The sequence below is a fragment of the Dermacentor silvarum genome, chromosome 8 (assembly GCF_013339745.2).
Source record: "Dermacentor silvarum isolate Dsil-2018 chromosome 8, BIME_Dsil_1.4, whole genome shotgun sequence".
NCBI lineage: Eukaryota > Metazoa > Arthropoda > Arachnida > Ixodida > Ixodidae > Dermacentor > Dermacentor silvarum.
Window position 1 is genome coordinate 141,320,557 of NC_051161.1, and position 72,089 is coordinate 141,392,645.

Sequence of the window (72,089 nt, forward strand, 5' to 3'; positions counted from 1 at the left end):
CCGCTACCTATGCCTGTAATGAATACGGTCGTATCAATCTCTTCCCTACTCATTTTCCACCAATACTCTAAATGTCTCTTGCTTATCTCGAATGCTTATAGGTTGATGCTTCCGTCCACTTAAAATCCGAGCGCTTCGGGTAGGTATGCGTTACCTACGGGTTTCTCTGGGTTAATCCCTTCGCATTCTATTAGGATGTGCTGAGTGGTCTCCGGATCTTTGCTACAGCACACACATGCCTCATCTAGATACGAATATTTGCTTCGGTATCTTTTTGGTCTTAGGCAACCAGCTCGAGCCTCAAATAGCAAGCCACTTTCCTTCGTGTTATCGTACAGATTTTCCTTTCTCATTTCTTTCCTCTCTTTCTTGTAAATCTCTATGCCCTTTATTGCTTCCATTCTTTGCATCAAATTTACTGTCTCATTTCTCTCACTATATGGCTGGTGACTCCCTGTTGTCTATTTAGACTTTCTATTACCCTGTACTTGGTTGCCAACTTCATTAACCTCGTCCTCCATTCTTTGTCCAGCCTTTTCAGGTTCAGATACTCGTGCACTTTAGCCGCCCATTTATTTTGATTCAGGGGACGTGGCCGCTATTCGCCTAACGCCCTCACGTGGTCAAAACGGGCTCCACTGCGCTGCGGAGAAGTCAACAATCCGCAGGGGACGATAAAACTCCGCAGGAACCGGCCGACCAAGCGCAGTTGACATCGGCACTGTTATTATTCTTCTTGCTTGTTCGCCGATGCTGATGCTCGGAAGATACGTGTTCGCCGGTGTTACGTTGGTTAAATATCGCAATCAATGTCACACGATGCACTGACAGCTAATGCAGAATGACGATGTGTACAAGAAAGGCCTTTTTTTATCTATGCACGGCGCTGCAGAAGTTTCAGAATTTGATGTACTCACTTGAACTTTACTCGTATAATAAACACGTAACGCATGCAGTCTTAGTCAGCACGTGGGTATGCTACATATGAAAGTCGTAACACGGCTAACTTTGTCCGTGATGGTGTAAACACTACAAAAATATGGTGTCATGGTTAGAATCATCATTGTATTGCAGGGGTCAATGCAAGAAATGTATGATAGCATGCAATTCCTCGCGTCATTCCGCTTAATCGTATTTAGCTTCCTTACTTTGCACACAAGGAATGCTGGCCGCGACAGCGCTGTTTCTTGAATATGCGCATTCACGTTTTTCAGCTATCGTGAGCCGTCGTCGCATGCATAATTCTGCCTAATAAAAATTATAACTAATCTTTATATTCGATGCTTTGCATAGAAAGTGGAAAGGCTCACAGACGTTGCCACCATGCGCATTAGGTAATACGACACGTGAGCATAAAATCCAGGCTCGTAATAATGAAGTGACAGATCGACTTGTAATCGCAAACAAATAAAAAATGTAAAGAAAGTGAGAAAAGCGCTGCTGGCATCGGCGCGCGAGCGCGGCTCCTACGCGTACGGGAAGTGGCTTTCCCGCATAACTTCGAAGCTCAAGATGGCATACCTTGGCGTAACTCTGGCTCTCTAAAGGGGGCCTTTACTATAGTGCCTAGAATATACTGGGTAGCACGTGCTGGATAGTGTGTCGACAACCAGCTCTTTTCAATGGAGGAGCGTGGCACCGTCTGCAATGATTGCCCACGGTGGCCGACAGGGCTCGCAGCAATACAGGTGGGTGCAGACTCCACGTGTCGTCTGCTTGGCTGGAGCAGTTTCGCAGTGGTTGCATCGATTTCTGTGTTTGCGTTTTCAGTGTCATTACGGTATTGCGTGTTTGTTCTTGCGTCGTAAAAGCTTCCAGTGAGTGAGTGTGTGGTTGTTCTGCTCCCGTGCCTGTGAGTAGGAGAAATATGTGACGGCGGTGAAAGAATGTTGAAACCACAGCGACAGTGAAGAGAGGACTTGCTTTGCGTGGTTGTGCTGGAGTAGTTACTACTCGAGCGAAGGGCTTGTATTCTTGTTCACTGCACCATCCGATAGGACACGGCTAGCAGAATGGGAACGAAGGATAAAAAGAAACGACAAAACGCTGACGCCAGCTGGTGTGATGTGTGAAAAGTATTTAAAAAGCCGTTTCATCGAACGCACGTTCGCTATGATCGTGAACGGCGTTTTCAACGATCTTCGTCAAAATAAATCGCGTCTTGAATCAATGCGATACGTACGATATTCCATAAATATTCTACATACCTTTACCTCAAAGAAGCAAATTAAAAGGGACAAAATATATATCTGTACGAAAGAACTTCCATCAAAGTGGAACAGGCGCACCCAGTCGGTGGCCTCCTTGTTGGGCGCAGCCGTTGAGAGCGCCGAATGGGAGAACTTCGAAGGATTTAGTGTCTACCGCAAAGCTTCTGTATCAGAAGAGTGCGCCCAACGCTGTAGTTTCAAAGCCGCGAGCGCTGATGGATTAAAAAATGATGGTGCACAACGGCCGCAAGCCACCAGTGAAGGTCGTCATCTGTACTGCAATCTCGATCTATATTCAGTCGCGTGGGTGAAAATGCCATCTGAACCAGTGGAATCATTGGCTACTGCGAAGGTGAAATGAATAACTTAAAATAATTTGCCACCTGCAATGGGCATAAATATAGGCTGATGATGATGATGATTATGATGATGATGATGATGATTTAAGAGAATGGTAGTGTTCGGAATGCTGTGATGAAGACAGAAGACAAAACAGATCATACAACTTGTGATGATGTATAGTCCAATTGATCAAGAAAGTTGCTTTAATTAACAGCTCCAGCTTGTTTATGGTGGACTCATTTAATTAAAGCCTGCTTCCAAGAAGCAGTACTATAGACACATGGTTATCGCTGAAAAATGTTGGTTATATCTTATGAAAACACGTACAATGTACGGGGAACGTTGTACGTGTTTTCTGCATTTACCAAAGAGTTCTCAAGTACCAATCAAGCCACTATCCTTCTCGGCTCACCCTCGCAAGCTTTCGCTCGCACCTACGTAATACGGCGGGCGGCCGCAGTCTTATCGCACTTGGACTTTATATACGGAACATCACGGCGACGGTGCCGATTCGCCTGCAGTGTCCACACAATTGCTATCGCAAAAAAGGCGAAACTGCAGGAAAGTATGGGGAAAATGAACAATCGATAGGAATAATTCCAGATAGGAACATTCTGGAAAGTAAATGCAATTGTTAATATTTTGCCCTGAAAGAGCAGCTCGCTGTCAAGAGCTATAGCGTACTGTGTCCTTGTTGCACGACCTAAGTCGCATCACGGCATGCGATACAATGTTGAGTTTGTCAAACGTATGATGATGAACATGCGAAGAATATATACGAGCATCTTCGAAGAGAATCAAGTCATATACAGGGTGTTTTTTCTAAGACAATCTGAGTTTTGCAGATGAGTTCCCAGGCGAGGCGGAAATACATTGCCGCTAATAACGTGAGGTTCAGAAGACGAATTAACAAAAACTTATTAATTACCTTTTTATACAGTTGTTGAACTGGCGAATATGAAGGCACTCACATTTTAACGCACCTTTGTTTGGTTTTTTAGCTTGAAAGTCGCATTTATTAGAGATATTTATCATCGAATTTCAATGGTGAATTCAGGCCATCCGCTGGAGCGTAGAAAAGGCGACCCCGGTGTCATATCAGACCGAAACGCCGTGGCCACAAGCGTGAAAAAGTAGCAAACCGAACGTATCTGCTGTAGTCGCGGCAGCTACTGGTGCGTCACATGCGCTTTGCCTGGCAAGCATGTGCGGCTGTGTGTCGGGTTAGGATTAGCGGCGGCATGCTGTTATTCGAACTTCGCCGCACACTTATTGAATATCTCGAATTAGATGCGATTCTCCAGGTCTTTAAAAGACGGGTGTAGATGAAAATGTCACTGCTCTAGCTAATTTGCCACTTAGACAACGGTGCCCAAGGCACGAATAAAAAATGTAATCAATAAATTTTTCCTAAGTAGTCTTTTGAAGCTCACGTTATTAGCGGCAATGCCCGCCTCGCCTATGAACTTGTCTGCGAAAACGCCACGTTCGCGTCGTTCATTACTTCTTAAAAAATGAAAATTTGTATTGTCTAAAAAAAAGGCATCCTATATATAGCCAACTTCACAGGTCAGTATAAATTAGGCATTCTTATTCTCTATTAGTAAAAAGTCGCCGAATAAGTATACTTTAAAAATCCTACGTTGCGATGAGCTGGACTGTCTTAGAAAACGAATGTAGTGCTACCTTTTCGTGAATTGAACCACCGGAGGTTCGACTTTCGAAACAGAGCTAGCTGGTACGTAAGCTCAAACGCAGGCAGCAAGCAGTAAATAAGCCTTGTTATAGTTAAAAGAAGCCCTAAATTGGAAGTCACCTTCCTACATGAGAAATTTACCGCTCCTACGGCTTTATAAATAGAAAAAGCGCAGCAGCCCCCTTGTGACAACACGGCGGTCTATTGACCCTTTTCGCGGAGCAGTTTGGTTTAGAGAAACGAGATGGCGCTCACGGCGGCGCGCCATGTCTCTCCTCAGCGACCGCGCACGAACACGAAACCATTACCGCTTCTACCTTGCTTCTGTGCGATCAGCTGTCGGAAATGCAACTGAGTTTTCGCTAACACACTGTGCTCCAGTCATGCTGGATTGAATCATGTGAATTCATTCATGTGTATTGAAGACGTGGGCAGTAGTTGGCTGCAAAAATAATGACTGGCATGTTAAGGAATATAATGAATCTGTGTGGCCAAGTTCGCGGACCGCTGCTGCAACTGTCCGAACGTGTTACTGGCACTTCGTGATGTACGGCTTTCCACGAGGATACAGAAATCTGCTCATCCGCCAGACTTGTATCGCTAACCTTCAAAGAAAGGGCTTCATCCCCAGAACGTCGGCATGAGTGAGTACCACTCGTTAAACAATGACAAAGGGAGTAGCGCCGCTTCCTGTCATAGTAAGTTTCGCGCACGTTATCTATACACATTTTTCCCAAATGGCAGGAAAACTTACGCCCACTCTATCGCCGACGTATCAAGAATAAGTGAATGGGCGCACACTTGAATATATGCGCACTGTATACGCACAATAAATGACGGACTACACCTATGGCGCACGAATGGTCGAAGCTGAATGTTCCATGATGGGCCACAAGAGTAACCGAGTTACTAGCTGTAATATATATTTGCTACAAGGTACCCGATGTACAAAAGAGCTACGTTTCAAGCCTTGTGCGCAGCAAGAACAAATCTATAGGAACTGAGCACACCCGCGAGCGATTAGGCAGAAAATAATCAGATAGTGGCCTCACCGAGGAACTTCACTGAGTCAGAAACTGACAAGCCACTGCTTCAAAATATTTGCCAAATAAAGAAGAAAGCGCAAAACACACTAATCCCGACCGAATTCATAATAGGAAAGCTTGGAATACATATTTAGCCCCGCTTTTAGAACAAGCACCATATACGCTGCTTGCGCCGTTTGGACATAGCTTAATCAGCTCCAAAATCGCTTTTGCATGTTCTCTGAAGCTGTGATCAAAGCTTCGTGTCGTCCACCTAGTCACCGTCTACGATATCTCCGAAAACAGAGGTTTTCTAAGCCGCACCGGCGTCATGCACTTCCATTGTAAACAAGGAGGCAACGGAGGCAGTTGAGACAAGCAATGGACGCGTCACCACGTGATCAAACATGGCAGCGCCCACGGGATCGCCGCGAAAAGAGTCAATAAAGAGCGGGCGGCGCCGCGGCACCCACCCGCACTGCAGCGCTCCTAGCGGCAGCCGCCGACATTCATTGCAAACGGTGCCACCTGGGAGGCCACGGTCGGCACACTAGCCAGTATATTCTAGGCACTATACCTATACAGTGGCTCTCAGGAAGAAGTGCGGGAGAGGAGCCTGGCTGCCACATGGTGCGTTTCTCAACGTGCGCGCGCGCCGGCACGCCATGCATTTTGGAGACCACGTTTCGCGGCCGCTCCGCTAGATGTCGCCCACTGTTCTTATGGAAGGGCGAAAAAGGAGTCCCGCTCCATTACACGCCATAACTTTTTTTGACGGTGGACACTGTGTGTTGTGTCGTAATCATAATTCAATGCTAAACGCATCACCATCGACGATTATCGTGAGATGGGTTCTACCAAGTTTTCTTGCAGCGCAATGACAGTAAAGCGGGAACAGCTGGCTGCGCCAACATTCAACGTGCATCACCAAACGCTAAACGTGTGTGGCAATAAACTATTCCGGCTATGACGGCTCCAACTCGACGAAGAGCAGTCGTTTACCTGGACTGTCAGCATGAACAGAGACAACTCGACATCGGTTGCTTGGCGTGCGAACTGAAACATAACAGATCTCATGTACGGCCGACTGCAAGAAGTTAGAAGGAAGGACACGAGGGACAACCACGAAGCAACTAAACGCGATGTTTAAGCATACTTGCGTCACCCGGCATTATGATTATGAAGTATTTCAGGTACGCGGCGCCAGGTCTATGTTAAGCCTGCTGTAGGAGGTTGATGGTGCGGCTAAATATGGCAATAACTATGGTTGGTAAACCAACATGACTCATAATAATTGCTTCAGCACCGACTCTTTGCTGTGTAAAACTGTAATATTCAATAGACAGAGCACAAAGAGAATAAGATGCCTCTTCGTTAGGACACAATTTTCACGTAATTTGTGCGTAAGTTAAGAAAACCGAAAAAAATACTTGGTTTTTACGGCCCTGCTTCTGGCATGGCAGTTTCTGTCACCACTGTCTTCGATCATGGTTGAATCTGTAGAAGCTTCCGCAAATATATTAATTGATACAGCTGAACATTGTTATATCTATAAACTATTTAAGCTTAAGATAACAATGCTTGTGGGCACAGTACGCCATCGTAACACAATATTTATTTCTGTAAGACCCACAACAGTCCTGTTACGGTAAACGGTGATTTTACGGCGATCTTTCAAAGGCAAATCAGTAACGCATGCATTATGTAACTCAAGAAATTTCAAACATCTTAGTTCATGAAGGACAGTGTGCATCCCACTGCAAGAATACGTATCCGAGGCATTCCCTACACATTTACAAATGTAAACTACTCTTGCTGTTTAAAACCAACGACAAGTTGACTCAGGCCTGGCCTTATTCTTCGTAATCGTCGTCGTCATCTTTGCACAGATCGTGATTGTACGCCGAGACTTCCACATCACAGATGTCCTCGAATTGATCAATACAGTCTTGGGGGACATTGTCCTCAACCTCTTTTGTCACCCACATCATGCACTCTGTAAAAAAAAAAGAAAACAGATGGATGTGTTGCTGATGATAATGATGATGATGATTTAATGGCATTCCTTTTGAAACGGGGCGGTGATAAATAGTCACCTAGCCTGCTTGATTTAATCAGGTATACTATACATGTTATTTTTGTAGCATTTTTGCATACCTCTCATTAATCTTTTTGCTCATACCGCATAGCAATCCCCCCTATTGCACCAGAACGGCTGCACTTAGCAAATTTTGAAAATGAATTTAAGTATCATGCCTAAATAATTTTAATACTCACGCAGCACTACTATTGTGCATTATACACATGAAATTCAGTTACGTTTATCCAGGTGCTATTGATGGTATGTGTAATCTCTGTCTCCAGAAACTATAGAGAAGTTGCAAGGTGAAGTGCTTGAAGAACATAGGATCATATTGTGTGAGCTGTTCTTACGTCCTCCGTAAACGGAACTGGGGAATGTGGCCACAAAACAGTTCTTGTAGTCTGTGTAGTGAACCGTAGCTGTCCCTTCTTTGCTTGGATCTGCGGAAAAAGTAATGCGAGAAAATTCAAAGTGCATGAGCTGCCTTATTCGCCGTGGCGCTTTATTAAGTGCTGCTATTCAGCATACGTCTATAGAGCACAGCTAGTTCATTATAGAAATTTCTTTATTACGACTGACAAACAAAATCACCCGGCTGGCTTCACTACGCCAGCATGCCCGAAGTGCAAACATCACTCCTTGCTATATGAAAAACACGGGTTGGAGTTAGGACCGGCCATGTTCCACTTCTTAGTGAAATAACAGGCGGTATTTTTATTTATCATTCAGCGGAGGCATCTTTCCTGATATTTCAAAATGCAGATACATGGAGTTGTCAAAAGAACTACACATAAAGGAGTAACAGTACTAAAGAATTATTATGCAGGTTGCAGATGCAGGCTGCAGGTTGAAGGTAGAGGGACTTGATATATGAAAAAATAATGGGTGTACATAAATACTATGAGCGAGACACGTTACAATATCACTCGGCAATATACTCCTCCCACCTAAGGTGTGAGATTGTTGAACCTGCAGATATACATGAACTTAGTAGCCAATCCACACGACCTATGAAAGAAGCTCAAGTTTGGAGTTCTAACGATTATGTATCGGTGAAACGCGCAGTTAATTTTTAACTTTTGACAATGCTCCAGAACACTTCCTGCAGAAACCATCTCACGGTGACTGTAGACGTAAATTCGGTTATCAGGGAATTAATGTAGCGACACGCCGAACTGTCACGGCTGAAACACCTTATGTATGAAGCGTGTATGTATCTGGGTTCCTCTCTCACCTTTCACCCTTAAAGTCACTAACCTTAAGAGTAAAAGAAGTCAATGCCTGAAGTCCGTGACTTTACTCACTCTAAACGCGCTGTGCCATCTAGCAGTGGTGCCGCAAACTCCGTGAGTGGCGCGTGTTTCAATATATATTCAGGTAAGGTTTGCTTAATATATATGACGCGAGCTTGCTTCCGCCCAGCATCGGATAATTTTTAAACGATTTTTTTTAAAGGTGGCGCATACCCAGTGACCCAAGCTGGTCCGATGGTTGGTTTCGAACTCATTTCCCTCAGCGCACGAGTTCAGTGCACTATCCATTAGACAATAGACTACGCAGGAATTTAATTTGGTGTGAAAGAGGTTAAATACAGGCAGACAGATACCGCAAATAGAGTAAGGCTCCCGCTATAATAAATCACTATAATAAAGCTCTTGTAAGCACAAGGTTGAAGTCAGTCTGCTTGGCAAGGCTGAACGACTGGTCCAGGCTGGTTATGCTGCACCGTTACTGACTTCGGTGGGAAAAGCTTTGCAGAAGCGGTGCCTGGGGGTAGTACGCAGTAATATGGAGTCTGCTGAAAAGCCAAAAAGTAACAGTTGACACGTACTTTCATCCAAATTCCCGCAACCTCAAAAAAAAACAGAGGTAAAAAAATTTTGCGTAGCTTGCGCTGGAGGCGCAATGCGGAGCTTTATAGGCACATAGCTATAGTCCTGGCTTTTGGGCTAGGCTAATCACTAGCATGTCATCCCCAGCATTTTCCGTAATTTGTTGAGTATTGATCAATTATCGATTAGCTATTGATTGGCTACCGATTGGCTATCGATGACTGACTAAGCTAAAGTATTCCCAACCATGCTTAGCTAGACTTAGCCAGGCTCAGCTTCGCTAGTTCACAAGGGTATGTGCCATTGCGCTTGGACCCTTTCTGCACTACCGCCAGGATCGGCCCACATTTTCTGTACACGACCCACGGACTCACGGCCGGCGGCTTAAATAGCTCCGCTGTTAAAAATGATGTGGTTTAGCTTTGGTTAACCCTGGTTGATGGCGAAAGCTTCACTGCCCTGGCTAGGCCCATTGTCGAGCTGTGGCCGAGGTGTGGTTTCGCCCAACTCTACTCGGGCAACGGTGGCAATGTCTCCTTTCAGGACTCTGTAAAGGCCTAAATATAGTCCGACATAGCGTGAGCTCGCGCACACGTTATGTCACGTTGGCGAGAACAACAGCGGCTATAGTTCGACCGATGGTTCGACGTACTGGCGCCGCCAACGTAACCGGACGCGCGGCCAATGCGCTCCGAAGTGCCCAGCGTCTGATGACGCTCGCTCGCTTGCCGATGGACTATAAACGCGCGTTAATGCTCTCTTTTGGTTTGACCTCTAGCTCTCAAGATGAAAACTGTTGAGTCGCCGACGGCTGCCCGAGGTAGCGTGATGAAGCTTTCGCTTCAAAGCACTTTCGTGTTAAAGCAAGTCCCACCTTCGACATCGCACCAGCTTCTTCCTGGATCCATTAGAAGCAAACACTTGTACCGCACAGTTTTATGCGTACATTGACTTTGTTTTAAGACGTTAGCCAAAAAGATATGAAGCAAGGTTATAGAACTTAACAGCTTAATCTGCTTATTGAACTTGTCCGCAACACTCGTTTGATATAGTTGCAAAACTCGCAAGTTAACCAGAACAATCATTGAGGCTTTATTAACGCGCCTTAATGCTCTCTTGTGATTTAACCTCTAGCTCTCAAGGTGAAAACTGTTGAGTCGCCGACAGCAGCCCGAGGTAGCGTAATGAAGCTTTCGCTTCAAAACTCACGGTTTCGCTAGAAGGGCCATGCAATAACTGCGATAGCAACATGTTACAATATTACACGAAGAGTAAGACTCGTATCTGTAGTGGCAGAATGAATTGAAGTAAACATAAGCTGACTAATTTTGAACGAGCTATTGTGTTAGAGGTCCCCTGTTGGAATTCTGCCATCGGACAAGTTCATTTATGTTTATTGATTAAAGCCAACGTCTTTATTACTGAGTTTGCCCACACTTTTCCATATCGGGTATATTTCAAACTTCTTTCCTGGGCCGATCCCTGAGCTTGTGCACAGCCACGCCAATAAAATTACATCATTTTCAGGTTTGAGCTGTTATTGTCTCGCACTTTTAACATTTACGTCGGAGAAGTTTTAAAATAAAAGGCATGCGCTGTCGATGTTTTGCTTCATGACATTTGTTTGGGGGCTGCCATTCTCAAAATTCGGGGGAATAATTTTGTCAAGAATGTAACACTTCGTATAAGCAAAATTAGTGCCAAATTGGTGTGGCAATTAACCCGCATATACCGCATGTCATGTCGCACGGCATAGTATATAGAATACATGTACCTAAATATATAGGGAACCTCACGGCGACGGTGACAGCAAAAATTTTCTTGGAGTGTACATATAATTGCAATCGCAATAGTGACCAACGCCAAGGTGGTGTTCTCTGCTCTTGAGTGCGTGCAGGGCCTTTTCAAGTACATTCACAATGTAGAAGCAAAGGCGTCGGTCGCTTGTTCTACGTGGTATCGCCGCCATTTCGTGAAATGCGCAAAAAACGTTATTCATCCTATTCCTTTGTCCTGTGGCAAGGCGTACATTGGGCAAGCTGGTCAGTGGGTACCCGCAAGGTTAACAAAACACTACTCCATTTCTTCCAACTTCAACAAAGCCATTTCTGGTTATTTCGGCATACATCGGAGAGACTGTGGGTACGTCCCACGTTCTCACAATACAACTGTGCTTAACCGCGCCTCAGACAAGATGGCTAGAATACCACTTGAAGCGACGGAGATATTTAAACGGAATGACGCATGTGTGAGCGTGGCAGCTGAGCGGGAAAAAAAATAAAGCAATTTCTGGGTGTTTGTGTTTAGAAAAAGAAGCAGTTCTCACTTGGCGGTGATCAAATGCATATATTTGTATTGCTGCCTTCTTTATTTTCATTTGTCCGACTTCTGACATATATTTTATTGCACTTGTAGAAATAAAGATATTAGAATGCCAGCACCCGTATGGGTGTCACCTATTTGTCTAGTCATTCATTTGTTCGCGCTTTTAAACGCTCATCATAATCTAGAAGCAGCTAGCCCACCAACAAGCCATAAGCAACACAGTCACAAGCTCCCAGTAAGTATTTGGATACTATGTACTCACTCCCTTTTAAAAGAAAGTTCACTTGATTTGGTTGCGGTCCTTGCCATGCATCAAAACGCAGTGGCCTCCTAGAAGAAGAGAATATGTTATAAATAATTTTTTTTAAATTATTCACTTTGGCATAATGTTAAAAACGTCGCAGTTTCACCCGAAAGGCGAAGCATCGATTGTGACAGAAAATTAGTAGAGAGCTATACAAAACAAGGATAGTAGTTTAATGGGCCGTATAAAGTTGTATACATTCGCTTACCAACTAAACAGACAAGCCCGGTGTCGCGTGCGCACAGCTAAACACGAACACATCTGGCTTGATGACCGCGGAAACTTGCTGTGAAAACGCCGGAGTGGGAAAGCGCGCCAGCCGCAACGGGCAAATTCACCTTCGCGCTGTCGCTCGTCTCGCGTGAACGCGAATTAAACGTCGAAAGCAGAGCGCATACGAAGCTACCGGCACTCTGCGCATGGTTTCACCCCATCGCAGATCGCTTTGAAGATGAGGTCCGCGCGAGCGCGCACTTCGCCCACATCGCAGATGGCTTTCAAGATACAACGCCCGCGCGGCCGCACTGTGAGCAACAGCCGACGGAGCAGAACTCCCTCCCTCTCCGTCACCTCGCACCCTTGCCTCGCCCGCGAAAGAAGAACGCGCGCTTCCGGCCTGCCTTCCTCCCTCGCGTGCGCTACATATTTAGCCGCGATTACCGGCTCAATCTCCTACGCTTTCAATCGTACGCTCAGCGCACGGCGCGCGGCGACGATTTTATCGCCGTTCAACTTTATACAAAACCTCACGGCGACGACGGCAACGACGATGGCAGAAATGCGCTTGGAATGTTCATATAATTGCTATCGCAATAACATATTTTTTTACAATTCGAGTAGCACATGGTAAAAAAGGCTTGATTTATTTTTGTCCAACATATTTCCCTGCCATTTCATCGTTATCGGCTCCATCAATGTGTCCACGCAAACAAACACATACGCCTCTGATGTAAAACAAATGAAAGTCCCGTTTCAACCTGCCAAGTGACAGTCATCGCCACATGTCGGGAACTTTAAGTAATAGGCCATTCATAGCTTCGTGCAAAGATTTCTCTCAAACTCTCTCTCCTGTCATTACATGTAATATAATTAACGCTAAGAGACAGGAAGAGAGCGGTTTGGATCAGACAGAAAACGGGGACAGTCGATATTCCAATTGACATTAAGAGAAAAAAAATGGAGCTCGGCAGGCCATGTAATGCGTCGGATTGATAACCATTGGACCATTCGAGTTACAGAATGGATACCAAGAGACGCGAAGCGCAGTCGAGGACGGCAGAAAACTAGGTGGGGTGATGAAGTTAGGAAATTTGCAGACCCAAGTTGGCCTCAGCTAGCGTAAGATAGGGGTAATTGGAGATCGCAGGGAGAGGCCTGCGTCCCGCAGTGGACATAAATATAGGCTGATGATGATGAATTATGAAAACAAAGCTCAGAGCACATGGCGCAGCGTATACAGCATCGTCGTGATCGTGTGCACGAGCAATAAATATAATCGTGCAATGTACCGCCAAGAGCGCATTAGAACGAAGAGAGGGTAAGGGTTCGTTAGTTTCAGTGTTAAACTTAGAAATGACGAAAGTATGTTCATTTGACGCATGTAAAGCAGCGACTGCGATAAATGATGAGGTCACGATGGGTGCCATGATGCAGAAATGTGTCGAGAAGGAAGTCCGGGACGTCGCTGACACAGCTTGTCAGGATGGCCCGGGTGATCGCGTACCGCGTGGCGTATTCTGGCGCAACGGCAATCGATTGTTGTTGTCGTTTTTTTGTTTTCAGGAATCTACGTAGGGAAAGGTCCCAGCAGGTCTAGACCAATGCAAAAATGGGGGTTGAGAGGGACCACAGTTAGCCGAAGACAGCCAGTTGGGAGCGAAGGAGGCTTGTTTCGACGTTGGCAAAGCTGCAAGCCGCAACGTAGCTTCAGACGGATCACTGTAAGCTAGTACCAGAAGAACCGTCATCGCACTTGGCCAAAAGTACGGAAGAAACTAAAGTGTTTGTCGGTTGGGACATCGTGAAGTTCTGCAAAGACACAACGGAGGCGTTGCCAAACAACGAGAGTATCAGCACTATCACGGTGCAGATTGTGGCGAGATAAAATGTGCCGTAGCAGAGACAGGCATAGTAGCAATGGGTCAAGTCAGGCGGCAGTTAGGCGGTTGATCATGGAACGCTAAGGTGGATCCAGCTCGTTGGCGATGCTGGCGAAAGCCGTAATAAAGTAGACGGATTCATCGGTTTCATTTCTGACTGGGGCTGATGGTTCAACGGGATTACGTGACAAGCATTCAACGTCCTGATTTAAACGTCCAGATCTGTAGGTAAAGAACGTGTACGCTTGCACACGTAATGCCAAGTAGCCAAGGCGTCTAGTGGGGTATTTCAGGGAGGAATACTCGCAGAGCGCATGGTGATCGTAACTTACGAGAAATACCTGCCGTATAAATAGGCGCGAAATTTTGTTATGGCCTAGATGAGTGCTAAGCGCTCGCGTTCCGTGATGGAGTAATTCCATTGTAAACGTGACAGACGGCGACTGGTGCAAACATTGACTCCTTGTCGGCCATGCTGCTATTGGACCAGGACCGCGCGTATTCTTTGGCCACTGTCGTCACGATGTATCTTCGTTTCCGCAATCGGAAAAATTTGGAGTCGTGAGCACAGCACTATGTAGCGAAAAAGCTTGAGTTTGTTCCGGCCTTTCCATCTTCATTAGGTGCGCACGAGGATGTGCGATTTTCGCAGGGTGCTGGATCTATGAAGTTTTATGACGCTGCGCACGTCACCTGGACATGAAGGAACTGGGAACTGATTTTTATCTGTATGAAACTACACACCAGTAGATTTGCCAAGGTATCCGAGAATTTTAATCGCACGATGACCGAATGTTCATTTCAAAACTAGTTTTACTGAGAACCAGCGTGCGGAAACAATTAGGCAGAACACCTCCCTGATGTCTGCCCATGTATGCGATGTTTTCTTAGTTCGGGAGAAGCGGCGCACCGAAGCACGACACATGGTATGTACAATGTGCAGGTCTCATTATTTACAGATTAGCGCATGTCCATGATTACCGGTCGTTTTTTATTTATTTCTTTTTTTCTTCACAGCTGTTTGGTTCTTGCGAGGGGGCGCCTTGACAACGGACAGAAAGCGTCATCTTCAGTCTCTTTTGTGTACGTCTGAAGACGTCAACTTCATGTTTTTTTTTATTTGGTTATTAGTTAAGAGTACATTTTTTCAAGGTGTTGCGAAGCGCAACTGCTCGTGCTACTAGAGCACTGCACTGGCTAGGGCTGACCTGATAGCCTGGGCAAGGCCCGGCTCGCCGGGCCAGGCTAGGGCCAAGGAGCTCCGGGCTGGTATCAGGCTCGGGCTTCAGTCGGCCCCGTAATAATACCGGTTATTGCATTCGCAACTTCTCAAGACTGTCGCGTGTAACAGTTGCGGCCCTAACAGAATTTCGGGTGTCTGCCTACGTGAAAGCAAGAGCAAGCAACTCACGACACATTTGTGATGCAAACCACCCATTTTGTATGTTAGGGTGCTCCCTGTTATCTAGCAAAATGGTACCACTGGCCACCAGCGCTCGCCTATCCCCCACATTTTACGTCTTCATGCCGCTGGGAAACGCTTGGTCAACCTAGCTTCCTTGCTATTAAGATCTCAGATTTCTTGGGTTGAGATTCGCACTCACATGAGAAACGCACGAACCGACGTTCGAATGCAGGTAGCGAGAGAAGGGCTAGCTCTCTGCCGTATAGCCTGGCAGCGTATTAGCGGGGCGGGGATTCGCTGCTAAGGACGAAGTTCAAGCGCGTGAGGCGCCAAAAAGTCGGGACAAAGTCACGACAACTGAAAAATTGAATTAACTAAAATTCTCTGGCTTTACGTGTCAAAAGGACGCTGCGAATGTGAGGGACCTTGGGAGAATTTTGATAACCTCAGGTTAATTTAAACCGCAGAAGAGAGAGAGAGAAAAACATTTATTTAGACCATCGAGTTGATCTTGAGGACGAGTGGGTGGTGTCCTCATTCCAGGACTCCACTGGCCATGGCTGCTCGACGTACTTGCTGGACGAGAGCTTCTTGTCCCGCCAGGGTATCGCCGGGCAGCTGTACCTCCCACCGCTCAAATGACGTGTTAGGCGTCTTTAAATGTTCAGGATTGCCCCCGCACCCCCACGAGATGTGAAAGAACGTAGGGCGTGTGTCGCCGCACCAGGGGCAGATGTCGCGATATGTTTGTGGGTTTATTTTGCTGTATCTGTGTAGGTTTGGGAATGTGTTTGTTTGGATAAGTGTGAGGGCTATTGCCTCTTCAGTGCTGAGCTTTTTGTGAGGGGGAGGATAAATCCTGCGGTTGAGTCGCTGGATCTCGAGTCGGTCGCAGTAATTTGATGGCAGGGGCACAAAGGTAAAGGGTGGGGATTGATCAGACGATTGGTTTTGCCCCGCTCGGTTAATTAGCGCTCGAGCTAAGGCGTTCGCCCTTTCGTTCCCCTCCAGTCCCGCGTGACCCGGCGTCCACATGATTTGATGGGATTCTTGCAGCCTCGGGCCTAGAATCTTAGCCACCAGCACCGGTGTTTGTCCGTTGGTAAAGTTGCGGCAGGCCTGTTGCGAGTCGGTAACGACATGAACTTCCCTGCCCACCCTGTCATGGTGCTTTATTACTAGCGCCGCGACTATGGTCTCAGCCGCAGCTGGGGTCTCTGCCCTGACGGAGGCCGCGAGTGTTAAGGAGTTGTCTCTCCCGTTCACGGCAGCTACCGCGAAGAGGCCCCCTGTAGGGTACGCCGCCACGTCCACGTACGTTACGTTCGGGTCATCCTTGAATTGTCGGCGCTGTCTGTCGACGCGCGCCTTGCGTCGTCCTTCGTGGAGTTCATGACTCATGTGCTTTGGTATGGGGTTCGCCGTGATCTTGCTTCTGACCTCGGGCGGCAGTGATCGTTGCCCATCGAGGGCACGAAGCTCCGTTGCCGTGCCGGTCCGGTGGAGGATGGCTCTGCCCGCCGCCGTGTTCTGTAGTCTGGCTTTTTGCGAAGACATAACCGCGTCCGACCGCTCAGCGAAGGTGTTGTGAATCCCGAGAGCCGCTAACTTCTTGTTTGAGGTGGTAACAGGGAGACCCACGGCCGTTTTGTACGCGCCTCTGATGATGGCATCGACTTGTTCTTGGTCGCGTTTGTTTAGCGAGTCGTAGTGATATGGCATGCTAAACGTTACTCTGCTGATCACCAGAGCCTGGACGAGGTGGAGCGTGTCCTCTTCTCGCATGCCCTTGCGGCTTCTTGTTATTCGTTTGATAATCCGCGAGATCTGGTTGGTGGTGGACCTTAGGGTTTGGATGGTGTGGGTGGCTTTCAAGTTGCTCTGGATCCAAAAACCCAGAATCCTAGTCTTTTAGCTTTCCGTGATCTTGTGGTCCTCTAGATAGAGTTCTATAGGGTCGGGTGACTTGTAGATTCCTCCTCCATGCACCCGGATCACCTCGGACTTCTCGGGCGCGCAACGCATCCCGCTCGCTGCCGCAAATCTCTCCACGGCCGTCGCGGCCTCCTGAAGAGTCGCCTCCTTTTGCGCGAGGGAGCCCTTGGTGGCCCAGAGCGTGATGTCGTCTGCGTATAAGGCTTAACCTAGGTCTGGGATCTTCCGCAGCTCTTTGGTCAGAGCTAGCATCGCGATGTTGAAGAGAATCGGGAGACTATCGCCCCTTGCGGCGTTCCTTTGTTCGGCACGTCGATCGTATCCCATCGAGTCTGGCCTATTCCGATGGTTGCCGTCCGGCCCGTCAGGAACGAGCTGACGTAATTAAAGATGCGCTCTCCGCAGCTGATGTCGTTCAGTCCCTTGAGAATGGCCTCATGAGAGATGTTATCGAAGGCCCCTTTCAGGTCGAGTGCGAGCAGGAGGTATTCTCCTCCCTTCGGGATGACCTTGAGAACTTCTTCCCTCAGGATTAGGAAAGCATCTTGCGCAGATACTCCCGGCCTGAAGCCAAGCATGGTGTGCGGGAAGAGGTCACCGTCCTCTATGTAGTGTTGGAGGCGGGCTCCGATGACCCTCTCGTACAGCTTACCGAGGCACGAAGTCAGCGAGATGGGACGTAGGGCGCCGATCGCGGGCTTCTTGCCTGGTTTGGGAATGGTCACGACTTCCGCGTGTTTCCACTCGTTCGGTACGTGGCCCTTGCTCCAGAGTTCCTCGTTTAGGTATTCCGTCAAGTCCAGGATGTGCTTCGGGCTCAGGTTTCTAATCATGGCATTGGTGATTTTGTCGGCCCCGGGAGCAGTGTTGCGCTGTGAGGCTCGTGCCGCGGCATACACCTCTTCCTCCGTGATCGGAGCGTCCAGTTCTGGTCTTGGTTCCCCTTCGTATTTTAGGAGGCAGGGTCGTATAGGGCCGCTACCCAGGTATCTGCTTTTTAGGGTGTCAATCAAATCCTGGTCATTCCCGGGGAATTTGTGAGCGATTTCTTGAAGCGTCCGACTGGTTGTCGATTTGGCCTTGTCGGGCTCGATCAGGCAACGCAGGATGGCCCACGTCTTCTCCGTGCTCAAGGTACCCTTGAGCGAGGTGCAAAACTGGACCCAATTTTTCTGTGTCAGCTCGGTCGCGTAATCCCTGGCTTGCTGCTCGCTAAGAATTCACAATCCGTCACAGAGGTTGTTACGTTATGCCAAAGTTACTAGGAGCTACGCAGGCAGCGCTCGTTGACTCGTCGGTCTTCATCACGCGACGAACACATCGCTGGTCTGGCTACCACCTTCGACCAGGCCGCACTGCTTGGGACATGAAAGCATTCATTCAGGAGGAAGTAGTACGCGAACTCTCCTTGGTACCCTTTGCTCCGCCGCCGCATGTGCCACAGCCCGCTTCGACTATCGTGCATCCGCTCCACCGCGCCATCGAGCAAGAAATCACCGAGGTCTTGCCCGACCAACGCCGCCATGGTCCTGCGCCTGTGCCACTGAGCTACACCGAGGTCGTGGCACCACCCCAACAGGCCCCGGCACCAGCACCGCTCAGCTACGCTGAAGTCGTCGCGAGGCCCCACCCACTCTCTGCTCATGTGCCCCTCACTTATGCCGACGTCGTGGCTGGGCCACCAGTGCAGCCCGCTATACAGTCCTATCACCAGCCGCTCCGTCCAGGGCGTGCTCCGACGTGGACGGGACCTGCTACAGCGAACCGGTGGCATACAGTCGCGGCCACTGTTAAAGGGAACGCAGCACGCGTGGCCGCTCTCTTCGGGCCACCAAGCGGGCGCAGCGCGAAGTACTGCGGCGCAAGCGCAATCAGCGCCAGAGGCGGAGTTGGCTGCGCGTCGTCTGCTACGGTGCCTCCCACTTCGCCGCACGCGCTCTGGTTCAAAATACTGTAGCTATGGTGCTCAATAGAAAGTATTTGAACTGGGTTATCTGGGCGGATTAACTTTGACCACCTAGGATTCATTAACGTACACCGAAATCGTTTAGAAGAACGCAATGACGAATTATGAGATTGCGGTTAATCGTAAAGGCGTTTTAAACACTGCACGTTTAAACATAGCTTGAACAAGTTCGTAACGACTTCAGCTATCTGTACGTTTCCTTATTTTATGCGTTCACAATCGGTAGTCTAGACACCCAAATGTTCTTTTCTTTTTTTCCTTGATGCAGGTACCAGCCAAACTTCTTACAAAGAGTCTCGAAAAGCGGAAGGTCAACTGTAAGTGTCTGGGGCATGATCACAAAACACAGTTTTGGACCTGTTGTGAGAATCGGCGGCAAGTTCACAGCGAACAAGTACTGCGAAATTTTGACCACAGTGGCCCATCGCGAACTTGCAAAGGTGCACTTCTCCGGGGCTGGTCCTGTATTCCAACACGACCGTTTGCCTGTGCACACTTCGAAGAAAGTTGAAGCCCTACTACGCCAGTTCAACATCGCTGTTTTAGAGTGGCCGCCCCAGTCACCAGACTTCAATATTGTCACGTAGTAGTGACGCTGAAGTAAACAGTCGTAAAACTGTGTATGACGAAACTGATTCTTTATTGGGCGAACCTGTGCCCACAAAAGCAAGCTACACTCAAAGCACAACCAAAGCGGCGAACACAGTCGGCGGTCGTCGAAAATCTGATCAGCGGCGAGACGCGTCGGCTTTAATACCTGAGTCATCGAAGGTTCCAGATTAATCCCTGATGCCCGCGTGTCTTCTAGAAAGTTCTAGACAATTCGCGTCGGTCACACAATCAGATAACATAAGCGGCGGTGAAAACAGGCAACGAAAAGAAGCATTGATAACGTTCCAGAAACTTCCGATACAGGCGCGTCCTGCGCCGAGCGATAACGTTTAACATTTGTTAGCCGGTGGAAAGCGGCCACCGGTGAAAGATAAACATGTATACGTGTCAATACCCTCCCCTTAAAAAGCATCGTCCCGATGCTACAAACACGAAAGCGAAAACAAAACCACGCCTACAGAAAGGGACAAAAATAACAAAGCAACAAAGGACCTAAGTTCGTCAGCGGGCGTAGAAAGGCTTAAGACGCACCACGTGGATGACTTCAGGTCGTGCGCGGCACCGCTGTGATTGCGAAATACAGTCTGGCACGACCTCATAGTCCAGTGCGCCAATACGTCGGATGATCTTATATGGTCCGAAATAGCGACGTAAGAGTTTCTCGCTAAGTCCTCGTCGGCGTATCGGAGTCCAGACCCAAACACGGTCTCCGGGCTGGTACTCGACGTAGCGTCGTCGAAGATTGTAGTGTCGGCTGTCGGTTCTCTGCTGGTTCTTGATGCGCAGGCGGGCGAGCTGTCGACCTTCTTCGGCACGTTGCACATAAGTGGCAACGTCGAGATTTTCTTCGTCGGAGACATCCGGTAGCATGGCGTCAAGCGTCGTTGCCGGTTTCCGTCCGTAGACCAGGTTGAACGGCGCCATGTGCGTCGTTTCTTCCATGGCCGTGTTGTATGCGAAGGTCACGTACGGAACGATGGCATCCCACGTCTTGTGTTCGACGTCGACGTACATTGCCAGCATGTCGGCGATGGTCTTATTTAGGCGCTCGGTGAGGCCATTTATCTGCGGGTGGTAGGCGGTGGTCCGGCGATGGCTTGTCTGGCTGTAGCGCAGGATGGCTTGAGTTAGTTCAGCCGTGAAGGCCGTACCTCTGTCGGTGATGAGGACTTCTGGGGCACCGTGGCGCAGGAGGATGTTCTCAACGAAGAATCGGGCTACCTCGGCGGCACTGCCTTTTGGGCAAGGCTTTTGTTTCGGCGTAGCGGGTGAGGTAGTCCGTAGCTACGACGATCCATTTATTCCCGGACGTCGACGTCGGAAAAGGCCCCAATAAGTCCATCCCGATCTGCTGGAACGGTCGGCGAGGTGGCTCGATAGGCTGTAGAAGTCCGGCTGCCCTTTTCGGCGGTGTTTTGCGTCGCTGACAGTCTCGGCATGTCCTTACGTAATGGGCGACGTCGGCAGAGAGGCGAGGCCAGTAGTATTTTTCTTGTATCCTCGCGAGCGTGCGGGAAAAACCGAGGTGTCCAGCCGTTGGGTCGTCATGGAGAGCTTGCAGAACCTCTGGACGCAATGCTGAGGGTACCACGAGGAGGTAGTTGGCTCGGAGGGGTGAGAAGTTATTCTTTAGGACCATGTCGTTTTGCAAGAAAAACGACGCCAATCCTCGCCTGAACACCTTCGGCACAATGACGGTCTTGCCTTCCAGGTAGTCTACAAGGCTCCTTAATTCGGGGTCGGCTCGCTGTTGTTCGGCGAATTCGTCGGCACTGATGGGTCCCAAGAAAGTGTCGTCATCCTGGTCGCGTATTTACATTTGCTAGTAGGTACAGCGTTTGACCGCTGGCGCCACGCTGCGCCACTCGCGCGTACCATGTTTCGAGCCGCCGCCGTTGGAACGGAGGAGGCGTTGACGGACAAAACGCTGGGCTGGTGGTGACTTGGCCTGCTGTTGGGATCGGTGGTATTATAAACGCATCACTGTTTTGATGATCCAAATATAATCTCACTATCCGGGAGGGAGCAGTCTACCTGACTGGAGCAGTATTTTTTTTATTTGGGGTGTTGCTACGCTGCGCTCCGCAACACCCCAACGACCGCCGCTTCGCGTCGGCGCCCGGCACCACGGCTGCCGCCGTGGCGCCGGGGTTCAAGCGACCGCGCTGGCAAACAGTGAGAGAAAAAAGGGGGAAAAGCGTGATATGAAAAAAATCTAGCCAGAGCGGGTTTTGAACCCGCGTACGCAAGATCCCGAAGCGAGCGCCGTAACCACTCAGCCATACAGCCACGCTTCGAAGGGTTGCATTCGTGCAAACCATATCATTGCGTTCGAGCGCCCTCGGTGAACGGAACCACCTAGAAACGCGGTACGTGCGAGCGGCGCAGCGTGGCGCCAGCGGTCAAACGCTGTACCTACTAGCAAATGTAGTGTTGCATCCTGGTCGTCTAGTGGCGGCGGTTCTACGGGGGCGCGAGACAAGCAGTCGGCGTCAGAGTGCTTTCGACCGGACTTGTAAACGACGGTGATGTCGAATGCTTGAAGTCTCAGACTCCATCGTGCGAGGCGACCTGAAGGATCCTTCAAGTTAGCTAGCCAACACAAGGCGTGCTGGTCGCTCACAACTTTAAAGGGCTTGCCATAGAGGTAGGGGCGAAACTTTGATGTAGCCCAGATGATGGCGAGGCACTCCTTTTCTGCTGTGGAATAATTTGCTTCCGCCTTCGATAGCGACCGGCTAGCGTAACTTACAGCCCTTTCTAGTCCGTAGTCCTCTGCACAAGCACGGCGCCGAGTCCTACGCTGCTTGCATCGGTGTGGACTTCGGTATCGGCGTTTTCGTCGAAATGCGCAAGTATTGGCGGCGATTGCAGGCGTCGCTTCAGTTCTTCAAATGCTTCGACTTGCGGCGTCTCCCACTTGAACTCGACGTCGGCCTTCGTGAGGTACGTCAGTCGCTCGGCGATCCGTGAAAAGTCCTTGACCAAGCGCCTGTAATAGGCGCACAGTCGAAGAAATCTACGCACTGCTTTCTTGTCGGCCGGCGGAGGAAAGTTGGAGATGGCTGCAGTTTTCTGAGGGTCGGGGCGCACTCCAGACTTGTTGATGACGTGGCCCAAGAACAAGAGCTCCTCATATGCGAAGCGGCACTTTTCTGGCTTTAACGTGAGTCCGGAGGTTTTGATTGCTTGAAGAACTGTTTCAAGGCGCCGCAGGTGTTCTTCGAAGCTTGAGGCAAACACAACGACGTCGTCCAAATAGACGAGGCAAGTCTGCCACTTCAAGCCTGCTAGTATTGTATCCATGACCCGTTGGAAAGTCGCAGGTGCCGAGCAAAGACCAAACGGCATGACCTTGAACTCGAACAGTCCGTCTGGTGTTATAAAGGCACTCTTCTCCCGGTCCCTCTCGTCGACTTCGATTTGCCAGTAGCCGGTTTTGAGGTCCATCGACGAAAAATACTTTGCGCTGTAGAGTCGATCCAAGGCGTCGTCAATCCGTGGGAGGGGGTATACGTCCTTCTTCGTGATCTTGTTGAGGCGACGATAATCGACGCAGAAACGTAGGGTTCCATCCTTCTTCTTCACTAATACCACGGGGGACGCCCACGGACTCTTGGACGGCTGGATGATGTCGTCGCGTAGCATTTCGTCGACTTGTTGCCTTATGGCTTCGTGTTCGGGCGCCGAAACTCGGTATGGGCTCTGACGGAGTGGGCGGACATTTTCGTCGGTTATGATGCGGTGCTTGGCGACAGGGGTTTGTCGAACTTTTGACGATGACGAGAAGCAGTCCTTGTATTGCAGGAGCACAGCTTTTAGTTGTTCTTTGTTACGCCTGGGAAGGTTCTGATTGACGTTGAAAGTTGGTTCAGGTATTATAGTCGTCGTTGCAGGTGCACTGGAATCCGTGAAGGCGAAAGCACTGCTGGCTTGTACTATTTCGTCGATGTAGGCAAGCGTGGTGCCTTTGTTAATGTGCTTGTATTCGGGGCTGAAGTTTGCTTGCTTTCCCTGCACGCAGCTCAGCTATGCCTCTAGCGACGCAAATTTCACGGTCGAGCGGTAAGTGATGATCGCCCTCGATGATGCCCTCCATGTCTGCAGGCACTTCGGTACCGACGGAAATCATTACGCTGGAGCGAGGCGGAACGGTGACTTGTTCTTCAAGCACGTTCAAGGCATGGTAACTTATGCTTGTATCCAGTGGTATCGCGTTGTGCGTTGAAAGCGTTATCGACTTGGACCTTAAGTCGATGACTGCACCGTAGTTGGTTTAGAAAGTCCATGCCTAGGATGACATCCCTGGAGCAGTGCTGCAGGATTACGAAGCTCGCCGGGTAAGTGCGGTTGTTTACCGTGACTCGCGCTGTGCAGATTCCAGCCGGTGTTATTAGGTGGCCTCCCGCTGTCCGGATATCGGGTCCTTGCCAGGCCGTCTTCACCTTCTTTAACTTGGCGGCGAACACGCCACTGAAGACAGAATAGTCGGCGCCAGTGTCGACGAGAGCGGTGACGTTATGACCATCGATGATCACGTCTAAGTCGGTAGACCGTCGTCTAGCATTACGGTTAAGTCGTGGCGTCGGACCACGGCTGCGTCGGCTTGCTCCGCTGCTGCTACGTCGCGTCGGCCGGTCTTCTTGCGGCGGCGAAGTGCTGTCAAGGCTGTTGCTAGGCGGCGTGCTGATATCTCGTCGTGATGATTCGCGAATCGTCGTCGTCGTCGTCGGCGGCGGCGGCGGCGGCGGCGGAGGATCTCCGGCATTGCGTCATACAGCAACCGCACCTCCATCGGTTGCTGCCTTTAGTTTCCCGGGTAAGGGCTGGAAGATCTGCCCCTGGTGGGACCGGTGCACTGACGGCGATGCGGCGAGATGTAGCGGCCTGGTGACGGCGAGCGTGAGGGTCGTCGGGGTTGCCACTGGGCTCCGGCGAGGTAGTCGGCGATGTCATGTGGTCGTTCACCCCGCACTGGACGCGGCGCATTGACGGCGAACCCTCGTAGTCCCATCTCGCGGTATGGGCATCGGCGGTAGACATGGCCGGCTTCTCCGCAATGATAGCAGAGCGGGCGGTGGTCGGGGGCGCGCCAAATGTCCGTCTTCCTTTGGTAACTGCGCTGGGCGACGGGCGGGCGTGCTGGCGGCGGCGGCGGCGGTGGACGACGGAACTGCGGCGTTACGGGGCCCTGGCGCGAGCGCGGCGGGGGGCCTTGACGACGGGCGACGGCGGCGTAGGTCATCGCTTCCGGCTCGGGTTGCGGCGATTCGGGAAGTCCTAATGATTGCTGTATTTCCTCCCGCACGATACCGGCGATGGAAGCAACTTGAGGCTGCGACGACGGTAGCAACTTCTGCAGCTCTTTGCGTACTATCGCCCTGATGGTGTCTCGTAGGTCGTGGGAGAGTCCTTGGACTTCGGCGTACTGTGGCGTCGAACGGCGATTGTACTGTCGGTTGCTCATGTCCAGTGCTTTCGCGATTGTCGTAGCCTCCGAGAGAAAGTCTTGGACTGTCGTTGGTGGATTCCGCACAAGTCCGGCGAATAGCTCCTGCTTAACTCCCCGCATGAGCATGCGAACTTTCTTTTCTTCTGGCATAGCGGGGTCGGCGTGCCGGAATAATTGAGTCATTTCTTCAGTGTACATACCGATGCTCTCATTCGGGAGCTGTACACGGTTTTCCAGCAAGGCTGCAGCTCTTTCTTTACGGACGATGGTAGTGAAGGTGTCCAGGAATGCGGCTCGGAAGAGGTCCCAGGTTGTTAGTGCACGCTCCCTATTCTCAAACCAGGTTCTGGCGCCGACTTCAACCGAGAAGTAAACATGGCGCAGCTTGTCGTCGCAGTCCCACTTGTTGAACGTAGCGACCCGGTCGTATGCCTCCAGCCAGCTTTTGGGGTCTTCACAAGGCGAACCGCGGAAAGTCGACGGCTCCCTGGGATGTTGCATCACGATTGCAGATGTTGGCGCAGAGGCTGTCATGGTAGCTGCTGCCGAGGTCGTGACTTTTGTCCTCTTGGTCTTCTCGGGAAGAAGTCCGTACTCCGGTGGTTGGTTTTGTAGCCTGAGGCTAGCTCGATGCTCCGGGACAACGTTGGTACTCTCTTCGGGGTTCGTGCTTGGATCACGGCTTTTCAGGGGCGTCCGCTGCATGGACACAAAAGCACCTCCACCAGATGTCACGTAGTAGTGACGCTGAACTAAACAGTCGTAAAACTGTGTATGACGAAACTGATTCTTTATTGAGCGAACCTGTGCCCACAAAAGCAAGCTACACTCAAAGCACAACCAAAGCGGCGAACATAGTCGGCGGTCGTCAAAAATCTGATCAGCGGCGAGACGCGTCGGCTTTAATACCTGAGTCATCGAAGGTTCCAGATTAATCCCTGATGCCCGCGTGTCTTCCAGAAAGTTCTAGACAATTCGGGTCGGTCACACAATCAGATAACATAAGCGTCGGTGAAAACAGGCAACGAAAAGAAGCATCGATAACGTTCTAGAAACTTCCGATACAGGCGCGTCCTGCGCCGAGCGATAACGTTTAACATTTGTTAGCCGGTAGAAAGCGGCCACCGGTGAAAGATAAACATGTATACGTGTCAATATTATTGAAAATATTTGGGGACAAATGAAAGCGGCACTCGCATCCAAGCCCCTCCATCGAATGTCAAGGGACAGCCTTTGGAGAGCAGTCCACGCTGAATGGGAATGCCTTAAGCTGGATGCTACCCTTGTGGATTCGTTATACAGTTCCCTGCCACGTAGGATGGCTGCCGCGATTGCCTCCGGGGGAGATGCAACCAGGTAGTAAAATTCGCCTTCGTCATTGGTTCGGACATTGCACCCTGCTGCCTCGATTGTCTCCGAAAGGAAGGAGACCATCATCTAAGCTTCATTTGCAGCCGTGGTCTTGGCTTCATCGTATATATAATAAATCTGAGGCACAGATTTATCAATATCTCTTGTGTGTCGTGTGATTTTTTTACTTCCTTAGCATGCCAATTCTGAAACCGACCCTCTGTGATCAAAGGGAACTTTTAGAAGTAAAAGGCGCAGTTAATATTTTAGGCGTACAGCATGCCTGTGCGCTTTCATAACTGATTTAGAATAGTATCTATTGACGCGCCATTGCTACAGGGTTTGTGCATTCCAAAGCACGCGCGCAATCTAGGTTTCGGCGCTCGAGGCGAAGTGGGAGGCACCGTAGCAGACGACGCGCAGCTAACTCCGCCTGTGGCGCTGATTGCGCTTGCGCCGCAATAGTTCGCACGGCGCCCGTCGTGGCGCTCCGCGGACCGCGGTCACCCGCTCCGTGTTCCCTCTAACAGTGGCCGCGACTGTACATCTGACAACCGACCTATATGCATTGCCTGCGGCTACGCCGGTCACGTGGCCCGTGCATGTAATCGTGTGCAGCCGCCCAGCGTCGAATCATATATGACAAACCGTTCGCCCCGTCCTTATTACGACCCTCCTTCCGGTGTGTCACCGACATACCGCCCGCCGCCGAACACCCGCCGTTCCTCATCTCCACGACGGCGCTCGTTATCGCCGATGCGGCCTCGTGCCGTCCGTTGGGAGGAAGAAAACTAACAGTCGCAGTCCAAGAGGCAAGGGCTGCGACAAGGTCGAAGTGCACAAGTCCTCACTGCAGCCCATTAAATGTGATAGACGTGTTTGTCGAGGGTGTCCGTTCGTCTGCTCCCGTGGACACAGGAACAGCCGTATGTCTTATGGACGCTACACTTTGCCGCTTACTTCGGAAAGTCACGACGCCCCTGTCCGGACTATCGCTTCGCACAGCCAGTGCTCGGCATATTCGACCCTTGGCGTGTTGCACTGCTCGTGTAGAAATTCAGGACGTTGTATACGTCATAGAATTCATCATTTCCTTCTGCTCTCATGATGCCATCCTCGGCTGGGATTTTCTCTCGCGCCACAATGCCGTTATCGATTGAGCACGTGCCGAAATAGAACTATCGCCGCTGCTTGATTTAACGCCCACTGACGCTCCGTCGCTTTCCAGGAAACTAATCGTCGAAGCCGACACTCCGGTTGCTCCCAACGCCTCAATGATCGCGTCCATGCACTACAGTGGCATCTCGAACGCCATTGCATCACTTTCGCCATCTGGCCGTTTCCTAGCAAGGAACGGCCTGTTGCTACCCTTTGCCACCATGGACATCACCAAGGGCACTAGCGCAATTTTTGTTTGCAACTCGAGCCCATACCCTGTCATGCTGCTCCGAGGAGAATGTGTTGGCACCGTGGAAGCCATCGATGACGTGCAAGTTATCGACGTTCCCGACTACCAGAATTGCGCAACTTACCATACGTTCAGTGCTGTTTCTCCATTTGACGCATTGCCCAGAGATGTATTTGGTTCCTCCATCGCTGGAACCCTTACAGCGGCCCAGCGTTCCCAGCTGCTGTCCAACTTGGAAGAATTTCGTTCGTCTTTCGACGTGGGACAAGCTTCCGTGGGTCGGACTACAACTGTAACGCATCACATTGACACTGGCTCTCACCCACCATTGCCACAACGCCCGTGTCGCGTTTCCGCCAGTGAACGTCATGTGATTAACGAGCAAGTCGACGACATGTTTCGGCGCGAAGTAATTCAACCCTCGAAAAGTCCATGGGCTTCACCTGTCGTCCTTGTTGCAAAGAAAGACGGCTCCGTCAGGTTTCGCGTCGATTATCGCCGGCTCAACAAGATTACTCGCAAGGACGTCTATCTCCTGCCACGCATAGACGACGCAATTGACTGCCTGCAAGGACCGAGTTCTTTTCATCTCTGGATTTGCGCTCCGGGTATTGGCAAGTGCCTATGGAAGAAGTCGATCGGCCGAAACCAGCCTTTATCACGCCTGACGGCTTGTACGAGTTCAACGTCATGCCTTTTGGACTCTGTAATGCGCCCTCGACATTCGAGCGCATGATGGATACAGTTCTGCGAGGCTTAAAGCGGCACACATGTGTGTTATCTTGACGACATTGTCGTTTTCGCGCCCGACTATACCACGCACCTCGAACTCCTCTGGCGTGTTTTGACGTGTTTATCGAACGCCGGCCTACAATGAAACATAAAGTGCCGATTTGCTGCACAGCAACTCACGATACTTGGCTATGTCGTATCCAAGGACGGAATTCTCCCCAACCCCGACAAACTTCGCACCGTTGCCGAGTTCTCCAAGCCAACGTCCATTAAAGCATTGCGCAGTTTCATCGGTCTATGCTCTTACTTCCGACGCTTCATTCGGAATTTCGGCGCCATCGTATCGTCCCTGACGAAGCTCCTAGGGAGCAACGGGCTCCTCCCCTCCTGGTCATCAGAGTGCGACGAGGCGTTCACGAGTCTTCGTCGTTTGCTGACTTCCCCTCCCCCCCCCCCCTCAATTTTGTGCCACAACGACCCGACGGCCCCTACAGAGGTGCACACAGATGCCAGCGGTGTTGGCCTTGGCGCTGTCCTCGCGCAACGCAAGCGAGGGTTCCCTGAGTATGCCGTTGCTTATGCCAGCCGAACGCTTACGAAAGCCGAGAATAATTACACCGTGACTCAAAAACAATGTCTCGCGATCATCTGGGCCCTTACTAAGTTCCGGCCATATTTGTATGGCCGCCCATTTGATGTCATCACGGATCACCACGCACTATGTTCGCTGGCGTCGTTGAAAGATCCGTCCGACCGTCTTGCACGTTGGGCACTTCGCCTGCAAGACTACGACATCCGCGTACTCTACCGTAGCGGACGAGACCACTCGGACGCCGATGCCCTCTCGCGCTCTCCCTTGGCTGACAACAATATATCTCAGTTGACTGTGTCTTCCATCGACCTTCGCACCATCGCTTCCGAGCAGCGCAAGGACCCCTGGATTGCGTCGATTATAGGCTGGCTCCTTGATCCATCGCCCAGGTCAACAAGTAACGCGCTGCGCCGTCAAGCACACCATTTCGCCATTCACGACGACCTGCTTCACCGGTGCAACTACAGCTCCGACGGCCGCCAGTGGTTTTTAGTGATGCCTCGCCGCCTGCGTTCCGAAATATGCGCAGCTTTCCACGCCGATCCCCAGTGTGCCCACTCTGCCGTTTTCAAGACTTACCAGCGCCTTCAACAGCGGTACTACTGGCGAGGGATGTGCAGCTACGTTCAAAAATTCGTACGCTCTTGTTCCGATTGCCAGCGCTGGAAATCTTCACCCCGACTCTCACCAGCTGGGCTGCAACCTTTACCTTGCCCCACCCGGCCCTTTGGGCGCGTAGGTACAGATTTGTACGGGCCCCTTCCCACGGCATCGGCTGGAAACCACTGGGCCATTGTGGCAGTGGACCACCTTACGCGATACGCTAAAACTGCGGCGTTTCCGGCAGCTACAGCGCGAGACGTTGCCTCCTTCCTGCTTCGTCAATTCATCCTACGTCATGGGCCACCCCAGTAGCTGCTCAGTGACCGCGGACGTGTCTTCCTCTCCGAAGTAGTTGAAGCTGTTCTCAAAGAGTGCCACGTTGTTGATCGCACAACAACGGCGTACCATCCTCAAACCACTGGACTAACGGAACGATTCAACCGTACGCTCGGCGACATGCTCTCAATGTACGTCTCCTCCGACCACACGAACTGGGACGCCATTCTGCCCTTCGTCACCTACGGGTACAGTACCACTACGCAGAGCACTACTGGTTTTTTTGCCATATTTCGTATTGTACGGCCGGCACCCAATGCACCCCATCGACACAATGTTACCATACCGGCCCGACGCATCTGAATGTGCGCCCATTTCTGATACGGTGAGACATGCAAGAGTGCCGCGACCTCGCCCGGGCCTTTACCTGCAATGACCAAGAGCGCCAGAAGAACACTCGCTTTGACACAACCTCTGCGCCCACCTTTCTTCCTGGAGGGCTTGTGTGGCTCTCAGTTCCTTCCGCTGCACCTGGTCTGTCTTCCAAGCTAAAGCCCAAGTATGAAGGTCGCTACCGCATCGCCGAGCGTGCATCACCCGTCAACTATGTGATTGAGCCCGTTGAACCATCTTCGGACATGCGCCGTCGCGGACGCGACATTGTCAACATCGAGGACCTCAAACCGTATTATGGTCCACTAATAGTGACGAACTGTTATGTCACCGGACGGCTCCCTTTTTCGTCCCTGGGGTAATTGTAGTGAAGAAGAGGGACGATGCAGTGGGGCATCCTTACCAGCGCTGTCTAGCGGGTCAGTCTCTCCAGCGCATCGCTTGGACTACGCCTATCGCGTTCGCGATTCCTTGAACTGATCCAACGGTCGGCCCTAACGCCTGCCTGCAATAAACGCCTTTACACAGCTAATAACATTTTTCCAGAGCTGAAGACATGCTTAAAGCAGACTCTTGCTTAAGAATTATGTTCGTAGGATAATGTTTCGCAGAAGAGTATGTAGGCTATTGGCGGCCATGAATAATAAGCCACGTTGCATTGCGTAACCGTAGATATTTTAATGCAAGAACAAACAGATTTTAAAGGCTATCTTTGAGCAAGGACATAATTCAATAACCCCATATAAAATAAGTTATGGAAGACGCGTTCACAAAATATGCTGCATGCTACGGCACAGTGAAACTCATGACTGGTTTCCAGTGATAAGTTGATTCGCTGTTCAAGCGAGTGCCGTATTTTTCGGAATAATTGGTCCAACATAACTGAATTAACACTTTCAAGTATTCGCACATAAACACGCCAGACTAACGGGGATGCTGTAAAACCTCGCCAACGGTTGTGAACGGCATCTAGAAAATGAAACAATACTTGAAAAAAAAAACATACTGTAAGCACATTTTTGTTCGAACGAAGTTTCTACGGCATTTTTACTGCCAAAAGGCCCCCTGCTTACAATTCCCACGCGCTTAAACTACTTTCTATATTATGCGCATGCCTGCAAAATCACGACAGTGGACTAAAAACGTATGTAGCGCACAACGTTTAGTCAAACGCCCCAGTCGGGTTCCCGATGTTGTTACCGGGCGTGGTCGCCAGTGCTGCGCCCGTGCGATAATTAAATGTATTGTACTTGCGAGCCAACCCACCTTCTTGACGAAGACGAATCCGAAGACCAAAAAAGGACGAGTACTTGTGTTCAAATGGGATTCTTCATTGCAAATGAAAGATATATGCATGTTGTGGAATTAAAACAAACAAGAAAGGTATTAGTAAAAAGAGCAGCGGCGGTCGGTGCAAAGTGTTCTCGTCGTGCTGGGGAAGGAAGGAGACGCTCGCCGACCAACAAATGCGAGGACGTGAGCACGTCGCTCCATGGGGTTTCATTTTTCAGTTAAATTAGCGGGCGAATTCGAAGAACTGTAATTTTAGCCAATTGGTACATATTTATTGCGGTGCCTTGTGAGTCAAGTCGAGCACGACACGTTAAGGACTGACAATAGCGCTAATGCTATATCTACTGAATAATCTTTAAGAAAACCGCACACATAAATAGTTACAAATAACCCGTTACTGAAGTCGCGCATGCGCGAAAAAGGGCACGGAAATAAAATGAAGGAGACAGCGACGCTAATGACAATGTCTATTAGCTTACCGGGCAGTGAAACAGATTAACAGATGACACAGTTAACTGAGTACTTGAAGATATGGCATCATTCCATAACTTCTCGCGTAACCCTGCTTCTATGCCGGAACAGAATATCTACATTAATAAACAATGACATTAATAAACAATGACAAGCAGCCCGAGCTCACAGCACTGCCAGCTGAGGAGACATGTACATTTTGGAAGGCACGGAACTAGCGGTGCGATTTGAACGAAGTTGTTATGGAGCTATTGATTTGTCTGCTTTTAACAAAGTCATGAAGTTCCGAGTTATGCGCCATTGCCCATTCTCTTTCTATGTTCTGCTTGGCACCCCCCCCCCCCCCCTATGACATGAACCAATTACCAACTAGCTGAAAAGTCTGTGCTTAGAACGTTATTGTTTTATTTGTTTCACATTTCTTACACTTGTATTCTCGTTCAAGTATGGAACGCATTCATGTAATAATAAAAATGTGAATACATAACGGAGTGCCACAACTTCTTCCAGTGCTGCCCAAATCACCATATCTGTGAAGCCTAGTGAGGCGGCATCATGCTATTTTCGTAATGACCAATTCACCCAGTAGCTGTGACACAGTTAAGAATGCGATAAGGGCCGCTACTTTCTTTCCGCGGAGCTCCTTGCAGTACGTGAGGTTGTCGGCCCACTTCCTTAAAGGGTTATGACATGGCCGATGATTCAACTTCAGTTCTCTATTGCAATGGAAAGAGCAGGATTCAGCTTACATAACAAAAAGTTTCAGAGTTCTGCGAGCTCTTGTCACTCCAGAATTGGCGAGTGAAATTGCGAGCTCCACGTTCGTCCCCCCGGCAACTATACCACCCGTCACGGTGCATCGGGGTATCACGTGCACTGTACAGACCATTTGGCTACATGTAGCTGTTGGCACTGCACGTAAATATTTAGGACTATTCAGCATTGTTAGAAGACGCCCCAGCAATTCCTGAGTGTTACCCCCCTCGCTCTAGGCGTACATGACACCAGTGACAGCCATCGGCCGAGCTGTCGATGGTAGTATCGCTAATATATCAAGTTGTCACAATGCACGGCGCCAATGACGCTGCCAGAACCTACTAATAGAGGTAGTCTACGCGTATTCTACGCAACAACGACGGCATAAACATACTCCCAATCCTCGTAGCAGCCTCCCGTTATCCTATAGGTCAAGCCGGTGTGCGGCTGCATCAGCCGCTTAGCGAAAACTTAGTACTTAAAAAATACTTCTGAATATCCGCACACAAAGCCAATGAAAGCTACGTTCTGAAACTCAAACATACAAGCTCCTGTGTTGTTGTCGTCGTTGTTGTCGTTGTCGTTGTCGTCGTCGTCGTCGTCGTCGTCGTCGTCGTCGTCGTCGTTGTCGTTGTCGTTGTTGTTGTCGTTGTCGTTGTTGTTGTTGTTGTTGTTGTTGTTGTTGTTGTTGTTGTTGTTGTTGTTGTTGTTGTTGTTGTTGTTGTTGTTGTTGTTGTTGTCGTCGTCGTCGTCGTCGTCGTCGTCTTCTCCCTCACTCTCCGTCATAGCGCGTAGGTCAGGCATACCACGGCCACTGCATATGTTTGCCTACGTGGAGCTTTTGCTTCGTGGATGCAAAATGAGCAATACTAGCACACATAACGTGTTTTGATTTTATCCAAGGTCGGGTTGGTTTCAAATAAATGATATTTTACTTCGCGGGGAGCGCGCAAAAGGGGCATTTCCTGCGCAGTCAACAGCGTTCCATCAACGTTGTCAAATTTGGCTGGCCGTATACTTCACCAGCGCTTCTCTGCGTGACATGAGTAAACAGCTGACTAGATATGTAGGATTTGCTGACCTAACAAGTCACATTTTTTTCAGCGATGCACTCTTTTCGTTTCAGATGAATCTATAGGCCAGCAAACGTCATCCTGCCACTACAAATGGCGACGCGAGAAGCCAATGGACGACTATGGAGAGTCCCGAATGCGCCAATTGCCACATTATCAGGATTCAGGACATTCACAAGTAAATTAAAAAAACAATTGTTGCAATATATTGAGACCTTTAAATTAATTTATATTTCAGTCTGGTTGTTCTGTGGACGGAGAAGGGGGTGATAAAAGAGCTGCATGCGAAAATAAGGTGTCACGGCGCCTTTACATCGTGGGGTCGGGATTCCTGTCGCAATGCATTTTAGCAGTCGTCCTTGTATCACCGACCAAACCGCCGGTGCCTTCACGGGGCAGTCGTGGCCGGTAATTGACTGTTTATTTCAACAACGTTTTTTTTTTTTTTCTGTATGGCGCAAGCTTTACTATGTTTTTTTTTTTTTTTTTTTTTTTTGCTCTGTATGACACTCCCCCCGCAGCACACGTTTGTTTCCGTCGACTGATGCTCTTTCCTTATGTATTCAATGGCAGAACGTTTGAAAATGCTTACCTTTGGGTTCCACGATGTCCTTTCAGTATCCACACATACGTAGCCGTGCGCGTTTCCCAATTGAAGTGGGTTCTCCTGGCACTGACACATTCCAAATCAGCCTCGTCACTTGATGTGAAAATTGCCACTGGGTTCTCAAAATTATTGATCATCTGCAATCACCGTAATTAAAAAACGCAAGTGCTATAAGCATTTATGCGTTTCATGGAGAATATATAAAGAATACACAAGAAGCAGAGAGTGGTTAAGCGGAAGTAGAGCGTGTGGTGTTACCCGAGCGAAGACACCAACAACGACTACTCGCAGTGCTTACCTGCGCCTGTGTATTGCGTGTGAGAAGGTTCATGACGTCGCATGAACTCCGTAATAACAGCCGATAGACCAATTTATAGCTCAGGTCTTCGTGAAAAATGTCCTTGCAGCTTTACATATACGAATGTGCTCAGCTGTAGAAAAGCATGCGAGCTATGAACTGTTACGAGAGGCGCCAGGGTCTCAAGCATCACTTGAGCATCACTTCACTTAGATGTGAAGCTGAAGGGGCACCTGACAGGGTCCTGGCAAGAGTGAACAAATCTGCTGAACGTTTACTGCATACTGAGAGCCAATGCCGTACGCCATTGGCACTGGAATTTTGAAGGCACCAGACAGCTAGAGAGAGGGAGAGAAAGGCTGCATGTCCGCACCCACATCTTTCATAAACTTGTATATTGATCAGACATGTCCAAATTTCTTGACACTCTTAGAGAAGAAAAACAGCGAGATCACTGCACAAGGATTGCGCGTATCGTAATGCTCGCAGCTCGGTGGAACAGCATCTCATCAGGTGCTCGCGTTTCCGCGTCGAAGCCCAACCTAGGGAAGCGTTTACAGTATGTGGGCCGCAGCACGCTCGTAACAATACCGTATTTTACATAAACAGGAACGCTCACTTCTTGACGCTGTTACAGCTAATCCACTGCCACGTTTGCTCATAAATTCTGCGACGATGTATGGATGCGGCCTTTCGTGGTGGACACATTCTGATACGTTTCGGTGCCCTATCAACTACTTCAGTCGAGAAATAAACAGAAGTGTTCGTTTCTTTGGACGGCTCTAACAGGTAGTGCATAATTTGTGAGAATGGCACCATTGCCCAGTTTGTCACTGGAACGGTGAAACAAGGCGCGAACCGTGTTTCATGCGTGTCTGCGCTGTAGTTTCCTCGTTTTTTTTTATTGCGATAGCAATTATATGGACACTCAAAAGCAGATTTCTGCCGTCGGCGTCGCCGTCGTCGTCGCCGTGAGGTTCCGTATGACGTCAATGGAGATGAAATCGTCGCGCGCCGAACGCTGTATGTGCGAGTGAAAGGGCGCGAGGGGCGCGTGCTTTCACGGGGAGTGAACGCACGGCGGAGAACAAACGCGCGTTCTGCGCCGTGCTCGCTTAAGGGCTGCAGAAGTAGGCGTCTCTTTCCTCTTTTACAATCACCATATATGTAGAGCAAACGCGCGAGAGGCCGTGGGGGAGGGGGGGAATGGTGAGGGAAGGGAGGAGACGTTTAGCTGCGGCACCAAGTGCCTATTTATATCAGAGGCTCCGGCAACAGTCACCAACGCCGCACGCATTTTGAGCGAACGCGGGCAAAACGCCGACGGCGTCGACAACAGTTCTGCGTGTTGCCGGTGCTGCTGCATGTCCAAGTTTATACAGCTGATAAAGCTAATATCATTACTCCGTATAGCTCTCTACAAATTTGCTATCGCAATTGATGCTTCGCCTTTCAGGTGAAACTGCGACAACTTTTTTTTTTTTTTTGCTACCGGTGACAGTGAGTGCCAACGTACGGTTCCTGGAGATTCATCACTTCGTCCTTGCCTCGCAATGGGCGACATGCGCTTCTACTATCTTCCTAATGAAAATGCGAGTGAGGCAAAATGCGAGTGAGGCGTGCCATACAGTGGAATTAAAATACGAATAATACAAAATGCCACCACTGTGTGACATTTCAGTGGGAACGAGCCAGGGTTATTGCCAATCTGGTCACGTTTACCCGGTTAGCGCCGCATTCAGTGCAATACAGCGGAAAGCCATTGGCATCACCAGCATACAGTGAAAGCAGGGGTCTAGAGTTGAAAGAAGGCATGTTCCTACCTGCACTTGACAGTCATTGACTAGCTGGTCAATAGAATATGTAACTTAGGGCATTTTCAGGTAAGCTAATGTTCTGCGGCCCGCAATGCGCAGGTTAAGAGTTGCTAATTATTATTGACATGCCTTTGAACGGAGTCACGATCAACGTGTGACCAATTATCTGCTGAAAAATAGAGAGATGCATCTTTTTACTTCGATGACTAGGTAAAGGGGGTGGGGTTAGTTTCGGCTCGACATGCGATGGCCGCATCGGTCGTGTCGGATTTACGATCGTTGAGTGATAGCGTGTTACGTATAACTAGTATGACTAGCAAATGTATGGAAGACATCAAGCATTGCATGCTTCAGTGTAGCAAGCCGCAAGCTTTTAACTACATTCATTTCAGTATTTGGGCTTTTTGGGTGATTTGGAGCACGGTAGTCAAAAGCAAAATTGGACATGTAGAAGCCTTTAAAATACTACTGTACGCTCGTCTTTACAGACTGTTCGACGCCTTCGTAACAGGATAGCATCAACAGCCTGGCTGGAACACGACGCCTTACTTGCAGTTTTCGACAGGTGCATTCAGCAGGCATGATCCAAAAGAAGGCACTTAAAGGGATTGTCTACGAATAGCGCAGACAAGCACAACATTGCGGTACAACACACTAAAGTTCGAGCCAATGGTCATCTAATATGTTCTTTTGTCATTAGGGACTTTACATACGAGGCGCGCATCAACATTTGAGTGAAATGTCAGAGCTGCACCATTAAATAGTGCAGTTACCCGCTTTGCCTACATGTTCAATAAGCAAAAGCAGTCAACTTGACAAGTCGGAATTATTTTATAATTGATCCTTATTCTGGACTGGGCAATTCGTTAACCATGACTTCAACGTGCGTGCAAGACCGGATTCACGATGACAAACTTGCCTTGAATATATCAGCAGTCTCTCGGTGCAATTTCCCTTTTTCATTGGCCTCCGTAGCTGTCAAGAATAGCACGACAATGACTTGCAGTAGAAGGAGACACATGGTTGCGCAAGCTGCTATGCGACCCCGCAAAAGCACTGATAATGGTTCTGTCAGACCTACTGCTATCACTGACTTTAAGTGCAATGGTGAGCACCTGCTTTTACAACGTCTTTTATGGGGAACATCGTGGGAGCGACGCTCCCCTCACTGCTTCAATCGATGGAATACACCATCTGTCAAGCAGACGTCCTGCTTTTGTTAATTATCGCTTGTTTATTGTTTTTGTGGCATCGTTCCCACCAGGTGTTTTCTAATTTTCTGCGTTGTCCAAACAACGACACTCGTCTGCAGACACTATAAAAAGAATGCTTATAGTTGCAGTGCAAGCAATAAGAGAAAAAGCAAAAAAAAAGTGATGCTGATAAACGAGGTCATAGACATATCGTTCGAAGAACTGTTGCTGTGAGAGAATATTGCATGGTACACAATCCTTGTAAGGCACACAAATAGGAAAGTAATCATCGTAAAAATTCCGCTCCTCTTTTTCTTTGAGCGCGTATACGATACATTAAATCGTATTTTTTAATCTTCAGGCGCATATTCGCCTTCCAGCACTGTACTAGATGCAAAGAAACATATATCCGCTTTCAATACAAATTCTACATTTCTGTCGCTTTGCAGTGAAATAGAGAGCAGCTATTTTCTTAAGAAGCTGAACAAAGATACTGCTGCCTGTAATGATGACTATAAAGCTACTCCAATTATTTTTGTTTCTCACATTTTACCAGCACCTTTGCAACACATTTGTAACAGGGCATTATCAACAGGCATTTTTCAGTTCATTTCAAAGCAGACATGGTTGTGGTCCTGCAAAAAGGTGGTCCTATCAGTGATCTCAACAATTATTGACCGATTTCGGTGTTACCCTTATTCTCAAAGGTTTTACAGCACGTAATAAAATCAAGACGAACCACGTTTCTTCATGAACATGATTGGTTTGTCAAGGAACAATTCGGCTTTCGCAAAAAAAAAAAAAACTACAGGAACAGCTTTACTTAGTGTCAAATAAAATATAGCTAAGAATACTGACAGTAAGGAGTTCACCCTGGAATTTTTTTAGACTTTCGAAAAGCATTCAACTCGGTTAGGCATAATATATTGATTTAAAAATTACCGCATTATGGCATTCGAGGAGTAGCTCTACATTTGTTTGCAGGAATAGCACATCCTTTCGAATTTTTGTCCCTGTTCTTGTCGATCGCTGCTTTTTATGTTCATGCCATTTCAAGCCTATGAAAATGAGCTCTATTGTTTCGCGCTTTGTTACAAAATTCCGTGTTACGCGATGTTATCCGTCGACTTATGTGAACTCTTCGTGCAAGACTGACCGTCATCCTGCTGTTTTGCCAACTGTAACGGGGTCGGGACCTCGTCAAGCTGTTCAAGCTTTTAGTCCCGTACTGCTCCTATTCAAAGAAAATAAAAGTTGATTGATTGATTGATTAAATTAACACGCAGCTACTTAACAGACAGGCAGCAGTGTACGTCTCTCCACGGGTGTAAATCTCAGCTGCAGCCATTGAACTTCGGTGTACCACACGGCTCTATACTCGGTCCACTATTTTTAATTATCTACATAAATGATATCGTGCCCGTACAACAAACTTCCTCTATAGTTTTGTATGCGGGTGATACCAGCTTGTTTTTCCCTGGCAGCCATTTACGAGATCTTGAAAAGGCACCGAACGAGTGGTTGGTCTCTCTTTGATACTATCTTGACTCTAACCAGTCAAACATTAGTAAAACTAAATATATTTATTTGAAAGCAGAAATAAACGCCAAGATTACACCATTTCTGTGCCATTTAAAAATAATGAAATGGAGCGTGTCCCTTTGTTTAAATATTTGGGTGTACTTTTTCATGAAAACCTCACTTGGTTTTTGAATAAACCAACAAAGTACATGCCAGTATGTCTAGGTCAATTTCTGTCTTATATGAACTAAGGTGTTTGGTGCCAAACTACCTGAAGTTCCAGTTATACTACTCATCAGTTCATTCTAATCTCCATTACTGTCTCTTAAACTGGGCTGCGACTTCAAGAACGAACCTTGAAAAGTTATTAATTCTAGAAACGAGGATTGTTCGCTGCATAGAAAATCTGCAACCAACTGAACATACACTGCACCAGTTTTAACAAGCTCAAGTTACTTACTGTTAACGAACTTTACAGCCTTAAACTCGCTTTATATATTCCCAAGGAAATTTCAAAAGACATGGGCACTGTTGAAGATAGTATATCAGACCATAAATCTGTAGTAGTTGTCCTTAGTGCGACAAACGAAAAATTAACTAAAGCCCGAACAGCATACGTGTACGATTTTCAACGAGCTGATGACACATCAATTCTGGATGCTCTGGAAATAGGTTTCGACATGCTTCCACAGGAAAAAGATTTAAATAAAATGTGGGAGCACTTTAAGTCCCTGGTATCACATTGTTTATCTCGCTTTGTTCCCAGGAAAGTTAAGCGAATAGAAAGGGCCAACCCGTGGGTAACGCGCAATATTATTCATTTAAAGCGCCGACTGCGACGTGCTCGAAAAAAAGTTCCAAAGATAGCGGCAACGATTTCGGCGCTTGGCACCCAGATACGAAGAGAGCTGAAAGATGCCCGAACTCGTTTCTTTTCGTCTACGCTGACTGATTACATGGCTCATAACCCAAAAAATTCTGGAGGTACTTATCTTCTTCAAAGCCAATGATACATGGTGTTTTAGTCAATGAAACCGTCTGTAGCGAACCGGTGAGAATGGCTGAGGCTTTTAACAACTACTTTGTCACGGTGTTTTCCTCTAAGAAAGAATATCTGGTAGAAGAAGCTGGGGTAAATGAAGAACGTACTAGTGACTTCATTATTTCTAAAGACGGAATCGTAGCACTACTTCTAAATCTAGATGTGAGGAAAAGTTCTGGTCCCGATAAAATACCGAATGCGTTTCTAAAACGTTATTGTGAATGGGTTTCTAATTTTTTAGTAGAAATATTCACTGCTTCCCTCGAAATGGGTGCCTTGCCTGATGACTGGTTAGTTGCCCGCGTTGTTCCGATCTTCAAAGCTGGAGACAAGCTAAAATTAAGTAATTATCGTCCCATCTCGATAACATGCACAGTATGCAAACTACTTGAACATATAATTAACAAATATCTGGTTCAGTATGCCGAAGACAATTTATTCTATGCTAAACAACATGGTTTCCGAAGGCGCTTATCAACCGTTACGCAGCTCTTTGAAACAATTCAGTATTTTGCAGATACTATAAACCAGAAAGAGCAAGTTGACGTTATTGCTCTGGATTTCTCAAAAGCGTTTGATAAAGTCTGCCACGTAAAACTTATTCAAAAACTGAAAACATACGGTATAAATCCCATGGTGGTAAAGTGGATTGAGGCGTACTTGTGTAACAGACGGCAGTTTGTGGAAATAGCTGATGAGTACTCAGCTTCATTGCCTGTCACCTCTGGGGTGCCCCAAGGATCTGTAATAGGACCCGTGCTATTTTTGCTTTACATCAACGATATTGCTAAAGATGTGGACCCACTAATTGAGGTTCGCCTTTTCGCGGACGATTGTCTGTTATTTTGTCGAGTGAGGAGCGTCCACGACCAATCCCTGCTAAATGATTCCCTAAACGTAATTTCTAAATGGTGTGCAGCATACGACATGGAAATTAACTTTGATAAATCGGTCTGCATGAGCGTTACAGCGAAAAAATCCCCATTGCAATTTAATTACAAAATTGGACTTAAGGAAATTCGACGAACCATGAAGATGAAATATCTGGGTGTTACCATCACACATAATTTAAGCTGAAACGAACATGTTGCTAACATTTGTGGATCAGCACAGCGAAAGCTGGGAATGCTTCGGCGGAAATTAAAGCAAGCGTCCCCTGACGTAAAGCTGAAGGCTTACACTACGATTGTTCGACCTACCCTGGAGTACGCGAGTATAGTGTGGGACCCGTATCGACGAACTCTAATAAATCAGATCGAGCGTATACACCGTCTTGCTGTGCGCTTTATTTTTTCCAAGTACGAGAGAACTGAATCTGTTACCGCATTGATTGATAAGGCAAACCTTCCAGATTTAGCTTCACGAAGGAAAATAGCCAGGCTAAAATTTTTTTATCAATTGTACAATGGCATGTTAAACCTAAATCCCGGACTCTACTTGCGGCCTCCTGGCAGAGTGTCACCTCGGTCCTGTCACCCATACGTTGTTAGACCTTATGTGCCTAGAGTCGATGTTTACAAACATTCGTTTCTGGTCAGAACTATAGAAGAGTGGAACCAACTTAACTCAGAAATATTTGATGGTATGAATTCGCTTGCGAATTTTGAGAGAAACCTAGAATCATTATATGTTTAAATTCAATGTTTTTTGGCATTGTACTGCGAAATTTCTGCTGCTGTTTTGTTTATGCTATTGTATGGTGTTTATACATTTTTACTTTCAGTTTTCATTGTGTTGCTTGTATTACACTGTTTGTATATTCGCTCTTAGTATTGTGAATTATCCCACCCTGTAACAGCCCGAAAGGGCTCACAGTATTGAAAATAAATAAAATAAATAAATAAATAAATGATCATCGCTACACCTACTAATGCTCCCTACGATCTCCGACACGAGTGATTTAGAATACCGCTATTCAGAACTATTTACGGAAATCGAACTTCGCTCTACCACATACCTAACCTTCTCCACAATAATAGTTATATCCACGAACTTATTGAACAATTTAGTTCTAAACTCAGTTTAAATAAAAATGTTAAAATGTACTTAGTCTCTGGTAATGTGTCCTGAATAAGTTGCTCAGTTAAAAAATAATTTTTGCTGTTCTATTATCTTTGTACTTTGCTATATTCTCTAGAAGCTATACATTGCTACAAATGGTTATATTACATCCTGTATAACGCTTGCATAATCTTGTACTTGTTAAATATGTTGCCGGTTATATCTTTCTTTCTTTTGTTGCGTGGTTTTGTTCTTGTTATGGGTTATTGCTGTTGCATTATTGTGTGATTCTGCGACATAATTTAAGATGCATGTTCGCGATGTTACTCCTGCTTCTGAACTATTCTTTGTCGTGTTCTTATATAAAGGCCATTGGTCTTTTTTTGCACTGCTTCTGAGCAAATGCATGGGTGGAAAGATCTTAGTCAGGCAGAGTTCATCTGCCTTTAATCCTTTCAACCCAGGCAATGTACGTCTGAATAAACTGAAACTGAAACTAAATTATGTAGTTATCGCTCTATCGAACATTACCTTAACTCTTGCAAGTTATCTTTCTTTACTTTCCATATGATGTGCCTCCTTTAACTGTAATTACGCACAAATTATCAACCAGGCAAACTATCCCAGCGTGCTGTCATCGTGATTATGATAAGGCGCAAATTTCGTAGGACCTGATCTCCTGCTGCTGCAGCTTGGCATGGCCTGTCAGATGCCACGCTATTTTTAAAGATACCAAGAAGCTGATTCAGTTTTATTCAATTACCGAAAATATGCTCATGTTTAGTGACTAAAGCTGGCCAGCAGATGTGGACTATAAATAGTCAGACAAAACACATCCCTGATGTCTTTCTATGTAAGCCAACCTTTCTGAGTTTTGGGTAACATTGCATTGAAACACAACACATGACATGCACAATATGTGGGGCTCTTATTTACGGATTACAACATATCCGTGGTTTCAGATACTGGCGTGATTGCACACCCATTACTGGACTGTCGACAGGGACGTAAGATGCGTACATAACGGCTTCTGTGGTGAAAATGCCTCTAGTGAACACGTGATCGATATGTCCTCGGCGATATGAATCTCGGCGTAGGTATTGCGTCCTTTAATACCGGCGAGCAGTTGAGAAACGTAACTGCTCTTGTTACTGCTGGAAGATCTCGTGATTATGATTTTGGCAGTTTTAAATCCCTAGCTACGATGCGCATTTGTAATAAATCGTGTGAGTGAACTAGAAACGAATTTAGCACATAGCCTTCAGCACAAATTCAAAGTTGACCTGGGCTGACTATATATTGATGAGAGTTAAGGGTGCAGAACAGGTGCGGAACATGTATTTCGAATTAAGCGCTATGTAGGCCGATACTAGGCAATATATATATATATATATATATATATATATATATATATATATATAGTGGCGCGATTGTCATTAGTTGTGGGAGCGCAGCATTTTGATGTCATCGTGCACGTGCACAGTCGATTCGGTTAGAAACGGGCAACCAAAGTTGCGAGTATAGGCGTAGAGAAATTCTGCATAAAACGCGGAAGTATATAAGAGAAAGTAATTAAGCGATACAATGAAGCATAAATCAATAAAATTGCTCGACGAAAATTATACATTCTACTGGTATTCCGAGCTCTAAGACTTCCTAAGAATCCGTGCTCGACATCGCTTCCATTTCTATTCGGCATTGAATACACTCCATGTCCATGGCTTTGAGCAACCTAAATGAACTTTTAAGTCCACCCACCATGGATGTTTGAAGAAGTTATGTGCAACCTCAATAATCCTCGACTGCTTTCTAAACGATCGTGTGGGTAACCTTCTTAGGAGGTTCGGTCACTGGTGCTAGGACATTTGGAACCTGGTACTGCCCAGAATGTGGTCAATCTTAACGACTGAAAGTGCGCGCTTCTTCAGTTGTTGCGTTGTTTGCCGTCAGTAAAATCCAGTCGACAATCTCTAGACCTTTTGAAAGACCACAAGAAGCAAGGAATTCACAGCCAAATTTCAGTGGAAACTTGCACACCTCGGCTTTTCCGGAAATAAAAAAAAATGGCAGCATATCCACGGGGTGAATGATGAAGAGTGGGGCGAAGCATCACCGACGGTGGTGGCGTCGTGGTCGGGAAAGGCACGCAGCAACGAGGTGATGGCGGTTATTCGAGCGGTGTCGTTCTTAATGGACGATATCTTGGTTAGATTGTTCGAGAACCACAACCGGTCGCACACGTCGCAACTGTGGCCGAACGAAACGTCCAGAAAGTCTCTCTTGAATCGGGCGTCGGCACCTTCGTGTTCTTTCTTGGCACGTTTTGCAGCCGCCTCTCGAACTCGGACCTCCTCGTTCGCCCGTCGATAGGCACGCTTTCTCGTCGCTTCTCGTTGCCGGACGGCTTGGAAATCATCTTCTCGTGCGGCCTGGCGCCGCTGCCGCGCCGCTTCGGCCTCTCGTTCTCGTAGACCGGGATCTTGTCGGCGCCGCCGCGCAGCTTCGCGGCGCGCTTCTGCCTCGCGCGCCCGCACGTCGGGGTCCCTTCTTCGAGCGCGAGCCGCCGCCGCCCTGCGCGCACGCCGCTCAACAGCCTTGTCCATCTTCCGCAGACCATCTGAACGCGCGCGCGCCAAAACGGCGCGTTTATTGTATTATAGAGCACCCCCTGGCGTACGGCGCCGCCGAAGAACACGCGATCGTCGTCGCGCGATCGTCTCTCTCCTTCCGTACGTGTGACGTCATTCCTGTTTTCATAAAACTAACCTTTTATTTTTTCATACTACAAGTAACGCCCTCTAGTATCGTACCACCTTGCATTTTTCAGCGTATATGCATTCGTCATATAGTACAAGTACCGCCCTCTACGGCCAGTTCAAGCACGCGTTCGCTACGCGGACGCTGGCGGTTCACTCCATTTATATATACGTGCGAGCGAGCGAACGGGAGAGTGGGGCACAGGGAGGAGAGAGAGCGAACGGCGAGAGAAGGAGCGGCGAAGCACTGCACCTACCCTCTCCTAAACTCTCCCCACACACGCAGGAGCTCCGCCGAGCTCCCGCGATGCGAGCCCCCTCACACGCCAGAGCGCGCTCTTCCTCTCCACTCACTCTCCGCTACTCCGGAGGCGGTTACCTACGACGGGACGCTCGGGCCACGCCATAAGGAGCTTCGCCCCTAAAAGTTGATTCTATCGCACGTACAGCATTACCCAGCCCCCCCCCCCCCCCCCCACACACACACACACTCTAGAAGGGAAAGTACCTCAAAATCCCGGTAAGAACGCAGGCCATTCCTTGTCGTATCCGAAAACTTTGGCTGCAGCCGCATGAGCCCTCCTTGATCACGAGGCACCGTAAATCTCTCAGTGTATGGCACAACGATCCTTTCGTCGGCCTTGGCTCAGTGGAGCTGTACCTAGAGCTGAATCTGTGACACCTTGTTTCACGTTCAACGGGAGAAACCCTAATTATCGTGTCAGACACATCAAAATGTTTAAACGATTTTCGTTCTAACAAAAATGTATAACAAGGGGGATAAGTTTGCAAAATACTGTTGTTCGGAATATGGGCGTTTGGTCCAAGCTAGGTCATAATTCAGTTTCCCAATCAAGCTGTATTATGAATCTGTACACAGTCCTCTAAATGCGCCTGTTTTACAACTGATATGTTTTTCCACTATCCAAATTACATATGTACAGCATCTGTGTATTAGATTTTGCAGTTTATCGCCGCCTACTTCAGACATTTATCCGGGTGACCTGCCTTCTAAGCCTAACAAGCCTGTTTTCGCGAGGCAGAAGCTTTCTCTGGAATATAGGAATACTAAACCTCGTACATGAACAATGTTTGTCATATCCTTTTTGGAATTCCCTAGGTGCTTACCAAAGGAGGTAGATCTAGCGATATTTGTTATTTATTAACATATAGGTTATTGGATGTAGTTGTGCTTATGCGGGTGATCGCACCATTACTTCTGCTGAAATTCTGAATGCATTATGAAATGTAGCTACACAACGCCGTCATTTTATCAGTGAAGTTATATATACATATATATATATATATATATATGTGTGTGTGTGTGTGTGTGTGTGTGTGTGTGTGTGTGTGTGTGTGTGTGTGTGTGTGTGTGTGTAACCGAGAAGAGAGAACTCCGAGTGCCCGATTTTTATTATATATATATATATATATATATATATATATATATATATAGAAAGAACAGCGAGGGACCGATTTATATATATATATATAATAAAAATCGGGCACTCGGTGTTCTTTCTCCTCGTTCACCCACACACACACACACATATATATATATATATAGGCATTACAAAATTATAATACGCTACTGCTCCATTGGGATGACTGTTAATCTATATATCTATTAACCATGCACCAACCATGTACGATATTGCACTTAAGCTCTCACTTAGGACTGGTGTTTATGCCTGTGTAGTTAATTATGTGTTAGCTGTGATTGCTTCCCTCTTTGCCGTTATTTCTGCTTTTTTATTAGGTGAGGTTCCATAATGGCTGACCGATTGACATTGCGGGAAAGAAGAGCTGCCGCAAGCTTATGGTGGAAGTGTGTGGTTCACCGACTGCATTCCGTCGAATGTTTCAAGGTCGATTTGCCCATGAACAACAAAACCATTTGACAATTCGCCGCATTCACAAAACGTTTGTGGAAACTGAATCAGTAGCAAACAACTATCAAGGAAATTCAGGACGCCCAAGATCGCGAATGCGTGAAGGGAACAACACTGTTGTGCAGCAAGCCGTATACTGAAGAGTCCTTCGACGTCAACAAGAGGGTGCAGTTTTGAAACCGGGGTGTGGTGTATCGGCGTATCTGGAAAGACGGCCTTGAGATGTGGCCTTACCGCATTCGAGTCGTCCAATCTCTAACAACGGAGCAAAAACGTGTAAAACTCGACTGCTGACATATTATAGCAGAGCTGACGAATATTCAGAAAGGCATTTCGAATCATTGGCATTCAGCGATGAGGATACTTTTCACGAAAGTGGATGTGTAAACCGACACAATGCCATTTTAGAGCGCAGCATTTAGGCGCCCGTTCTTGCAGCGAGTATTGCCGTCGGCGTCCCTCGTAACCAAGCGAACGAGCACAGCGAAGGATGAAAGAGCGAACGCGGAGCACAGGGCGAGTATTACTTAATATCCTTAAACCGGTGCTTTCATTATTTATTGTTCTTACTGTTATACTCTAGAGATCTTTACATGTATTGACGTTTGTGTTAACTTTGACTACGGTATATGTTTTACTCATGCATAGTTTTTTACTGCTTTGTGTATCATTATCTGCGCCCTTTCAAATTGTATATTCCAACAGCAACATTATCTACTGGAATGCTGTCGTTTCTTACTGCTCTGTAATTTTTGTTCATTTTTTCTTTTTTTTTTCTCTGTTATATTTCGTGTATGATTATGTATGTTTCGCTCACGCCGCTGATGCTGAAAGTCAAACAAACAAAATGTGTTTTCATAAGGGGAGGAAAGAGCTAGTCAAGCTTGCCCTTTTTCTCTCTACCTACCCCATCAACCTCGATGGTAAATAAACTTATTATTATTATTATTATTATTATTATTATTATTATTATTATTATTATTATTATTATTATTATTATTATGAAAGACGGCGATAGCGAGGAGAGCGTGAGGAGGAAAGTGGAGGAGGAGGGTATGGCGAAAGCCTGAGAAGAAAAAAGTCGCAGTTTCGCCCGAAAGGCGAAGCATGTATTGAGATAGCAAATTAGTAGAGAGCTAGCTATACGAAGCAAGGACAGTAGGTTAATTGGTTGTAAACATACGCTTACTAACTAAATAGACAAGCACGGTGTCACGCGCGCACAGGTAAACATGAACACATCTCGCTCGATGAGCGCGGAAACTCGCTGCGAAAACGCCGGAGTGAGAAACCGCGCCAGCCGCGGCGGGCAAATTCACCTTCGCGCTGTCGCTCGTCTCGCTTCAACGCGAATTAAACGTCGAAAGCAGAGCGCATACGAAACTGCCGGCACTCGGCGCATGTACTTCGGCCCCATCGCAGATCGCTTTGATGAGGCCCGCGCAAGCGCGCACTTCGCCCGCATCGCAGATCGCTGCCAAGATACGGCGCGGCCGCGCTGTGAGCAGCAGCCGACGGAGCAGAACGCAACGCCCGCGCGAAAGACGACCGCGCGCTTCCGGCCTGCCTTCCTCCCTCCATGGCGTTCGCTGCATTGAGCCGCGATTGCCGGCTCCCCTCGTACACTTTCACTCGCACACACAGCGTACGGCGCACGGCGACAATTTTATCGCTCTTGGACTTGATAGACGTCAGACACTGGAGTTTTGCAAGACGTGTAGCGTCACCTGCCGTTGCGAAGAGGTAATAGAGTACTGCAAAGCCCTACTCCCTTGCTAAGTTGCCTACGCAGCTAGCGAGTGCGAAACAACGATTTAACTTAATTTTGGTCCATATTGCGAATGTTTTGCGCATTTAACACCCAGAAAGAGACCTATTAATTCCTCCGCTAGTCGGATGCGCCGCTGAACTGCCATAAAGCTCTAAAGTTCTTGTTGGCTCACTCGTCAGAACGATGGCGAGCACGACGGTAACTGCGACAGCTCCGCGCGCTACGAAGGCCGCAATCGACGCTACTGTTACGTTGTAAATTGCCATGAACGTGAAGTATTGAATAGCAACGTTCAGTTTTACCAATTTTCACCGCAGTCGTATGAAGGAGAAAGGCGAGAGTGCTGGATACGGGCCGCTCAACGTGTTGGGTAAGCGAATTAATCGCGACATCCACAACACAGCCGCTCACATGAGAAAGTGTGATAATGTTGTTCTGCTGTGATTGTGTTGCGTATCCCTGACGGGGGACTATGGCAACCAAGCAAAACCTCGAGAATCTGCAGCCGCCACTTCGTTGGCAAAACAGAATAAACAAAGTTGTGAACCATCCTGTGTATGTGCCATCGATATTTCCACCAGTTTAACCAAACATTTTGGTTCCTTTATGAATTCAAAATCATATTCTATGGCATTGCGGTTTCGCGAGCGCATTTCTAGTTTCGGCTTTTCTGATACAACAAGAACGTTTCGCAATGCACTCAGCCCTCTCGACTGCGTTTTTTCTTTTTTAATGTGAGCAATAAAGTTGCTGTAGGAGCACTGGGTGAGTAATTGCGAAGTAACGCACGTGTGCAGAAAAAAATTTTGCGTTTATTTACATTTATTTGTGCGTGTACGTGTGTTGTTTTAAGCGTCTGCTAAAAATTCAAGGGTACTGAGCGGTGCTGTAGCTCCCGCGAGACAGAAATATGCGGCGTGCAGGCACTGTCGGAAGCTTAATTACTTTCGTTATGTTCACACGCTGTTTGCTGCCTTGGAAAACGTTTTCTGTTTGCTGCCCGAAAAATAGCTATGGAATAATTTATTATCTGTAAATAATTACGACATTAGACATTACGATAAAATACTCAACCCTTTGAGGGTCGAATTTTTTTGCCAAATGCGACCCCCCAGGGTCGATTTTTTTTAATTGCGTATTTAAATTCTTCTAAAGCACCTATTTCGAAAAGGATGGTCGTAATTTTTTTTAGATTGACAGTAAAGTAACGAGAAAATAGTTTGTGTTGTAAAATACACAATGTTTATTCATGAATAAGAAGATAAGCGCACTGAAAAATGGTTGTGTTTACGTCCGGAATCCGAAAGAAGTGAGAAGCCTTAGCCTTATCGCCAACAAGCTGCGACAGAGCTTTTGTGGTCTCCAAAAAGGAAACCCAAAAATGGCAGCAACGTTTGTGTATATACGCGCCTGCCCGGGAACATATGTAATCGCGCCGCGGTAAGCCATAAACAATGGAGTAACAAGCGGTCACCCTTTGAGAGATTTGAAACCAGATAGCCCTCAGTTTAGCGCGTGCAACAACTAGCAAATGCTGACACGTGTTCAAACGAATGAATGCCAAAATATTGTTCGTGACCACCTTTAGGTTTGTTTTGCCTTCGGTTGTACCCCGCGAAAGCGGACACGCACGTCTCTCCATTTGCAGTAAATACAAACGGAAGACAACCGTGAATAGAACATTCGACGATGCACGATAACACGCTCGACCGCACATGAAGCGAGAACGCAATTGAAAAGGCGAAGGTCGCCAGGGCCATTCGCCCCTGATAAAGCGAGCTTTGTACCACTGACCATAAGCTACATAGCTAAGTGAATTAATCATATGTGTTCTTCATCACCTTGACATTATGTACGTACCCAAATTTAACACATTTAGGCGCTAGAGAACGGACGTTGGAGTGCTTACCTCGAACTCGATTTCATACGCTGCTCGCTGTACTTGCGAGTTGCACCGCGCCGAAATAACACCTGAAACTTCGTTTACATTGTACACGTACTTCGCTCTGCTGAGCTTCCTCCCTTTCCGAAGCGTGGATGGGCGGAAGAAGCTTTCCAGGTCCTTGATTTTTATGAAACCGTGCCTCAACACAACCGAAAAAGGATGCTCCATTGTGGCCTATGCAGCTTCATTTCCGGACAGCTCTCTTTGCACTACTCAGTTTGCGCCAAGGCTGTGATGGGGTCGCTGGTGGCGGGTTTTTCCGCAGCGCCGCCTGGGCAGAGTTTGAAGTCTATACTGAACCTCACGGCGACGGCGATGGCGACGACGACGGTGACTACGACGGCAGAAATGCACTTGGAGTGTCCATATAATTGCTATCGCAATAAAAGCGTGGTGCCGCGCAAGACAGGCTCTGCGGCCCCGATGGCTACAAGATGACACCAGAGTAGCGCACGTCGTCTGTTCACCAATGACGGCGAGCGCGTCCACCGGTACCATATATATAAACAAAGCAACGCATGAGCGGAGGTCTGTCTGCGGCGCGCGCCGCAGTGAATCGCGCCCACGCGTCACCCACGCGCTGCCTCTCGCGATCTTCCGATTAGCGAGGTAGTCGCACCACACTTCGCTCAGCTTGCAACGTGCCGCTTGAGACATTGTCCGAGCCAGCCAATATATCGCGAAATGAAAACACGTACAGATCTGCGCTCAAATTTCGAATTTGGGTATATCATCGGCGAGTTTTGGGGGGCAGTGAAAATCCTTGAGAAATTGGGGAACATAAACGCGACTCCCCTAAGGTGAACGTTTGGTTCCTGTGACACCCACTGCAGTAACTGGGCCCTACTTTGGTACCCCTACAGTGACTGCAGACGTGTACTTAACGATGTTGCAGGAGTATGGCATTGATGAAATTCCACTAGAAAATGGAGTGTTCACGGTTTGGATTCCCGCCCCTTTTCGGAAGAAAAGATTTTAGGCGCGTGGAGAAGAGTTGACCATGCCCTACGCATTATAAAATCACTTTTGAACTTTCTGTGTGAGACTGGCTTAAACAGTCGTCTTCTAGGACCTGTGAAAACAGGCCTTTTGAGAAGTGAAGACAGTGCGAAATGTGTTTGGGCGATAACATTTTGCGTGGACAAGATTACTCCTGCGTGTAGTGCGTCTAAAGTGCACATACGCGTATTGGACAACGTATATATAGTACCTCATGTCATAATAACTTGCCACCTCTCTCTCCCTGTATCTTCCACTTCCCCTTACCCCAGTGAGGAGTAGCAGGCTAGAGACACGCTCTCCAGGTCGACTTCTCGTCCTTTTACTTAATTAAAACCTACTCCTCCTCCACTACAATTTCGACACGTGGGCTTCTTCCAACAAGATCACACACTACCACATTATGCACGCACTGTTCCTGCCTATCGTGACCAAATGTATCCCGGTAGATAGATTGGTCGTGGTGGACCATTGCGCTGGCCTCCATAATCAATGGCCCCGACATGCGCTAATTTCCGTTTGTGGAGAATGGTCGACTGTGTGTTTCACGGGAAATCATTCAGCTGAAGTATCCAACATGAGATATGACATCCATTTTTCGTGAAATGTATCTACGGGCTATACATGCTTGTGCTGATAGTTGCTTTCTATGTGCTGAATGTGATGGCGAACAAGTAGAGACCAAAATGTAAATAAAATGTATATGGGAACTTTCATTTAAATGTACATTTCTTGATCCGTTATTTGAGTGGTAAAGTACTATCTTGTCTTACACTAACACTAGGTGCCGTCACTAACAGTAACTACATGTAACATCGAGCGGCGGCGCCACAAGTGTCACATGTATATATAGCAGTAAACATGTTTCAATAAAGAGTTCAGTTCTGGTTCGTCTGGGTTTGACGTGAGTCGTGTGGGGCGTCCGTTAGGCCGCCTAGTCCGGCCGACATTACAATCTGGCGACGAGGAAGCGCCCAGGGATATCGCCGCCACCGTTTCTCGTTACTCCCGGCAAGCCAGCTCTACTACGGTCTCGCTAGCAGCGCCTGTTCGAGAACTTAGCTCTCGCTTCCGGAACGTCCGAACTGTCGGCGGCCCGCCGTCGAGCCCTTCTCTTGCACTGCCTCGGCCCTGAGGGACAACGTATTTTTAACGCACTACCGCCATCGTATGCCCCTGACCAGCAGCCCGAACAGCCTAGAAAGGGCACCGCTCCCCTCCCCCCTTACGTCGGCTCCACTTTTTGCGACTACCGCTGCCACCGAAACGCCGGCCGCCAAGGTAGCCGATGCCGCCAAAACCAAGCCCATAAGTTTAAAGCCACCAGACGAATATGCCGATGCCCTTGAAGCGCTAGCACGGCACTTCGCCACTGCCTGCAAGGTACGCGTCGAGCGGCACCGCTTTCGCGACCATCGTCAACTGCACGGTGAGCCTATAGCAGATTTCGCCTTCGCGCTTCGCGAACTGGCCGCCTCGTGTTATTTTGGCGCGCAAGCTGATACAAATCTATGTGACCAGTTCATTGACGGGGTTATGTGCCGCCGCCAACGGCAGAGACTGTTGCTCGAGGGCGACGCACTGACACTCGAACACGCCATGGAGACCGCGCTTCTTCGCGAGCGAGTGCGCCGCGAATTCGAAGCTCTTGGAAGCCCTGTCGATGTAGTCATACCACAATATCCGCGTGGACACAACACGGTAGGCCGCAGGAGATATGTCCGCCGGTTCAACAGTAGCGACCGATGCCCGCCTAGCCCCTCCCGCCCACGCTTCGTTGGTCCGCTTGCGTCGGAGACCGCTAGCGCCGTCGCCCCGTTACGCGTGCGGAAACTACGGCATAGAAAACTGCCAACCATCAACATGTCCAGCTTGTGGTCCGACCTGCTTCACGTGTGGTCGCCGCGGTCACTTTCAACAAGTATATCGAAGTTCGCGTTGAAGACGTGGAAGACGCCCAGCCCGGGTCCTTGAAATCCCAGAGCCAGGTGCTGAGAGGGTCATCAGCATCCTGACTGTTCATACTAGCAAGCGTACGGGCGTCTACGTTGACGTCGGAGTTCAACCAGCTGCTTTGGCGCCACCTCTGCGCATCGTAACGTTTCTGGAAAACACTGGCTCAGCTGTATTAATAATAGGAGAACAGTATTTTCGAAGCATGTTCCAAAACCAAGTTGAGCTGCAAAGCTCTCAACATACGTTATTGAATTTTTCACGCTGAAAAGCCAGTTTGCCCGCACGCGCTACGTACAAAGCAGAAACAACTGTGGTGGTTTTCCACGTCACACCAAGTGGAACATAACTTCTTGGCTTAGATGCCGTACAAGCTCTTGGCCTTCAGATTGTGGGCACGAAACTACCCTGCCTCAATATGGCGATCGAAACGGGTGTTGACTCAACACCACTGAAATGTCCGCCAGCCCATTCACAACAATCAAACAAGCTGGTGTCAGCGAATACCATAAAGCAGCCATTGGGTCCACCCGAGTTTGGTGTGCCGAATTCATTATGGACCAAATGCGGACACTTGCTTTCACCCGGTCTTGGACTTGCCAAGGGTGTTCAACATCGGGTCAAGCTTAACTGTCTGTTGCCCCTGTCACGCCGAAGCTCGGACGTCTACCACTTTCAGTGCGAGAACCAGTCAGCAATGAGCTTAAGAACCTGCTTTCCCCCGATGTAATTGAACGAATAAATGCGTCCGAGTGCGTTTCCCCAATGGTTGCAGCCCTCAAGAAAAATTCGGTAAAGACAGACGCATTCGCGTCTGCGTAGACCTTCGGGAGGCTAAAAAAGCTGTGGGGGTTGACAGATTTCCCCTGCCACACACAGAAGATTTGCTACACGCGCTGAACGGTGCCCGTCACTTTTTCAAATTATATTTGGCCTCTGCATACTAGCAAGTCCTGCTCCATCCAGACAGCGTAGACATCACAGCGTTCATAACGCACGACGGCCTTTTCCAATTTAAGAGGGTGTGTTTCGGACTAGCATCCGTGCCATCCGCATTCCAGCAACTCATGGCACCAATCCTCCAAGGTTGCAGACGTAACATCATCTTCGGCAAGTCACAGAAGGAGTACAGGCAAAAGCTGGAGCAAGTATTGAACCGGATCACATACGCTATGCTCAAGCTCAATGACGAATGCGTTTTTAACGCATCAGTATTTAGTTTTTAACGCAACGTATCAGCAACGCATCAGGTGCCGTCATTAACAGTAACTATACGTAACATTGAGAGGTGGCGCCACAAGTGTCACATGTGTATATAGCAGTAGACATGCTTCAATAAAAAGTTCAGTTCGGATTCGTCTCGGTTTGACTCGAGTCCTGCGGTGCGTCCGTTCGGCCGCCTGGTCCGGCCAGCATAACAGTAATGCTATAGCAATCTGCATTACTTTGACAGCAGACCCCACCTATGATTCTCGAACTTTGGCACCTCCTAAGGTACAGTATATTGCAACTGTATGGTTTGTGTTGTGCAATCACTTTGAAACGAAAACATTTAAAAGTTTCCCTTTTACAAGATTTGCTACACGCGCTGAACGGTGCCCGTCACTTTTTCAAATTATATTTGGCCTCTGCATACTAGCAAGTCCTGCTCCATCCAGACAGCGTAGACATCACAGCGTTCATAACGCACGACGGCCTTTTCCAATTTAAGAGGGTGTGTTTCGGACTAGCATCCGTGCCATCCGCATTCCAGCAACTCATGGCACCAATCCTTTTGTTTAATTGCACTTTTCTGTTTCTGTTCCTGCTCTTCTTATTTTATTGATTCGTTTATTTTTCTTTGCATTGGTAAGGGTAGAGGTGGAAAAAGGCAATGTTCGTTTTGTTGAACTGAGAAGAAATCTGCCAAATATCATCTGCAAAGCGTTTGTTCCACAAGGTACGGAAGTAAGAAATTCGTAGGATGTCAAATGAACCTGAAGAGGAGTTCTTATTTGCCTTAAAATTGATAAATGTAAATTATGCGTGCGCATGAAATATCTGAACTTGTCAAACTTTGCCTTGCTTCATAACTATTGGAACTGATGAGGTGCAGACCACATCTCAACTTCTCATTCAAAATCATTCGTATGCTGTAATTCAAACAATTCAAAACGGTGGTTGCAAATGAAACTGTGTGCATTTCGCAATCTCAATATAGCTATATATTTCCCTCACTGTGAAAGCAAAACAACTGTCAGTTTTTGCGCAATAACGCATCGTAATTGCCGAAATTATAACAAACTGCCGCAACAGCCTTAAAGTGGGTTCTACAGTCAAAATACGTCAAGTATGGCTATTTATCCCAATACTAAATGCCTTGAATCACAGCATATTAGAGCTTATCAACATTTTAATAAATGCCCGGTCAATGTTTCCTTTTGCTTGGACTCTTCACGTTCTGCGAATTCGATGGCGCCTAACCTCAGGCGTCTACAGTGCGATCAATGACCCGATATATAATTGTGGCGGTAGGAAACTCTCCGCTTTTGTTTAATTGCACTTTTCTGTTTCTGTTCCTGCTCTTCTTATTTTATTGATTCGTTTATTTTTATTTGCATTGGTAAGGGGAGAGGTGGAAAAAGGCAATGTTCGTTTTGTTGAACTGAGAAGAAATCTGCCAAATATCATCTGCAAAGCGTTTGTTGTGAAATTGACGCTAAGCGGGACGACACCTGAACGCCTTCCAGTTCAAATGGACAAACCACGTTCTTTGTCTCTGTCCAAATATGGAAGCCGGCATCATATTGGTAATCATTAAGTAATGTCAATGACAATATGTCAAACACACCATGTCTATGTCAGCTGACAGATTTATTTCGTTCTTTCATGCGCACAGAAACCCCGACAAACATGTCAGCTGTGTTGCAAGCGGCTGCCATACCTAGAAGCGCTTTCAGAAGTGTCAAAGTCCCTGTTATTGTTTCAAACGTGGCCCCATTGCTGTTGCTATACAACTGCTGCCGTTTGCTGAATTCAAATGAACAGTTCGCCTTTATTTCTGCAAAACATAACTACAAACCAGTGCGCACAATAAAACAAATAAAAACAGTATGCAGAATAAATGCCGTACAACTGTTTATATTGGACGCAGAGTCTTAAACCACAGAGATAACGGGCCTTGCTTGGCGAAAACGGCATGACACGTGACACTTCGGCGATGCGACCTCATCAGCATCATCATCAGCTTATATTTATGTACACTGCAGGACGAAGGCCTCTCCCTGCGATCTCCAATTACTCCTGTCTTGCACTATCTGATTGCAACTTGCACCTGCAAATTTCCCAACTTCATCATCCCGTCTAGTTTTCTGCCGTCTCTGGCTGCGCTTCCCTTCTCTTGGTATCCATTCTGTAACTCTAGTGGTCCACCGGTTATTCATCTTACACACTACATGGCCTGTGCAGCTTCATTGTTTCTCTTAATGCCAATTAGAATATCGGCTATCCCCCGTTTGTTCTCTGATCCACACCACTCTCTTCCTGTCTCTTAACGTTAGGCCTAACATGTTTCGTTCCAACCCTCTTTGTGCGGTGCTTGACTTCTTTGTTAACCTCCAAGTTTCTGCCCCATGCGTTAGCACCGGTAGAATGTAATGATTGTACACTTCTCTTTTCAACGACTGTGGTAAGCTCCCCCAGTCAGGATTTGGCAATGCCTGCCGTATGCACTCCAACCCTATTTTATTCTTCTGTATATTTCCTTCTCATGATCAGGGTCTCCTGTGAGTAATTGACCCAGATAAACATACTCTTTACAGACTCTAGATACTGGCTGGCGATCCTGAATTATTGTTGCCTTGCCAGGCTAGTGAACATTGTCTTCTGCACATTAATCTTCAATCCCACTCTTACACTTTCTCGGTTAAGGTCCTCAATGATTTGCTGTAATTCCTCACCTTTGTTGCTGAATAGGACAATGTAATCTGCAAACCGAAGGTTGCTGAGTTATTCGCCCTTTGTGTGATATAGAAAATTCTACTGGTAGCTGGAAAGAAAAAAATCTCAAATTTTCAATTCTTAAAACGCTTTCGTATCTCAACGCAAATGATTGTTTTAACATTTGTCAGTGCACTTTACTTGTTTCGAGAGAAGCGGGTTTTCACAAGAAAAACGTGTTCATAGGCTAAACTAACATTACGACATGCAATAGAACTTTTGTGGACGGATATATTTTGGGTATGCTGTGGTATTTTGAAAAGAACCTTTTTTTTTTTTGCAACGTTCATAATATACTTTACAACCTTCACTTGTCATGCCAGTGAAATATTTTAACTGTAATGAAGACAAAGACCTCCTTTTTTGTCATAGAAATGATAGTCGTTTTTCTATTGATAATTAGAGTTGGGCTCACACAAGGTTGAAATAATTTTCAGCAACGCGCTTAGCTTTACCGGTTCAAAATTCCACGTACTGTAAAATGAATGGTAAAATAGCGCAGTTCTTTGCAAAAAAGCGTTTTCATGCCTGTTCCAACCGAGAAATAAATCTCGTTGATATACATCATAAAAGCTGCAACCCAGAACTGGGCGGTGTGGAGGTCCATATTTATTTATTTATTTATTTATTTATTTATTTATTTATTTATTTATTTATTTATTTATTTATTGACTGCAATAAATTAGATTTTAGCAGGGTGGGATGATAAACTCACTACTAGCACAAAGAATTGCCAGGAGAAAAATAAAAAGGAGGTGAAACGTACATCTAAAACCATATAAAACTTGTAGATGAGCTGAATTGCTAAACGTTATTGTTGCTAACCTTCTACAAGACACCACCTACTAGTGACACGGCTTCACACGTTACTACATCCCGATAATATTTACACCCAACCATTAAACTTGCTGATTGATAGTAAACAGCTATCTGGAATGGAATTGGCTGAAGAATTTAAAAACTAATTTGCCAGTATCCCGTCAACCAGTGGCTTGCCTTACGCAGTTGATTGCTTTTGCGATCATGTTGACAGCTCCATATTTCTAATACCTACAATGCCTCAACAGAGTAGCACCACGTGTTATCCAAATTTGAAAACAAACTCTAGCTGCAACTGCAAAGTATTAATGCGAATAACATTGCTTGCCTGCTTCGGCTGTTTTGAGCTTATCTATCTATCTATCTATCTATCTATCTATCTATCTATCTATCTATCTAGCCTCTTACGCCGGCCCAGTTGTCCAAGCTGTCTACATGTAAAGCTCTTCTTTACATTTCTTTTTCTACATCTCCTTTGTATTATCTTTTATTTCCCTTGCCCCGTTTCCCCAGCCGAGGGTAGCCAGCCAGTCTGAGAAGTGGCTAACCTCCCTGTCTTTCCCTCTATTCCTCCTTCCTTCCTTCCTGCTTGGGCCACAAGGTATGTGCTTCTGTTTCTAATGCCTCGTGGTCGTTCCAGTATCATTTCATCATCGTGATATCTCACTCTCGTCATGTCATCCTCATCCCGCCTTCTATCCCGACTCAGTGGCCCAAGTTGTCTATTAAATTGGACCGCTAGGTATGGACTCTTGGCCGTTGCATCGCCGACATTCCAGCTTTTGCCATCCGGCACTCGGCGTGCCGTCGTCTTACAGTCGTCGTGCATTCGCTATCACACCACCAGTGTTTTCATCGTGGTCATCCAATCGTCCTCATTCCCACTTCGTCATCCGGTTGTGGTCATACAGCCATCGTCATCTCATAATGTCATCGTCATCTCGTCGTTACAACATCGTCACAATGTATGTAACATCTCATTCTCGTCACGCCGTTGCCGTTATACGCCTTTGGCATTCGATCGATATGATTTATTATTCGTCATTTCATCGTTACTGCGTCGCCGTCATGCAACCGTTGTCATGGCTCCATGCTCGCGGACGACCTTGGCAAGCGAGTGCCTTTGAAATGTGAGATGATATAGGTGTATGTGGCATATAGCCGAAGCAGCGAAAGTCGCATAATAACCACTGCTTGTGTTAAATGAACGGAACTTTAGGTTATATGTCGCTACATTGGCCGATTGTTCTTCGCATTACCATCGACAGTCATCGAGAGATGAGTTCTGACGTATTTTTTCAGCATTTAGACCATTGTGGTTCAGTAAAAGTCTCGGAAACTTTCCATTCACACTTTGACGATCTTAGTACACAATTTCGTACATCTTTATCGCTAACAGCGTAACTAGGCCCGAAGAGGCGGCATCAAAATCCGTGATTTCACGGCGCGCTGCTGCGGCATATTCAAGGCGACGTCGCCACCCATCTTTCGTCTTTCCGTCTTTTCCGGCTTAACGAGCGTGTTTTCGTGGTAAGAGTGGCTTTGGCTTTTAATGCGAACAGCATTATTTGCCTACTTCAGCCATTTTGAGCCCATGATTACAGGGTGTTTCACTTGCCTTGGGCCTAACATTAAAAATACGCAAATGCTACGTAGCTCGACAGAACCAAGATAATGTTGTTTGCCGTCGCTTCGATACGCCTAGATTATTTTTTCCGCATAATCACTTAATTAGAGCTAATCAATTAATCAACTTCTCAAATAATGTTGTCACGTAGTAGTGACGCTGAAGAAAACAGTCGTAAAACTGTGTATGACGAAACTGATTCTTTATTGCGCGAACGTGTGCCCGCAAAAGAAAGCTACACTCAAAGCACAACGATAGCGGCGAACACAGTCGGCAATCGTCGAAATCTGATCAGCGGCGAAACGCGTCGGCTTTTATACCTGAGTCATCGAAGGTTCCAGATTAATCTCCGATGCCCGCGGGTCTTCCAAAAAGTTCTAGACAATTCGCGTCGGTCATGCAATCAGATAACATAAGCGTCGGTGAAAACGGGCAACGGAAAGAAGCATCGATAACGTTCTAGAAACTTCCGATACAGGCGTGTCCTGCGCCAAGGGATAACGTTTAACATTCGTTAGCCGGTGGAAAGCGGCTACCGGTGAAAGATAAACATGTATACGTGTCAAGACCCTCCCCTTAAAAAGCATCGTCCCGATGCTACAAACACGAAAGCGAAAACAAAACCACGCGTACAGAAAGGGACAAAAATAACAAAGCAACAAATGACTTAAGTTCGTCCGCGGGCGTAGAAGGCTTAAGACGCACCACGTGGATGACTTCAGGTCGTGCGCGGCGCCGCTGTGATTGCGAAATACCGTCTGGCACGACCTCATAGTCCAGTGCGCCAATACGTCGGATGATCTTATATGGTCCGAAATAGCGACGTAAGAGTTTCTCGCTAAGTCCTCGTCGGCGTATCGCAGTCCAGACCCAAACACGGTCTCCGGGCTGGTACTCGACGTAGCGTCGTCGAAGATTGTAGTGTCGGCTGTCGGTTCTCTGCTGTTTCTTGATACGCAAGTGGGCGAGCTGTCGATTGTCTTCGTCGGTGACATCCGGTAGCATGGCGTCAAGCGTCGTTGCCGGTTTCCTTCCGTAGACCAGGTTGAACGGCGCCATGTGCGTCGTTTCTTGCATGGCCGTGTTGTATGCGAAGGTCACGTATGGAAGGATGGCATCCCACGTCTTGTGTTCGACGTCGACGTACATTGCCAGCATGTCGGCGATGGTCTTATTTAGGCGCTCGGTGAGGCCATTCGTCTGCGGGTGGTAGGCGGTGGCCCGGCGATGGCTTGTCTGGCTGTAGCGCAGGCTGGCTTGAGTTAGTTCAGCCGTGAAGGCCGTACCTCTGTCGGTGATGAGGACTTCTGGAGAACCGTGACGCAGGAGGATGTTCTCAACGAAGAATAGGGCTACCTCGGGGCACTGCCTTTGGGCAAGGCTTTTGTTTCGGCGTAGCGGCTGAGGTAGTCCGTAGCTACGACGATCCATTTATTCCCGGACGTCGACGCCGGAAAAGGCCCCAGTAAGTCCATCCCGATCTGCTGGAACGGTCGGCGAGGTGGCTCGATCGGCTGTAGAAGTCCGGATGGCCTTGTCGGCGGTGTTTTGCGTCGCTGACAGTCTCGGCATGTCCTTACGTAATGGGCGACGTCGGCAGAGCGGCGAGGCCAGTAGTATTTTTCTTGTATCATCGCGAGCGTGCGGTAAAAACCGAGGTGTCCAGCCGTTGGGTCGTCATGGAGAGCTTGTAGAACCTCTGGACGCAATGCTGAGGGTACCACGAGGAAGTAGTTGGCTCGGAGAGGCGAGAAGTTCTTCTTTAGGACAATGTCGTTTTGCAAGAAAAACGACGCCAATCCTCGTCTGAACACCTTGGGCACAATGGCAATCTTGCCTTCCAAGTAGTCTACAAGGCTCCTTAGTTCCGGGTCGGCTCGCTGTTGTTCGGCGAATTCATCGGCACTGATGGGTCCCAAGAAAGTGTCGTCATCCTGGTCGTCCTGTGGCGGTGGTTCAACGGGGGCGCGAGACAAGCAGTCGGCGTCAGCGTGCTTTCGCCCGGACTTGCAAACGACGGTGATGTCGAATGCTTGAAGTCTCAGACTCCATCGTGCGAGGCGACCTGAAGGATCCTTCAAGTTAGCTAGCCAACACAAGGCGTGCTGGTCGCTCACAACTTTAAAGGGCTTGCCAAAGATGTATGGGCGAAACTTTGCTGTAGCCCAGACGATGGCGAGGCACTCCTTTTCTGTTGTGGAATAATTTGCTTCCGCCTTCTATAGCGACCGGCTAGCGTAGCTTACCGCCCTTTCTAGTCCGTCAGTCCTCTACACAAGCACGGCGCCGAGTCCTACGCTGCTTGCGTCGGTGTGGACTTCGGAATCGGCGTTTTCGTCGAAATGCGCAAGTATTGGCGGCGATTGCAGGCGTCGCTTCAGTTCTTCAAATGCTTTGACTTGCGGCGTCTCCCACTTGAACTCGACGTCGGCCTTCGTGAGATACGTCAGTGGCTCAGCGATCCGTGAAAAATTCTTGACGAAGCGCCTGTAATAGGCACACAGTCCAAGAAATCTACGCACTGCCTTCTTGTCAGCGGGAGGAGGAAAGTTGGAGATGGCCGCAGTTTTCTGAGGGTCGGGACGCACTCCAGACGTGTTGATGACGTGGCCCAAAAACAAGAGCTCCTCATATGCGAAGCGGCACTTTTCTGGCTTTAACGTGAGTCCGGAGGTTTTGATTGCTTGAAGAACTGTTTCAAGGCGCCGCAGGTGTTCTTCGAAGCTTGAGGCAAACACAACGACGTCGTCCAAATAGACGAGGCCAGTCTGCCACTTCAAACCTGCCAGTACTGTATCCATGACGCGTTGGAAAGTCGCAGGTGCTGAGCAAAGACCAAACGGCATGACCTTGAACTCGAACAGTCCGTCTGGTGTTATAAAGGCAGTCTTCTCCCGGTCCCTCTCGTCGACTTTGATTTGACAGTAGCCGGTTTTGAGGTCCATCGACGAAAAATACTTTGCGTTGTAGAGTCGATCCAACACGTCGTCAATCCGTGGGAGGGGGTATACGTCCTTCTTCCTGATCTTGTTGAGGCGACGATAATCGACGCAGAAACGTAGGGTTCCATCCTTCTTCTTCACTAACACCACGGGGGATGCCCACGGACTCTTGGACGGCTGGATGATGTCGTCGCGTAGCATTTCGTCGACTTGTTGCCTTATGGCCTCGCGTTCGCGCGCCGAAACTCGGTACGGGCTCTGACGGAGTGGGCGGACATTTTCGTCGGTTATGATGCGGTGCTTGGCGACAGGGGTTTGTCGAACTTTTGACGACGACGAGAAGCAGTCCTTGTATTGCAGGAGCAGAGCTTTTAGTTGTTCTTTCTTATGCCTGGGAAGGTTCTGATTGACGTCGAAAGTTGGTTCAGGTACTATAGTCGTCGTTGCAGGTGCACTGGAATCCATGAAGGCGAAAACACTGCTGGCTTGATACTATTTCGTCGATGTAGGCGACCGTGGTGCCTTTGTTAATGTGCTTGTATTCGGGGCTGAAGTTCGTGAGCATCACCCTTGCTTTCCCTGCACGTAGCTCAGCTATGCCTCTAGCGACGCAAATTTCACGGTCGAACAGTAAGTGATGATCGCCCTCGATGACGCCCTCCATGTCTGCGGGCACTTCGGTACCGACGGAAATCATTACGCTGAAGCGAGGCGGAACGGTGACTTGTTCTTCAAGCACATTAAAGGCATGGTAACTTATGCTTGTATCCGGTGGTATCGCGTTGTGCGTTGAAAGTGCTATCGACTTGGACCTTAAGTCGATGACTGCACCGTGTTGATTTAGAAAGTCCATGCCTAGGATGACATCCCTGGAGCAGTGCTGCAGGATTACGAAGCTCGCCGGGTAAGTGCGGTTGTTTACCGTGACTCGTGCGGTGCAGATTCCAGTCGGCGTTATTAGGTGGCCTCCCGCTGTCCGGGTATTGGGTCCTTGCCAGGCTGTTTTCACCTTCTTCAACTTGGCGGCGAACGGGCCACTGAAGACGGAATAGTCGGCTCCAGTGTCGACGAGAGCGGTGACGTTATGACCATCGATTAGCACGTCTAAGTCGGTAGACCGTCGTCTGGCGTTGCGGTTAAGTCATGGCGTCGGATCACGGCTGCGTCGGCTTGCTCCGCTGCTGCTACGTCGCATCGGCAGGTCTTCTTTCGGTGGCGAAGTGTTGTGGTCAAGGCTCTTGCCAGGCGACGTGCTGATAATTCGTCGTGATGATTCGCGAATCTTCTTCGTCGGCGGCGGAGGATCTTCGGCATTGCGTCGTACAGCAACCGCACCTCCATCTGTTGCTGCTTTTAGTTTCCCGGATAGGGGCTCACGGACCGGCCCCGGGCTGGACCAGTGTATGGTTGGCGCTGCGGCGACAGGTAACGTACTGGTGACAGCGAGCGCGACGGTCGTCGTGGTTGCCACTTGGCTCCGGCCAGGTAGTCGGTGATGTCACGTGGTCGCTCACCAAGCTGTGGCTGTGGCGCGTTGACGGCGAACCCTCGTAGGCCCATCTCGCGGTATGGGCATCGGCGGTAGACATGGCCGGCTTCCCCGCAGTGATAACAGAGCGGGCGGTGGTCGGGGGCGCGCCAAATGTATGTCTTTCTCGGGTAGCTGCACTGGGCGACGGGCGGGCGTGCTGGTGGCGGCGGCGGCGGTGGACGACGGAACTGTGGCGTTACGGGGCCCTGGCGCGAGCGCGGAGGGGGTCCTTGACGGCGGGCGATGGCGGCATAGGGCATCGCTTCCGGTTGTGGTTGAGGCGATGCCGGAACTTCTGGCACTTCCAGTGACCGCTGAACCTCTTCTTTAACTATGTCACTGATCGAGGCCACCTGAGGCTGCGACCTTGGACATAACTTCTGTAACTCTTCCCGTACGACCGCTCTGATCGTCTCTCGCAGGTCGTCGGCGCCTAGCGCTTGAGCTTCAGCGTAGTTGGTCAGGGCACGGCGGTTGTATTGCCTGGCGCGCATTTCAAGCGTCTTCTCGATCGTTGTGGCCTCCGAAGTAAATTCTGCGACGGTCTTGGGCGGGTTGCGCCTCAATCCGGCGAATAGTTGCTCCTTGACACCCCGCATCAAGAACCGAACTTTCTTTTCTTCAGACATGTCGGGGTCCGCATGGCGGAAGAGGCGAGTCATCTCCTCCGTGAAGATCGCGATGTTCTCGTTCGGCAATTGAAATCTGGTTTCTAAGAGAACTTCAGCCCTTTCCTTTCGTACGACACTCGTGAAGGTTCTCACGAAGTTCTCTCGAAATAGGTCCCATGTCACCAGGGTGGTCTCTCTGTTCTCAAACCAGGTCCGAGCAGCGTCATCCAACGAAAAATAGACATGACGCAGCTTGTCGTCGTCGCTCCATTTGTTGAACGTCGCGGTCCTCTCGTATGTCTCCAGCCAGGTTTCAGGGTCTTCAGCAGATGATCCACGGAAGGTCGGTGGCTCCCGAGGTTGTTGCAGCAGGATGGGGGACGCTGGGGCTGCCATTGGGGTCGTTGACTTGACCTTGATCGATGTGGTCTTCTCGGGAAGAAGTCCGTACTCCGGTGGTTGGTTTTGTAGCCTGAGGCTAGCTCGATGCTCCGGAACAACGTTGGTATTCTCTTCGGGGTTCGGGCTTGGATCACGGCTTTTCGGGGGCGTCCGCTGCATGGACACAAAAGCACCTCAACCAGATGTCATGCTGAAGAAAACAGTCGTAAAACTGTGTACGACGAAACTGATTCTTTATTGAGCCAACCTGTGCCCACAAAAGAAAGCTACACTCAAAGCACAACGATAGCGGCGAACACAGTCGGCAATCGTAGAAATCTGATCAGCGGCGAAACGCGTCGGCTTTTATACCTGAGTCATCGAAGGTTCCAGATTAATCCCTGATGCCCGCGGGTCTTCCAGAAAGTTCTAGACAATTCGCGTCGGTCATGCAATCAGATAACATAAGCGTCGGTGAAAACAGGCAACGGAAAGAAGCATCGATAACGTTCTAGAAACTTCCGAAACAGGCGCGTCCTGCGCCGAGGGATAACGTTTAGCATTCGTTAGCCGGTGGAAAGCGGCTACCGGTGAAAGATAAACATGTATACGTGTCAACATAATTGGATGTAGAGTGTCAATGAGAAAATTGTAGAGCAACATGACAAACTCCCGATACAGCTTTCTGGTGTTCAATACGTGCTTCGTAAAAGTCTTTTTTTCGCAGCTTGAAAGCAGCCCGTGCGTAGACGCAAAGTGCCTCCAGTGATGCAGTCGCGCAGCAATTTCGCGTGTATTCACGGGCTCCTTTCACGCTCGGAAACACACTTTTATGTTGCACGTATTGAGCAACAGAAAGCTGTATCGGGAGTTTGTCATGTTGCTCTACAATTTTCTCATTGACACTTTTCATCTATTCATATTATTTGAGAAGCTGGATTAATTAATTAAGACTAATTATGTGATTAGGCGGAATGAAAAAATAAGCCAAGCATCTCCAAGCGACGGCAAATAACATTTCCTTGGTTCTGTCCAGCTACGTGGCATTTGCATATTTTTAACGTTTGGCCCAAGTTATGTGAAACACCCTGTATATATCTCTTTTTACGCCGACTCAGGAGGCCCAAGTTGCCTACCTGCTTGGGCCACTAGACATGTGCTCCATGTCGTGAGGTCGTTGTGGTCATTCCATTGTCGTCCTTCTAGCTTAGTGACTTTATTCTCACAATGCCGCCTTGTACCCCGACCCAGTGGCCCAAGTTGTGTAAGTGCTTGGGCCACTAAGGATGGGCTCGTGGTCGTGCTGCCGTCATCGTCGTAGCATCGCCGTCATTCAAGATTCGTCATCCGATGCTCGCCATGCCGTCGTTGTCGAGACATCGTCGTCATACCCTTCTAAGACCCGAATACAGCTATGAGACATAATCGCTCTTCAATGTGTTTTTTCTTGTCTGCTGTTATGTTACGAACGGACAATCCATGGCGGCTACCCGTAGATATTGACCCCTTTCGCGGAGCAGCTTGTTTTAGAGAAACGAGATGGCGCTCACGGCGGCGCGCCATACCTGTCCTCAGCGACCGCGCACGAATACGAAACCATTACCGCTTCTACATTGCTTCTGTGTGACCAGCTGTCGGAAATGCAACTCAGTTTTCGGTAACACACTGTGCTCCAATCATGCTAGATTGAATCATGTGGATTGAAGACGTGTGCAGTCGTTGGCTGCAAAAATAGTGATACCAGCATGTTAAGGAATAGAATGAATCTGTGTGGCCAAGTTCGCGGACCGCTACTGCAGCTGTCCGAACGTGTTACCTGCACTTCGTGATGTACGGCTTTCCTCGAGGATACAGAAGTTTGCTCATCCCCCAGCCTTGTATCGCGCTAACCTTAGAAGAAAGGGCTTCATCCCCAGAACGTCGTCAAGAGTGAGTACCACTCGTTAAACAATGACAAAGGGAGTAGCGCCGCTTCCTGTCATGGTAAGTTTCACGCCCGTTATCTATACACATCTGTCCCAAATGGCAGGAAAACTTACGCCCACTCTATCGCCGACGTATCAAGAATAAGTAAATGGGCAGCACACTTGAATATATGCGCACTGTATACACACAATAAATTACGGACTACACCTATGGCGCACGAATGGTCGAATCTGAATGTTTCGTGACGGTCCACAAGAGTAAGAGAGTTACTAGCTGTAATATATTTGCTACAAGGTACCCAATGTACAAAACAGCTACGTTTCAAGCCTTGTGCGCAGCAAGAACAAATCTATTCGGAACTGAGCACACCCGCGATCGATTATACAGAAAATAATCAGCTAGTGGCCGCACCGAGGAACTTCACTGAGTCAGAAACTGACAAGTCACTGCTTCAAAATATTTGCCGAATAAAGAACAAAAAGCAAAATACACTAATCCTGACTGAATGCATAATCGGAAAGCTTGGATAGCTTCTTCTTCTTCCTGGGGTTTTACGTGCCAAAACCAGTTCTGATTATGAGGCACGCCGTAGTGGAGGGCTCCGGATTAATTTTGACCACCTGGGGTTCTTTAACGTGCACTACAACGCAAGTACACGGGCGTTTTTGCATTTCGCCTCCATCGAAATGCGGCCGCCGGGGCCGGGATTCGATCCCGCGACCTCGTGCTCAGCAGCGCAACGCCTTAGCTGACTGAGCCACCCCGGCGGGTTCGGATAGCTTGGAATACATATTTAGCCCCGCTTTTAGAACAAGCACCATTTAGGCTGCTTGCGCCGTTTGGACATAGCTTAATCGGCTTCGAAATCGCTTTTTCATGTTCTCTGAAGCTGTGATGAAAGCTTCGTGTCGTCCACCTAGTCACCGTCAACGATATCTCCGAAAACAGAGGTTTTCTAAGCCACACCGGCGTCATACACTTCCATTGTAAACAAGGAGTCAACGAAGGCAGTTGAGGCAAGCAATGGACGCGTCAACACGTGATCAAACATGGCAGCGCCCACGGGATCGCCGCGAAAAGGGCCAATACACAGAAATCAGGCGGAACCAGCAGAGCTAGAGGAGTAGCGTTCTGGCTCGCAGAAATTTCGTATTCGTCTGCACGGATAGAAGTTGACGTCCCCGCGCCTCTTCTGGGGATGGCGACTTCAGCGGTGGCTGCGTCTAGGAAGCGTACCAAAGACCACTCCAATGCTGCAAATGCCTGAGGCTAGGACACGTGAGCGCTGTGTGCCAGAACACGAGAGTTTGCTCGCGCTGCGCACAGCCCCACATCGCAGACTCCTGTGTAGCCACGTTTCTCAAATGCCCCAATTCTATTGGGTCCCATGATGCTCCCTCAAGTGACTGCCCCGAAATGAGGAAGAAAAGGGCGGTCTTGAAGCAGATGGCGAGAGAACGTTCGTTTCGTGGGGAAGCTGTTGCGGCCCTTAGAAAGTGACGCTCCTGACGCCGTCGGACTTCAAAGAACGCAGATTCCTCTATGAAGTGCGCGACACATCCGACAACTCCTCCGCCTCTGCCACCTAGGCCTGGCGGAGTCGAGTCTAACTCTGACAAGGTCGTGTCGAAGACCACCAATACTGAAGCCTGGCCCGGGCTGCCAAAGCTACAGCCGCCGCCACAGCAGAAGCCACAACCGAAGCCACAGGCTATACCACAGGTGAAGCCACAGTTGAAGCCACAGCCGACGCCACAGTTGAAACCACAGTCGAGACCACAGCCGGAGCCACAGCCGATGCCACAGCGGGAACCACAGTCACATCAAAGTATAGAGTGCACCGCGCTAGAGTCCACTATGCCGACTCCCGATGAATTGCCCGAAGGAGACCGGCAAGTGGTTGTGATGCTTCGGTCCCTCATAAATACCCTTCCTATACTCTTAAGCAAGCTTAACACTCCATGAGAGCGAAGTGCAGTGCAAGTTCTGGATGCTCTTAAAGGGACACTAAAGAGAAACCGGAAGTTGAGCTTAAATGGTAGATTATCTATTCACGATCACAGCCATACCATTCTTACTGCAAACAGATGTTTAATAAGCGAGAAAATAGCGAAAAACTGAAGAATAGGTGCTGACGCCCCTTCGAAATTCCCGCACTACGTGATGTGACGTCGGAGATTACAAACGCAGGCCGGTCGCGATTGGTCGAGAGCGATTTATCGCTGTTAATAAAATGCAAAATGAAATACACCTTAAACGTACATAAACAGCATTTTCCAACTTTTTAAACCGTTTCAAGCGAGGAAGTACAAGTTTAGCACAAAATTAAATAAATACGAAAAAATGGCATGGCGAAACATGCGGCCGTGATAGTTTCGTAGTTTCGTTTTTGGTCAATGCATCGTCGCGCGCGCCTGTTCCGCTTTACGGTGTTTGGTTGCGTGTTGCGTGGCTCGAAAAACGTTGACTTCGCGGGAAACAGCCAGAAAATGCCTCGTGTGTGTAGTGCTGAGGGCTGTATAAATGGCCCAAGGCGCTTGATCAGGGGCAGCGGCAGTGTTGACTCGATTGTGTCCTTTCATGTGGCGTCGCTCGGAGAGCCCCGGCTCCCCGGCGTTCGCAATGGCTCAGCGCTCTGCCGATGATAAAACGGCAAAAGAGCCAGAGAAACCGATGGTGTGCTCTCTGCATTTCTCGCCCTCGGATTATGTGTATAATCTTGCCCTCGGAAAGTATCTTGGCGTGCCCCAGAGGCCAGTCCTTTCTCGAGCAGCTGTTCCCTCAATGCGGCCTTCATCAAACCTCCTACCGGTGGGGCTGCAGCAGCAAACTGGCGGCTCGGTGAGTGCTGAATATCATTAAATAAAGCCACGAAATAACCATACCGAGTACGTGCACAACTTTCTACGCTTGTTCTGTCGGGAACACCGTCGCCTGGCGGACCGGACGCTTCGCCTCCCATCGACGAAAACGAAGCTCTGCATTCCGCCGGCGCGGCCGGCGGCTCACCGCCATCGCACGCGGAAACACCTACCGCTCGAGCACAGAGGATCATTTCGCGCTCCGTTTCACTGAATATCGCTGAAATGCAGTCCTGGTTTCCTGGCGAGCTCTTCGTTGCAAGGTTCAGCGGCAGCTACGGTATCCATCGCGGCGAACGCAAACGCAGCGACCATGCATGCAGCCATGATGCATCCAGCCCAGCGCCTCGGCCGTTTACGCAAGCGGTGACGTATCATGGCGCATTCTGATTCGCTGAGAGCAATGCAATCTGTGACGACACTGCTTCAGCGCCAAATCTAGGGTGAGAGAAATTGAGGAAGAGATATTTGGTCTTTGTTTACGAATTTCTCCGCTAATAACTCATATTTTTGCACCCAACAAAAACGGCATGCATTCCTGAAGGTCCCTCTTTTATTCCAGCTGAACTTCCTGTTTCTCTTTAGTGTCCCTTTAATCCAGGCCTTGCAAGCCTCGAGTAAGCCCCATGGCTCACCCGCAGCCTCCTATTCACGCAACGACCACAAGCCCTTGGTTCATGCCAGATGTCTTCAACGCACGTCACCAGCTATGGGACTTGACTTTGGTGTCATGGTGCTTCGCTGTACACACAATGCTCACTCTCTTCCTCTTTTCCTTACCCCCAGTGTAGGGTAGCAAACCAGACGTTCGTCTGGTTGGCCTCCATGCCTGTCCTTTTTTTGCTATCTCTCTCTCTATGTTACGAAGGTGAAAAACTTTTAAAATTTAAATACCATGGTTAGATGCCAAAAGCTGCTCCCAAAATAAAAAATAACTATAGCCTCATGTTTGCTATGATAAAAAGTGCATTTGAGTGCCTAAACGTAGCGATGAAGATGGAACTACGGGTGGTACATTGTCATATTGCTGCCGCGTCCGGTATATTCACGCAATCTTAGTGATTTCGAAACACACCTCAAGGTTGCTTTCCACTGTCTGGGACGACACAGAAATCTAGAAGAGCTAATGAATTGGGCTAGTTGGTGTGCATTCATTTTTTTCTTGCGCTAAGTATAGTAAGACGCCATAGGGATGAAACGGACACTGGAAATGAAGCGGACACGTCCGTGTCACTGTCACTTCGTGTCCGCTTCATTTCCAGTGTCCGTTTCATCCCTATGGCGTCTTACTGTACTTAGCGCAAGAAAAAATGAACAGAAATCTAGATCAATTTAGTGTCAAATTTCTCGAAAACGGATGACAATCTGCGTAAACCACTTCTTTA

The 72,089-nt window shown here is 48.3% G+C and overlaps 1 protein-coding gene across 1 annotated transcript; it reads right to left on the reverse strand.

The window, feature by feature from the left end:
* Positions 1–6,945: 6,945 nt before the first annotated feature.
* LOC125947404 (uncharacterized) lies at positions 6,946–35,090 on the reverse strand. The gene is made up of 4 exons (XM_049672069.1): positions 34,826–35,090; positions 11,776–11,843; positions 7,707–7,796; positions 6,946–7,269 (listed from the first exon to the last, which is right to left on the reverse strand). The coding sequence occupies exons 1-4, from the start codon at positions 34,975–34,977 to the stop codon at positions 7,127–7,129; spliced, it is 453 nt and encodes a 150-aa protein (XP_049528026.1). The 5' UTR covers positions 34,978–35,090; the 3' UTR covers positions 6,946–7,126.
* Positions 35,091–72,089: the final 36,999 nt, after the last annotated feature.

What these genes read in the sequence shown, in the direction of transcription:
- LOC125947404 (XM_049672069.1), bottom strand. Translation starts at nt 34,977, where the DNA reads ATGATCAATAATTTTGAGAACCCAGTGGCAATTTTCACATCAAGTGAC. An exon ending in GGACATCGTGGAACCCAAAG is followed by an intron (nt 11,844 to 34,825) that starts GTAAGCATTTTC and finishes CTCTTCTTCTAG; the next exon opens with GAGGCCACTGCGTTTTGATG. An exon ending in CAGTTCCGTTTACGGAGGAC is followed by an intron (nt 7,270 to 7,706) that starts GTAAGAACAGCT and finishes TTTTTTTTACAG; the next exon opens with AGTGCATGATGTGGGTGACA.